General features: G+C 35.9%; 2 protein-coding genes and 1 pseudogene across 2 annotated transcripts; all 3 read left to right on the forward strand.

Moving 5' to 3' along the window:
• Nucleotides 1–1959: 1959 nt before the first annotated feature.
• LOC142629207 (uncharacterized) lies at nt 1960–5546 on the forward strand (annotated as a pseudogene).
• Nucleotides 5547–8495: 2949 nt separating this feature from the next.
• LOC142609501 (protein LEAD-SENSITIVE 1-like) lies at nt 8496–15724 on the forward strand. Its single transcript, XM_075781131.1, has 2 exons — nt 8496–8695; nt 15024–15724. The coding sequence occupies exons 1-2, from the start codon at nt 8602–8604 to the stop codon at nt 15665–15667; spliced, it is 738 nt and encodes a 245-aa protein (XP_075637246.1). The 5' UTR covers nt 8496–8601; the 3' UTR covers nt 15668–15724.
• Nucleotides 15725–29140: 13416 nt separating this feature from the next.
• On the forward strand, nt 29141–29512 carry LOC142629212 (uncharacterized). The gene has a single exon (XM_075803179.1). The coding sequence runs from the start codon at nt 29141–29143 to the stop codon at nt 29510–29512; it is 372 nt and encodes a 123-aa protein (XP_075659294.1).
• Nucleotides 29513–72089: the final 42577 nt, after the last annotated feature.

The raw sequence follows: 72089 nt of genomic DNA on the forward strand, positions 1-72089 counted from the left end.
GTGTTTGAATAACTTTTGTGGGTTCGTGAACAGTGCCGTGAGACCCACATTGTTTCAGCAAAATGCACAAACATAGACTTAAACGCTATCCAAACTCCCTCTCAACCTACCAATAAGATTGAAAGTATGGAATAGTTGGTGGGCTTAGTTAGTTCAACTAACAATTTTTCTTGTGATCGAATAAGAAATATAGTAAAGTTTATAGTAGAAACTAATTAGTATCTTGGCCAGATAATAAAAACAATCATTAATTTATTATTAAACAATGTTATATGTTGAAATTTTATTGTATTTAAAAAATAATTTCTTTACATTGAGCACAATATACGAATGGAGAAAAGAACACCCATTTCCCTCCTCTCCATTGTTTGCCAAGTTTTGCAAGTACAAGGGTAGCTTTTTTAAACTTAACTCGAATATAATTCTTCATAAAAAGGGGGGGGAGACCTAGAATACAATTAAAAAGAGATTACATCAAATGAATCTTTGAGCGCATGATGTCAAGGGTGGCTCGATATTGTTGGTTAAAGAGAAAAATTCCAAATGGGATCTTTTTCTATTTAAAATATACTATTATAATGTTTTACATTTAAAAAATCATTCTTCTTTTCTTTTAAAATGCAAAATTATTCTTCTAAGAAAAGCAAAATTATTTCTATCTCTCCAGAAAAGAAAATTATTAATTAAGTTTATTTATTTAGATTTTACTAATATCAACTAATCCTCTCGTAACATAATTCATTTTAAGTATGATTTTATCTATTTTAATTTTGAATAACTTATTATTTGCATAAATAACGGCAAAAATCTCCACAATTTTGGTTTAAAAGTGCCAAACCAATTTTGACAATCGATTTGGGGAATCAATTCTCGCTCCTCAACCCATAAATAATTTCATACTTGCCATAAAATGATTAATAAAAGCTCATATGTGAACAATATTTTAAAAAATCACCTGTCACAATACATTGGGTTCTTCAAACAAATTTAAAAATATAATTGCATTAAATTAATTGTCCTTAAAAAGACAATATTGTTTGCTTTTCATTGGCCAATATAATTTTATGTGTTTGAATTTTTATATAACCTAATTTATTGGATATTTTTATTCCATATTCAAATTATGACAAAATTTAATATTGTTTTAATAAAAATTATTTAAATTGGTATTATTTTGATAACATTCAGGTATCTAGCAGCTTTTTTTTAGTTCAAGTTTTGAAAATAGGATTTTAGTGCATTCCCATTCGATGCTCTAAAACTTGTTTTTACTTTTTAGTTATTTTGCATTTTATTGTAGCACCAATTGCTTAAAAAAAAAAAAAAAACCCACACCTAGTGCTAGATTTTTTGGTTTTGCTAACATCATAGATGTCTATTGTAGCAATATCTATATCTTAATTAGATATTATTATTTTATTCTACCCCTATTATTTTTTAATCTTACTAAAAGAATTAAGTATGAGAAGTTGGATGTATTATTAAAATAGTAAGGTAAAGAAAAATAAAAAAAGAATATTTAAATAGTAGGGTAATAGATTATGAGATGTATGATTAATAATGTAAAATAAATAAAATAGATATTTGGTGATGAAAAATCTTTTTTTTAATTAATTAATTTATTTTTTGCATTTCTGGATGTGAATAATGTTTTTAAAAAATATGCCAGATTTTGATTTTCAAATAATTTCAAAGAAATAATAAATATTAAAAATATACTGTGTTATTTATCAAATTTTACCTTTATAGGTATAATACTTGACTACGTTTCAGCGACCAAAAAAAAACCCTTGACTAGTCTACGTGTCAATCTCTCTCTCTCTTTCAGAGTTCAGGGTAACTTGGATGATAAGCTGAGCAAAAGACTTGTAGGGAAAGTTTCAAGTCAAATGCAATATATATACGAACAATTCTAGGACATTATAGATGGCTCTCGCTCCTAGCTCAGTCCTAAATCTCTTCTTCCTCTTATTAAAACCTGTGTTTGTTTCTATATTTTTCTCTTCTTATTAATGAAAGTTGAAGTTATTGAAAAATGACAAGCATTGAAGGAATGGAATCGATGCCAGTGGGATTCAGATTCCACCCAACCGATGAAGAACTCGTGAGTCACTATCTGAGGCTCAAAATGGAAGGCAATGATTCCCAAGTCCATATCATCCCTGAAGTTAATGTTTGCAAGTGGGAGCCATCGGATTTACCTAGTATGTACTGCATTATCTTACTGACCCAAGTGCCAAAAATTTAATTTTAATTTTTAAAACAGTTTTCTCTTGCTTCAATTCCAAGAATTAATTGGTTTGCAATCTATTTTGTTCTTGTTCATGATCAATAGTTAGTTTTCATACTTTATTGTATTCAACTCTTAGTAACCATGCATTGAAGTTGAGAGTTTTTGCATGAAGTGTTTCCAACGGAGACTTTGAGAAAAAATGAAAAAGAAGAAAAAAAAAAGGGTGTTTTTGTAATGAAGGGTCTTGCTTTGTTTCATGATTGTGCAGAGTTCTCAGTGATCAAGTCAGATGATCAAGAATGGTTCTTCTTTAGTCCCCGGGATTTCAAGAGCTCCAACAGTAAGAGAACGAACAGGGCTACCAAATCCAGGTACTGGAAAGTCACAGGTAAAGATAGGAAGATCAAAGCTAGAGGCACCAACAATGTGATTGGTACAAAGAAGACGCTAGTGTTCCATAGAGGTCGTGTTCGTGATGGGGTCAGGACCAGCTGGGTTATGCACGAGTGTCAACCAACGGTAACTCTTCCTCACCAGGTTGATGGTGTTCATGTTAAATGCTCTTGATTTGGTACGCACATGAACATGATGTTAAATTATTCATTTTATTGGGATTATGATAGGTACTTTCCTTGTTTTACATGTTTTATTGTGTGTGCAATTAGAAGATTACTCTATGTATATAAGATGATTGGTAATGGAGTTTTCTTGTTGCGAGTTGATGGGTTCTATTATAAGTGGGTCAAAACCATATTTGGTCCATAAAGTTTGCCCAATTTTCCCATTCGATTGTTATACTGTTCTATTAAAAATGTAAAATGTTTCAATTTGGCCCTTACACTACAGAGCATGTTTATGATAAAAAAGGGGAAAAAAGGCTGTCTTAAAAAATATAAGTGAGCTGCACAAATGGATATAAAGAGAGCAGTTGGTTGGGACGAAACTATGTTGGGATTAAGGGGCTAATCTCCTTCCCCTAAGAAAAAATTTAATCGTGTTAAGTAACTTATATCTATTATTTATCAAAATTAAATTTTATTAGAGTTTAAACCTGTCAAAAAATATGAATTAACCCCAAAAAATAAACTAGTCTTTGATTTTTTTTTTTTGACACTCGTAAGAAGTTAAGAAAATATGATAGTATTTTATTACAAAAACAATAAGATTATAAAAGCCAAACTCAAATTCATTATTTCATTGTCAAATAAAGTACCTAGTTGCTTATTACTTTTGAAACTTTAGAGACCAGATTATAAAAATGGATAAACTTTCAGGGGCCAAATGTGGTGTTTGACCATTTAAGTTTCATTATAAAGCTAATTGGTGAAATTTTATTTGTCATCTCACGTACTTCATTATTGTTCACAACAAGGGATTCTGAACTTCATTGTTTGTATCCATAAAAACTAACATTTCTTAAACAGAAAGTATATTACTACTACTTGATGGACACCTAATGTCATCCTAGACTGTGATTGATGTGATTGGAAGAGTTTAGGTATATGCTTCTGATTTAGACGTTTGAAATTTGTGTTCTTGGTTTTTCTGAAACTTTTGTTATCTACTACCACAAAGTAATATCAGTTCATTCACTTGTGCAGAAAGCCTTTGTCCTCTGTCACTTAAAGAAAAATGGATGAGAAAACTAAAGTGACAACCTGCGATGAAGGTGAAGAAGGCAGCTATAATGCTTCTGATTTTGAAAATCCAGTGCTGGAGGATACAAATCCAGAGGTAAAAAGGAGCATGCCTTATGGATATTTCCAATATCTACCACGAGAAACAATTTGGAACTGATGTCTGCTTGTTTGCGATTTTTTATTCAGGTATATGATCACACAGAAGAAGACTTGGAATCAGTCCTACAGCTGCTGCAGCAGCCCCAGAATTATGATGCCTCTTCCTCACAGCTTCCATTATACAATCAGCCGGAACCCTCTTTCATGGATTCCACATTTACCAACGGCCATAATGAAGTGCAATTTCAGTCTGATCATAATGAACATGAAGAGGATCAAACAAAGTTTGTCCATTCACTTTTTGTTGACCAGGATGAGTACTCCTATGAAGAAATACTGCACTTCAGTGACACAGACACTGACACGGCCCAAGCACGGGTAAAAAACATATATTCTCCATCAGCTATTGGAGAATCTCATAGCTAATGAACTTTAAATCTCTATATCAGAGTAATACCAGGAACATTGTAATAATATAAATAAGTAATGCAGAGAGGATAAGAGGTTGACTCGTGCAAAAAGTCAAAGAGCTCAATATTTTCACATCATATGAGTGAACCACCTATACTCTCTGCATTACTGGCAGTCTGGCACTGTAGGCTTTCACAACTTCTGCTTTTGGACCTTGTTGTTTAGGAAACTTGGAAAATTAACTTGTCCACTTTCTGGGGAATTTCAACATTGTTTAATGAACATGTTGCTCCTAAAGAATACAGGCAAATGTCTATGGTTCAAAGTGGAACTGTTTCCTCTTCTAACCATGGCCAATACAGAGAAGAAACAAATGGTTTCCTTCATGATGATTTCTTGGGACTTGATGCTCCCTCTGTCAGTCCAGCGGCAGATGTACCTAAATTCATATGTTGCATTTCAAGAGTTAGTTCAGAATCTAGTCTAGAATCTCCTCTCAAGATAAGAGCCTCCAAACCTAAAAATTATCGAAGATCCCACCACGTTGTAGGAAAAGCAGCTGCTCGGAGAAGATTCCAATTGAAGCGTAGCAGTTCAAGTAAAGCAGTATCATCCCAAGAAGAGGTGAGAGAAACAAGCTGCAGCACATCACATCATGAATAGATTCTGTCTCTCTAATGAGACGTTCTTAAATGGGAAGGTAGCAAAATTTGTTTCAGGTTGCTTATATGCTAGCTGTTATATTTGGACTCTATGAATTTCTTTTGCAGGCCAAAGGGTGCTTCAGGACACAGTATTACAGTTGATCTGCCTAAGGAAGAAACCATTACTGAGTAACAAAGAGCAGAAAATTGCTCAAGGCAAAAGAAATCCTGAAATCAACAAGAGATGGGTCAGCTGGCAGTGATCCGAAGGGTTTTCTCATTTTCCAAGAGACATCTCTACTAGGCAATGAATCTATTCCACTCTTAATGTATTTTGTCAATATACTGATAGGTAGATTTTTGTTTGTGGTCTGTATTCGGGAAGTGGTGTCATATGGAAAATTGGTGCTAGCTTCATAAAAAGAAAAGAAAAAAAAAATTATAGTCAATTTCACATGAAGAATGCTACTTTTTTTTCTTTTTCTTTTTCTTTTTTTTTTCCTGCAGAATTGCTTTTCTGCATACTAGTTTTTATTTTTTTTTTCTACAGAATTGTTGGTCTGCAAACCAGTTTCTTGCTTCCCCTGAGTTTGCTGGTCTGCCAATCAACCCACACCCTCAATCACCCCCACAGTCAATGAGCCATCACCGCCACAACCACCATGACCCAAACCCACTAGTCTATAAAACGATTTCCATGACTGAAGACCCAAAACCTAAGACCCACAACCTCCACCATGATCTGAGAGGGAGACAAGCAAAATAGAGAGATGAAATAGATAGAGGGAGCAAAGCTCAACAGAGGGGAGTGAGATGAATGAGAGAGTGAAACGTGAGAGAGTACATAGAGAGGATGAAGAAAAATGGGAGAGGAGAGAGACAATTTATTAGAATTAAAAAATTCTTACAACCTGCTACAGTAGGTTCTATAAATAAGAACTCACTGTAGCGGGTTTGTAAAAATTTTTAAGTTTCCACCCCCGAATGGAGCATGTTTTTGGCGTGTGGAGCGTAAAATAGCAACTTGGAGGGTTTTACATCCCAATGCTAATGCTTAGGTTTTTTTTTTTTTTTTTTTTTTTTAAGCATATCCTACGCTCCTTGTATCACTTCTCATTAAGAGAAGTCAAACTTCTCCCAAGCTTTGGTCATTTCTCAATAAATGAGAAAGCTAGCTTTGAAGACTCTTGGAACAAGCTCATAAATGAGCTTTGACAAATGTGTGTGATGTAATCCAAGGGTGTCACGTGCACCCAACAGATAGAAAATATTTTAATTTTCCTCTTTTTTGTTTGGCTGGAGGTGAAAAAAGTAGAATGATGAAATAAATGAGTTTGTATAAATTTATTTATATACCATTGTTAAAAAAATGATACCTGATTAAAATAGAAAAGTGACAAGCAAAAAAAAAAAAAAAAAACAATCACCCAGATTTATTAAAAAAAAATTATGTCCAAAAAAAATTATGTCTAGTTAAAAAAAAAAGAAATGAAAAACAAAACAAAGCACCATGCCACTGCCCTAAGAAATCAGAAGAAAAAAAAAAGGAAAAAAAGAAGAAGAAAAGAGCAACATCTAAGGAAAGTTTTTTAAAAGAGAGAGAGAGAGAGAAAAGAAGAGAAGAGGCAAATGCCTAGTAAAACAAAAGGCTAAAAAAGAAAAGAAAAAAAGAGCAACGTTTTGAAGCCCATGTGCAACTTGCATTGCACATGAGCATTTTTGTCATTCAGCTATCAAATTTCCCCCACCAAGTTTTCTTCTCATTTTGGAAATAAAACTATCTGGTAGGCTCGGGAAGAAAACACCGGGCTCCACTTAATAATTGATATATTTATAGAAAATTTAAGGATAAAATACACAAATACCCCTTGGAACTTTAGGTCAAATCAAACCAACTATTATTCCACTTTGAAGTTTCTAATCCCTAAACTTAGAGAAATGATCAAATTAGTCATTAATCATTATGTTAGATGTTGGCTAGTTAAATGGATGGAATATGTTATCACATGTCGTGCACGATATTATGTTAATAAAAAATTATCTTAAAATTAAAACGTAATAAAAAAATTTTCTAATCTTTTATAATAAAAAAAATGTAAAAAAAATTATTTTAAATTTCATTTTCTTTAAGGGTCTGTTTGGTTGGAGGGGTGGAAAAGTGGGAGAATAAAAAATTGTGGAAGGATGGAAAAGATTTTATTTTCTCTCATTTCATTTGGTTGGGAGTTAGAAAAGTGGAAGGATGGAAAAAATGAGTTTGAATAAATTTACTCATATACCATTGTTAAAGAATGATGCTTAATTAAATTAAAAAAAAGTGAAAAATAATCACACAAAAAAAGAACAATCACCCAAATTTATTAAAAAATAAAAATCATGTCCAAAAGAAAAGAAGAAGAAGAAGAAGAAGGGGCAATGTTATTGCCCAGGAAAAGAAAGAAAGAAAGAAAGAAAGAAAGAAAGAGCACGCTAGGCCCTAGAAAATCAAAAGAAACAAAAAGAGTAGAAAAAAAGAGAGAGAGGCAACAACTCAAAAAAAAACAAAAAAAACAAAAAAAAGGGCAACGGTACTGCCCAGTGAAAATTTTTTGAAGAATGTTCACATGGGGCAATGTACTCCCCACTCAATTTTCTCCCCATTTTGGGGAGAAAACATTTTGGTGGCCTCGGCGAGAAAATACTTCGATCTCACTATTTATTTTCCTTCCTTTCTACTCAACCAAACACTCTAAAAAAGTTTTTCTTCCTATTTTCTCCTTAAAGTTTTCCATCCACCCTGTTTTACCTCCAAACAAACACACCTTAAATTTTTACTTTTCTCCTGTTACTTTCTTACGTTGAGAAATGCAAGAGATATAACACTTTTACAATAATTTCATAACAAATCTTAAGTGGCGAATTAAAAGTGGTAGGTAAAAAAATGATGGCAACAATGAGCCCAAAATAAGAATCAGTAACAAATTACCATATTAAATTTGTTGCGAAAGATTTTGTAGATGTAGCAACCCGTGCCTCTATTTTTCTAAATATGCAGCAAGAAATAAGTCACGCTTGAATCGATGCCATGACATGGTACATATATATATACATCCTCCCTAGCCCTAACCATGGTAGATTGTTGAAATCTTGGGACAAACTGGAAATGTCCTATATATATATATATATATACAGTCATCTCGAAATACTGGAAAGGTTTGAGAAAAAAAAAAAAAAGATACCATGAGAGTACTTAGGTATAATCAAATAGTAAGGCGAAACTAATAACTTTTAAGATTTTTGAAGCATTAAACTTTAATTTTCATTTAAAATTTAAGGAATGAAAATCAAATTTTAAAAACAAAAAGTGTGTAAAAAAAAAAAAAAAAGAGAGGGAAAAGTGGAAGTAAAGAAAAGGAAACCCTTACTTATCAAAAAAAAAAAACATAAAGAAAAGGAAACCCTTACAGGAGAAAAGAAGCGATTGCATTGGATACTTTTTCATTCTCAGTGGGGAGTGGGAATCTTTGTTTTCATTGATCATACACAGAGTTGCAGAAGGGTGCAGAGCAGAGAAAGATCAAAGCAAAAGCAAAATATGGGAGTGGTATCGAACAAGGTCGAGAGGGAGAATCTAAAACCTGGGGATCATATATACTCCTGGAGACTCGCCTATGCTTACTCTCACCACGGTGCCCTTTCCATTTCTTCCTCTTTTACTTTCTCTATAATTTTCATTTTCATTTTTATTTATTTTTGTATTTTTGGGTTGATTAGTATCTAAGTAATTACCCCTGCATTTGCTTTACTCCTTCATAATAGGATCTGATTTCTCATATTTCTCGTTTATTTTGTTTTGTCAACCCTGATCACAAATTTTGATGGAAATTTTACTACTATTTCTGAAACTGGAGTTACATTTGTAGGACATACCTCTCCACTGTTTTAGGAAAGAACACACTACAAAAAAAAGAAATGATATGTACACAACATTTTTACAACAAAATCTTAAGTGACAGGTTGTTAATAGTTGTTATTGTTGGGTTAAAAAAGTAATCTCAGTGCTAAATTTAAATTTGAACTAATAACAACTAACCACCTGTGATTTGTTGAAAAAATGTTGTAAAAATGTTACGGATGTAGCATTTCTAAAAAAAAAGATAAAGTTTATATGGCTCCATTAAGTTTTTTATTTTTTTTTGAGAATCAGCTCCATTTAGTTAGGTGCGGATTTTTTGAAAAAATTAATATTTATTTTATTTATAATGATTTTTTTTTTTTTTGAAAGCAAACTCAAACTTCATTCAGTCAGAAATAGATAGAGAATCCACATACAAAGTCTCTAAGGCTAGTGGTGGTGAATCTTCTAATCATACAATATCCTCACCTATATGCCTATGTTGTAAAATAGCAGAAGCTCAAATTACCAACCAAAGATTGATTGTGAAAATATTTTAGGCTTAAAAAGATCTCCAAACTAACAATAAGAGCGAAAAAAATTAATTCAAAAGAAAGTAGACACAAAACACCAAGAATTACGTGGTTCGGTAATAGCCTACACCCACGGACAACGACAAACAAATTTCACTATATCAAATTTGGGATAATACAAATTGGTGTAAGACACTCTTACAAACCCAAATCTCAAATACACTCAAATAGCTCTCTCTCACAAATACAAAAACCAAAGAACCAAATACAAACCAAAAAACCAAAGATTTATAAATACCAAATACGAATTGCACACAAATCAAAGAGAGAGCCACAAATCAAATCCAAAAATTGCAACACACCAAGAGAGAGCAAATCACCAAACCGCAGAACCAAAACCAAGCGGCAACAAACCTTTCTTGCAATTCTAAATTGCAACCCACAAATATCAAATAGTCAAACTAAGAGAGAGCCTCTTTTTCTCACACTCTCTCTCTCTCTCTCTCTCTCTCTCTAATTTTCCATAGTAGCACTATGCTTATATAGGAGACTTGAGTTGGTTAGTATATCCAAAACCAAGAAGGACTAAACTTCTTTTCCACGCACAAAAGGTTAATCACTCCTATTCCAAATAGAATTCAAAATCAAGTGGTAGACAAGACTTCTAATAGAGCTTGATAACTTCAAACAACAGTAACCTAAAAGGAATAAAATTCTTTTATTATCTAAATCCAACAAGGAGTTAAACTCCTAATTCAAGCCATATTCTACAGCCTAGCATAGCGAGCTAAGGAGTGAGCAACCCTATTTGCACTTCGTCGGATACTCTTTATTTCCATATGCCGGAGACTGCCTGCAATACAACGAATATCATCATAAATATTGCCCAACCGAGACAAGTTGATCTGTGGTGAGGTAATGGACTGCATAACATTGATGTTGTCTCCTTCAATTACCAACTTAGAAAAACCAGCTTCCATCGTGAACTCTAGAGCTTTCTTGCACGCCAACACCTCTGCCTCCTCACTTTCTGTCACTGCAGGACCTTTTGATGATAACACTGCCATGACCTCTCCTCTGTCATTCCGAATCACCGCTCCAATTCCAGATGCTGCCATGTCTGCAAAAACTGCTGCATCAAAGTTGAGTTTGTAGACAGATCCCTCGGGTGGCTGCCATGCCTGTGGTTGTCCATTTGACACCAAAACCTCCAGCTAAGTTTGTGCTCCTTTATACTCATCTATGTAATTCCTGGCTCTTGCATTAAGCCGAGCTGGTTTCTGAAGATTGCTCCCATGCAAAACCGAGTTACATTGGTTCCAAATCAGCTAGCATTGAACCAGAAAAAGTTCGAAATCATCCTTAGAAAGCTTGAGCATTAGAGCTACAAACAACTGCAACATCCTTTTGGCCAGTTAAGCATTTCTGTAGATATCAAACTGGACAACCAGCCCACACGTCCTGAGCTGCTCCACACTCCCACAAAGCATAAATCACTGTTTCTAGGAATCTTTGGCAGATATTGTAGATGTCATCTTCAATAATTCACCGTCAAACTAGGTTCTCACATGTAGTTAGTATATTCTAACATGCTCACGACCCAAACACCTTTATTTTGTTAGGAACATGGAGCTTCCAAATCCTTGCCCAGACTTGACTACTTGATACTGGGACAGAGCTTTCTCCCACACAACCTGCCTCTTCAACAACATCCTAGCTGTATGGTAGCCCGATTTGACCAAGTATTTCCCATTCTTGTTATGCAAACACACCAGCACATCTGGTACGTACCTTCTACTTAAGGGAATTCGGAAAATAGCCTCTGCATCAAACCTTTGGAACACCGAGCTTATCAAATCTATATCCCACTAAAAAGTTGTCCAGTTAATTAAATCTGAGACTTGCCACTCCCACTCCTCTTCATTTGGTGGAATAAGTACTTTGTTTGTTGGATGGCATGGAATCCACTTATCTGATAACACCTGGATGGAAGTGCCATTACCCACTCTCTAGTAGCATCCTTTCCTTAAAATTGGCTGGGCTGAAATTAAACTTTTCCACATATATGAGCTGTTTGGAGTATTAGATGCTTCCAATAAGCTACACCTAGGGAAGTATTTTGCCTTAAAGCACTTATAGAGAAGAGATCCTTAATCAATTAACAATTTCCACCCTTGCTTTGCCAACATTGCAAGATTGAAACTCCAAATGTCTCTAAATCCCATCCCACCATCCTTCTTTGGTTGAACCAATGAATCCCAACTCTTCCACTGAATCTCCTTTTCATCTCCACACTGACCCCGCCAAAACCTTGCACACATCCTATTAAGCTTGTCACAAAGCTTCATCGGTAACTGAAATACTCCCATCATTATGTAGGAATTGATTGGGCCACTAGTTTTAGTAGCACCTCCTTTCCAGCTCCAGATAGCGATCTCCCTTTCCATCCCTGTATTTTTTTCCAAATCATTTCTTTGAAAAATGAGAAGGTTGGGTATTTTGACCTGCCAATCAAGGTGGGCAACCCCAGATAGGATTCGAACTTTTCCACTTCCTTCACTCACAATGCATTTATAATCTAGTCTCTTTGTGCACCCATAGTATTGCCACTGAAGAACACTGAAGACTTGTCTATATTGATGCATTGCCCAGAGGCCGTTGCATACAGATTTAGAAAATCAGTATTCACCTGCACTTCTTTCTGATTGGCTTGACAAAACAAAAGGGAGTCATCAACAAAAAGTAAATTTAATATGCTAGATGCTGTCTGACAAATGGATACTCTATGAAGTCTTCCATCCTCCTTTTCTTTAGCTAGTAGTGATGTAAATCTCTTTGCACATAAGAGAAACAAGTAAGGAGATAGAGGGTCTCCTTGATGGAGCCCTCTAGATGGCAGAATATTACCATATGCCTTACCATTAATGCAAATCGAGAATGAGGGGGTGGTGACACAACTCATGACACAATCAATCCACCCTTCAGGAAAACCCAACTTGATCATCATACCTTTAAGAAAAGACCCCTCAACCCTATCATAGGCCTTGCTAATATCCAGCTTCAATGCAAGAGCACCTTTTTTTTACCTTTCTTTCTACTATGCATGGCATGCAAAGTTTCATTGGCCACAAGTACATTATCAGTAATAAGGTGGCCCGGGATAAAAGCACTTTGGGTGGGTGAAATCAACTGGGGTAGAATCAACTTCAGTATATTAGCCAACACTTTTGATATTATTTTATAAATAACATTACATAGGCTAATGGGTCTATAGTTTGACATTTTCTTTGGAAACTTAACTTTAGGGATGAGAAAAATATGAGTATAATTAATATCAGGCACCATATTACTAGTGTTCAAAAAATCCAAAATAGCATTAATCACATCATAACCAACAATATGCTAGAATTTTTGGTAGAAAAGAGCATTCATACCATTAGGATCAGGAGCCTTGGTTGGTCCCATTTGGAACAACGCTGCTTTGATTTCTTTAGCACTATACTCACTGGATAGAACTTCTTGCATATCTGAAGTCACTTTGTCAGAAAATACATTGAGACATTCTTCCATCCGGTCACATGTACCTGAATTAAATATATTCTCAAAATAATTTGTTGCCACATCCGCTACATCTTCAATTTGATCAACCCACACACCCTGTTGATCTTTTATGCCCTAGATAAAATTCCTTCGTCGCCGTTGTAAGGCTTTAGAATGAAAGAATTTTGTGTTCTTGTCTCCATATTTTAACCAAGGCAATCGAGAACGTTGAGCCCAATATATTTCTTGTTTAAGGAGAAGATCATCAAGTTGCTTACTTGCTGCCAAAAATTCAGCTCTGTTTGCCTCAGTAGGGTCACTAGAATTTAGCACTTCAAGAAGTTTCTACATTCTTTTAATCTCGGCAATCTGAGGATGTGTTTTGTTAGAGCCCCATGCTTGTAAATCTGCCCCGCAGCTCTCAATTCTGTTGCTGGTACTGGATAAAGATGAACCTCCACCCCTGGTTTTGGCCCATGCCTCTCCAATCACTACCTCATATTCATCCCATAATAACCATGCCTCTTCAAACTTGAAACCCTGTGCCCCTCTTCCTCTAAATCTCTTATCTGTCCCGGATTGCAAAATAAGTGGTAGATGATCTGAAGCATGAGAGAACATATGAGTCACAGTGCTTGCCGAGAACTTGTCTCTCCATTCCCTGTTTGCAACAGCTCGGTCTAGTCTCTCTCTAGTGTTTGCTGCTCCTGGTCGCTTGTTATTCCAAGTGAATTTGTAACCATCCAGGTCGACCAGATTGCAAAAATCCAAAGCCCCCCCGAAGTCCTCCATCTGTTTAGCTTGTGGTAAATGCTTACTCATCTTCTCTGATGAGTGTAGAAAAGCATTAAAGTCCCTAATACAGCACCATGACCTGTCCACAAAAGAAGATAGATGCCTTAAGAGAGCCCATGATTTTTGTTTTTGACAAGCTTCCAACCAGCCATAGAATCCAGTTAGGAACCATTCAAAACCATCATGCTCTGTTACCTTTGCCAAAATATGATTCTCTATGTTATTTATCACCTCTAATTGGACCTCCGCTTTCCAAATCAATGCTAAACCTCCTCCAAAATTAGGCTTTTTAACAATCAACTTGTTTGGAAAAGGTAGTTCTCTACAATGTTTCTCAAAAGCATCTCTATCAAGTCTTGTTTCCATTAGGAAACACACAGTGGGAGCTTGATCCCTCACCAAATTGTGAAGGCTTCAAATTGTCCAAGAGTTCTTGGCAATTCCAACTTAACAACCTCATTATGCTCGGCAAGGATGCTCCAGCACCCCCGCCTTTTCATCTGATTGGGAGTCCTCACCAAACTTACCATGCTTCCCTGCACACTCCTCTTCATCCTTTTCAGCATCATGTTGCATATAATGTTGAATTTTAGTATTGCAATTTTAAATTTTGTTGTCTTTTCAAAATATTATTTTAGTGCAAGATGTGATATAACCGAAATTGTGTTTTGGAAACATGATTTCAATGCAAAATTTAAAGAAAGATTATTCTCTCAAAGAATTTTACCACAATACTATTTTTAATAATTTATTTTTATCTTCCAACAAAAGCCCAATTAGATGCTATAGTTTTAATGTGTCCTACGTCTTTTTCACTTGGAAATGCTTTTGTGTACCTTGAAATGGTAAATATGTATATTTTTTAATAATCTTGTAATGGACCTAATGGTATTAAGGGCTCTTGGAATTGGCCTCAAATTAACATTTCAGTAGGACTATAGTTGAACTGTTGGGGTTGATTACAAATGTGAAATCCTAATCAATGCTTAATTACCTTTATCAAGTTATACCAGTAGAGCAGTAATTTGAAAAACAGAAGGGTTATACACTTATACTAGCAGTTAAAGGGTCTTTGTGTTTGATTGAATGATCGCAATCGTCTTTTCTTGGAAATTGTTTTTACAACAAGAGTTGATTTCTTTTTTGAGATGAGCGATAGAGCAAGTGTTGATTTCTAGTTTGCTTGATGTATGTGTATATTACAATTTTAGTTATTTCAAGTAAAAACAGCTAGATTCTACTTTGTAACAACAGGGATATATGTCGACAAGGGAAATGTTATCCACTTTACTCGGGGAGATGGCCAGGAAATTGGTACAGGAACTGGATTAGACCACATCATTGGGAGCTCATTACCTCAACATCCTTTGGACAATCCATGCCCAATATGTGGTGATGAATCAAGGAGTGCTGGAGTCATCTCTTCTTGTATAGATTGTTTTCTTTCAGGTGGAGATCTCTACCGCTATGAGTATGGGGTCACACTAGCTTTCTTTTTTGCCAAAGCTCGTGGTACCTGCACTCTTGCTTTATCTGAGTCAGAAGAACAAGTTATTCATCGTGCCTTTTATTTCCACTGTATGGGCTTTGGTGTCTATCATGTTATGAAGAACAACTGTGAAGACTTTGCATTATGCTGCAAAACAGGCTTGAAAGTGTTTCCTACTGCTAAAGTGGGCCAGAGTGGGCAGGCAGCATCCTTTCAGGCTGCAGCACCAGCAACCTTTCAAGCTTTCCTTTCTGTGCCACTTGCGGTTCTAGCCCGTTCTTCACCACTTGTATATGCTGCTACCAAAATTGGCAGTCTGGTGGCAAGTTATGGCACATACTGTGTCAAGCGTTATATTAATGATACTGGAGTACGCCGAGATGTCAAGAGAGTTGTTTTAGAGGGGTAAAAATGATCTTCTATGTCCACCACTACATGTAGTGGAACACTCGCTGCATAAAGTGGAAACACAAGGGACCTTGTCCCAGAGTAATAATCTTTTGGCATGCTCAAGAGTTGTGTGGTTTGCAAGAATTTGATTATTATGGTGCCAATTGTGTGTGCGCTTTTAAGATATCAGATTTTATTTCTGAATTTTGAATTTAGCTTTTATTATAATTGAGGATTCTTTGGGATGTAATTGCGCCTTAATATAATCCTTGAAACTTATTAGAAAGATGAAATGGTTTGAGTGGAGCAATTTGAATAATTTTTTTTACTAACGATGTTTCACTAATTTTGGTGGTGATTCTAAGCACCCTCGGGTCGTGAAGCTTAGGATTGGCAAGTTCTAGGTGGTGAAGCCTAGGACTTATGTTGTTTCTCTTTTCTTTTCCCTTATTCTTATTTTCTGATCCCCACAATTGTTATCACTCGAACTCAACATTCAATTAATCCCAACAACTAGACATGGAAAAATAGGTTGGTGTTAGGATTGGCAAGTTCTAGTTGGTGAAGCCTAGGGCTTATGTTGTTTCTCTTTTCTTTTCCCTTATTCTTATTTTCTGATCCCCACAATTGTTATCACTCGAACTCAACATTCAATTAATCCCAACAACTAGACATGGAAAAATAGGTTGGTATTAGGATTGGCAAGTTCTAGGTGGTGAAGCCTAGGACTTATGTTGTTTCTCTTTTCTTTTCCCTTATTCTTATTTTCTGATCCCCACAATTGTTATCACTCGAACTCAACATTCAATTAATCCCAACAACTAGACATGAAAAAATAGGCTGGTGTTAGGACATATATGAATCATGTTAGGAACATATGTCATTTAGAATTGGCTAATCTTTTGACAAAACACTTTACTTGTAATTGGGTAGATCTAGGATGTGTTTAATATTTCAAGGAACAAGAGTTTAAGTCCAAGTATTGAAGCCATGCAAGTCTATCCAAGAAACAAGTAAAGAAGTGCTGAATTTTAAAACTCGACAGCTAACTCCACAGATAGCATCTATCAAGGTTTAAAAGGCTGTTTTAGCCCGATGCTCGACAGCTGCTCGATAGATACCCTATCTATCGAGAATTATGAAAATTAGTTTTTTAGATCTGATTTCACTCTAATACGTGTGTACATGTTTAGGCTTTCTTTTCTCACAACTTTAAACATAAATAATGATAATTTTAAGGGCCGTCAAAGGTTGCGTGAGTGTGTGGCAAAGTTCTGTTCATGCAAATTGTGACCGAAGATAGAATTTGCCTTAGTTCATTTTTCTCTTGAAGAAGCTACTACATTTGTACGCTGTTAGATTTTGTGACTAAGGAGCTTCGTGATCTTCATCGTGTTGATGAACTGAAGAACTTTGCAGCCAACATCTTTCTCAAATTGGTGATCAAGTCGCGTAATGGGATCCCCGCATCTATTGGTTAGACACGTACTAGGAGCCGTGCATTAAAAGGAGAGATTGTCACTACAAAACAAGTCCAATTGTGTATTGGGGTAAGAGTTCAACTTTATAAGGTACTGAGATTCCTTTACTTGTAACTGCTTGTTGTGATAATAGTGGATTCGGGAGTAGTGACCTTAAAATCACCCGGTGGGGTTTTTGCCTTGGAGGTTTTCCCCATATGTAAACAAATCACCGCATCAACTATATTTTCCGCTGCATATTTACTTAGTTGGTGATTTATTTGTGCTACCACGCGTTTTGCATGTTAATTGGATTAATAAATTAACTTGGCTAATTAATTGGTTAATTTATTATAAGGGGTCAATACATTCTTGGCCTATCATGTGGTATCAGAGTAGACACACTCTGATTAGGGTTAATATTTGTTGTGTGGTCCATTGACCCCTGTTGTCATGGCTATTATTGGCAAGAAAAGATCTTTTATTTCAAATACATCTTGTTTTTAAATCTCTATTTGATTGAGTTTCTTAGAAAATGCAAGTCTAAAAGTTATTTGAAAGCTATCATGATGATGATTGAAAAAGATCTTAATATGGCAAAGAAGAAACTAAACTATCTTAGAATGAAAATGTGCAGAGGAGTTCATCTGAGAAGAGTAAAGGTTAAAGGCTTTGTCCATAAATGTCAGGTGAAAGAGAATACCATTCCTACAGATTCGTCATCAAAGCATGAGGTGTGCTTTATGATGAAGTCTGCATTCAAGGTAATGGACACATGTTTGTGGTACCTTGATAGTAGATGCTCATGACACATGACTGGAGACCGCTCTCTCTTTAAGGTTTTCGAGTCTAAGAAAGGGGGTAATGTCACCTTCGGTAATGGGAGCAAATAATAGATTAAAGGAAAGGGAACCATCTCTCTACCTAGATTGCTAGACATTGCAAATGTGCTATATGTAGAAGGTTTGAGAGTGAATCTGTTAAGCATAAGTCAGATATGTGATCAAGATTTTATGGTGCTGTTCTCAAAAGGGAAATGCCTTGTGTTGGATGAATTTGGAAAGAAACTCATAAGTGGTGTTCGCACTCTAGACAACTGTTATGGTCTAGTCCCTGATGCTGATATTGTGTGCAATAGTATTCATTTGCCAAATGAAGATTTATGGCACCAAAGGATGGGATATGCTAGTTACAAACATCTTTGAATTGTATCTAAGCATGATTTAGTGTTGGGGATGCCAAAGCTCAATAGAGTGAACAGCGTTGTGTGTGGACCGTGCCAGCTAAGGAAACAAACAAAAGTTAAATATTCAGGCACTCAGACATCCGCTACATCTAGACCATTGGAGCTACTACATCTGGATCTCATGGGTCCAACTAGAATCGAGTCTCTTGGTGGGAAGAGATACATCATGGTTGTGGTAGATAACTATACTAGGTACACTTGGGTCATTCTTCTAAGATCCAAGTTAGATGCTTTTGAGCACATTGAAACCTTGTGCACAAGATTGCAAAACGTGAAAATCTTAAAGATTGATCGAATTCGAAGTGATCATGGTAAAGAATTCAAAAACTCATACATGGAGTCTTTTTGCACTAGATCAAGTATATCTCAAGAATTCTTTGCTCCTATTACTCCTCAGCAAAATGGTGTAGTAGAAAGAAAGAACAGGGTTATTCAGGAGATGGCTAGAGCCATGTTGCATAACAATGATGTGGCTAGAAAGTTTTGGGGAGAAGCCGTCAACACTGCGTGTCATATGGTTAATAGAGTGTATTTTAGACTCGGTTCCAAGAAAACTCCCAAGAGTTATGGAAGGGTAGGAAGCCGAATGTTAAGTATTTCAGAATCTTTGGAAGTATTTGTTTCATTCTCAAGGATAGAGAAAAAGTGGGAAAATTTGACTCCCAAAGCGATGAAGGAATATTTTTGGGATAATTCTCAACAAGCAAGGCTTATCGTGTATACAACAAGAGAACCAAGAAGGTGATGGAAACTATAAATGTTGTTATCGATGAAGCTTTAAAGTCCGATTTTGAGAATATTAGTGAGGAAATATCCAAAGAAATTCTTCCTTTCGAGCCCAAGGATGTTCAAGAACTTGTTGATCAAGAGCCTGCATCTCCAAGTACTCTTGGTACTCTAAGTGTTGTAGAAGGTTCAGTAAACATATCTACTTCACCTGATTTTGAATCTCATAAAGAGAAAGGACCCTCCTCCAGAATTAAGTTGAATCATCCTCCTGAAGTTATTGTGGGAAACATGAATGAACTCACACTAAGGAAACATATAGTTGATAAATGTGTTGCTAACTTTGTGTCATATTCTTGCTATTTGTCGCAGGTTGAACCCACCAAGGTTGAGGAAGCTTTTCAAGATGAAATCTGGGCGGAAGCAATGCATGATGAACTGCTTCAGTTTCAAATGAATGATGTCTGGACTTTAGTACCTAGATCGAAGGGTGAGCACATCATTGGCACAAAGTAGATTTTCTGCAATAAGACTGATGAGAAGGGTAATGTGATCCGCAATAAGGCTCATCTTATGGCTCAAGGGTACTCTCAAATGGAAGGAATGGACTATGATAAGACATTTGCTCCAGTAGCCTGTATGGAGTCCATCAGGATTCTCCTAGCCCTAACATGCCATTTGTAATTCAAGCTTTACCAAATGGATGTTAAGACTGCCTTCTTAAATGGGTTCCTTAAAGAAGATGTCTATGAGGCTCAACCAAAAGGATTCATAGATCCCCACTTTTCGGATCATGTGTTGTACCTCAAGAAGGTACTCTATGGTTTAAAGCAAGTCCCTAGAACTTGGTATGATTGGCTCACACAATACTTGGTGTCACATAAGTTTACAAAAGGAAAAACTGATCAAACTCTTTTCATAAAAAGGGAAGACGGCGAGTTGATAGTTGCTCAAGTCTATGTTGATGATATCATCTTTGGGTCAACAAAGGATGAACTTGCTCATGGTTTCTCCAAACTCATGCAAGCCGAGTTAGAGATGAGCATGATTGGAGAGTTGAATCACTTCCTTGGATTGCAGATCCTTAAGCAAGAGTCAGGTATATTCATATCTCAATTTAAATATGCTAGAAATCTTGTGAAAAATTTTGGTTTGGAATCTGCTAGTTCTATTAGAACCCCGATAAGCCCAAATGTTAAACTCATTGTTGATGTGTTAGGAAAAAGTATTGATTTGTCTCTCTATAGAAGCATGATAGATAGTTTTCTTTACCTTACTACTAATAGACCTGACATTAGTTACAGTGTGGGAGTGTGTGCTAAATATCAGGCTAATCCCAAAGAATCCCATATGACTGCTTTGGAAAGAATCATAAAGTATGCCAAAACCGCTGCCGACTTTGATGTGTAGTACAGCAAGGACACAAATGATGTCTTAGCTGGGTATTCAGATTCTGACTGGGTTGAAAATGCCGATGATAGAAAGAGTACTTCGGGAGGTTGTTTTTATGTGGGTAATAATCTTGTCTCCTTGATGAGCAAAAAGTAGAACTTCATCTTATTATCCACTACAGAGGTTGAATACATTGCTGCCGGTAGCTGTTGCACCCAGTTTCTATGGATGCAAAAACTCCTCATTGATTATGGTATTCATCAAGAACATCTCACTATCTATTGTGACAATACTAGGGCCATCAATATCTCTAAAATTCCTGTTCAACATTCTCGAACTAAACACATAGAGATTCGACATCACTTCATTCGTGAGCTTGTTGAAGATGGTACACTTACTCTTGAGTTCATTCACACTGATGATAAAAAGGCTGATTTGTTCACCAAACCTTTTGATAGCAAACGGTTTGAATTCCTTTGTCAAAATATCAGTGCTATCTCCATGGATTGATCTTTTCTTCTCCTCCTTCTTGCTATGCATTTGCATCTAGTTTTATACATTGCTTTGTTTAACATGTTTTTGTTTATTTGTTTTCAGTTTTGTTTTATTTTGTTTTTCATAAAAAAAAAATTGAAAAATAAAAAATACAAAAACAGTGTGCGTTTATGTACACTGGTACTTGTGTACCTTGAATGACCAATGAAACAAAATTTTCTAAACTTTGTATCGTTTGTAGCTTAGATGGGCATCTCTATGTACAACTAAGAAAGTGAGCTTTGTGGCTTGTGTTTGTGATGAGTAAAATTTAGTAATCATTTATACTTAACACTCATATCACTCTTTTTGACGGGTAGGACTAGAAAATCTTAAGAGAAATATATAAATAACCATCTCACCACTATTGCCCGCTAATCATGAAATGACATTTGTATGCTTCGGCATAGTAAAAGTGCAATATCAAAAGCTAAACATCATTGGGTATTTCTTTTCTTTCTCTTATATGCTCATGCATGATATTCTTAAAAGAAAATATGCAAAGAAAAATAAAAGCAAAAAGAATCAACAGGCTATATATATGATTGCAAGCATGTAATCTAGGAGATGTGAGAGTTATATGATGTATCTCGAAGGTGATAGTCCCCATCAAGCAGTTTTGATCATGTGTGAATTTAATTGATTTTCTCATATCTCAAATCGTCATAACATATAGACACTTATGCAATCTTGCGATGTTTTTCACACACAACACGCAATATTCTTTGCTACTTTTGATACATGTGTAGGTACAATGTGATTTGGCCATCATAAGGAATACATGTGTTAATTTATGCCCACTAAATTGTCTTGACTTGTTTTTGAAATATAAAAATGGTTAGACCTGTTTAGTGTGTGTGTGTGTTTTGGATCTATATGCTTGACATTTTTCTTATTGAGAGATGTTTTTGGGAATTTAAAATGTTGTTTGGATCTTTGGTTGAGTAGCATGCTTGATTGCATTCATTTATGTGTTTTTCTCTTCTTTGAAAAACTGTTTTAAGCAATCTCAACAGCTTCTCGATACCTTTCGACAACTAGGCTATTTATCGAACTCTTGATCTTCCTTTCTCGATAGATTACAATTTCGATCCATCGAAGTTTTTGAAAATTTGTCTCGATAGCTTCTCGACAACTTCTTGATCCATCGAGAAAGTTTTTGTCTCCTTGATAGCTTCTCGATCCATCGAGGTTCTTTTGCTGTGGACACCTCTCGATAGCTCCACAATAGCTCTTTCTATCAAATTTTAAATCTCGACACCTCTCGATACCTGCCGATCCATCGAGCTGCGTATGTTTCTATATATAAAATCAGTGCAATATTTCTTCATTTTGCTTCGATCTTTCTCGATAGAAACTCACTTCTCTCTCTTCCAAACACCTCAAACTCAACCTCTTCACATTCCCTACTTGATCTTCGGCCCAAATCAAGTTTTTCTTCATCTGGTATGATCTTATCTCTCTCTTGTATCATGCATTTCATTCATTTTAACCTAGGTTTTGGGTTTTTTCAAAATTGATAAGGTTTTTGCCAACTTTTTGGGATGGGTTTTTGTTTAAATGAGTTTAAATTAGCATGCATTGCATCAAATTGCATTTTGACAATGTTTCATACATTTTAGATGTGTGTTTACTTTGTTGCAAGCTTGTGTGCTGGGAGGTTTGAATTGGGCTGAGCCTATAATGCTTTTATTGTTGCATGTCACATGCTCATGCATTTTTATGCATACGTACCTTCCATTTTCTATCATATTGATATTAAACTGTTTGGTGTTTTTTTGCTTGTCTCTCTCTCTCTCTCACATTCTTTCAGTCTGCATTATGGCACCTAAACGTAAGTCCACTCCGTCGCAGAATCCTCTTCATTCCGAGGCATCTTCTTCTGATTCTACCCCTTCTCATCTTCGGTTCTGTGATGAGAAAACTCGTAAGGACTTCTCAGAGAACTTTCGACGAGACATTTCGACGAGACATTCATTCGGAAAGCCAAGTAATTTTATCAGATATTTTCGATACTGACCTTCCCACTGTCATCTACAATAGGGGTTGGGAGTCACTCTGTGACATCTTGGTCACTTGTCCCTCCATGATCATACAGGAGTTTTACTCCAATATGCATGGATTCAATTATTTAGTACCTCACTTTATCACTCACATTCGAGGTACGCATATTGTGGTCACTCCGGATCTTGTATCCGAGGTGCTCCAAGTCTCAAGGGTAGCGCATCCTGATTACCTTGGCTGTGATCGTCTTAGGACCGTGTCCAAAGACGAGCTTATGTCTCTGTTTTGTGAGACTTCTTCTTCTTGGGGTGGTCGTTAGAACACACGTTGCTCGACCTTTGCTAAAGATTCGAGGTTTCTTAACATAGTGATAACATTCGTTCTATATCCATTGTCTCACTATAACTCTATCACAGAGCCTCGAGCTCGATTTTTCTTATCTCTCTTAGAGAACCTCACTATAGACTTCCCTTCTCACTTCATTCTCTCCTTCATAGATGTATATAGGGATACGGTGACCCGTGATAAGCTCATCTTTCCTTCAACAATCACGATAATCCTTTGCCACTTTTTTGTATCCTTTCCCATGACGGATCCTTTATTTGTCATGTGTGCCATTGATGAGGCAACTATTAGACAGAGTGAAGCCAGTTTCGACCGAAGCGGCCACGAACCGAGACGACGACTCCTCCATCTTCTTCAGCTCCATCCACATCCGCTCCTTCTTCTTCCGCGGATGGTGTGATGCTCGAGGCGATTATGGCGTAACTTCAACGCATGGATGCTCACCTTAACATTCTTAGCGATGAATTGTGTCAGGTGAACACTCGTGTTGGTCGTATTGCACGACGACAGGCTCACCTTGGTGGGTTCGTCGAGTTTCCCACTCCTTCTCTAATACTTCTGAGGATGAGGACGATAATGGTGACTCTGATGGCGATGGTGATAAAGATGATGGTGTTAGCTCTTCCAGTGATGATACGATGACTGTTTGAGTTACTTGCCCTTTGTCATTCGTGACAAAAAGGGGGAGTAGTTTTGGATATGAAGGTAGTCATGTATTTTGGGAGAGAGTTAGTATAGGATATTTTTGTTAGGGGGAGTGTTTATACTTGTTGAGGGATGTAGTGAGGAGTTATGTATTTTATTCTTTTCTATCTTTTATAGATACATTGTTCTTACATTGTGATAGCAAGCCTTGTATTCAGTTTTATATATATATATATATATATATATATATATATATATATATATATATTGAGGTTGTTATTACTTTCTTTCACTTATTTCTGCATGTGTTGTTTCTTTTATCTCTATATGCACATGCTTCTTATTACTTCTATGCAATCTTTTATTTCTGTTTCACACTAAGATGCCGTGATGAATTTTGTTTAAAGTGTTTCAGAAATATAGGTTGTCAAAGTCTTCTTGCATTGAACTCTCTTCTTGCAAAGTTTTTCAAGAGTTTGTGTTAGGATAGATTTCTATTGTATTCAACAAGTGAGTATGAGTTGAGTGATTTATGACTTCTCTTATATGTTCATTTATTTGTAGTGGTTTTGTCATGAATTTCCAAAGGGGGAGATTATTAGGACATATGTGAATTATGTTAGGAGCATATGTCATTTAGAATTGGCAAATCCTTTGACAAAATACACTTTACTTGTAATTGGGTAGATTTAGGATGTGTTTAATACTTCAAGGAACAAGAGTTCAAGTCCAAGTATTGAAGCCATACAAGTCTATCCAAGAAACAAGTGAAGAAGTGCTAGATTTTAAAACTCGACAGCTAGCTCGACATATAGCATTTATCGAGGTTTAAAAGGCTGCTTTAGCCCGATGCTTGACAGTTGCTCGATAGATACCCAATCTATCGAGAATTATAAAAATCAATTTTTCATATTTGATTTCACTCCAATCCGTGTGTACATGTTTAGGCTTTCTTTTCTCATAACCCTAAATATATATAAGGATTATTTTAAGGGCCGTCAAAGGTTGCATGAGTATATGACAAAGTTTTGTTCATGCAAATTGTGAACGAAGACAGAATTTGCTCTAGTTCATCTTTCTCTTGAAGAAGCTACTGCGTTTGTACGCCGTTGGGGTTTGTGACCAAGGAGCTTTGTGATCTTCATCATGTTGATAAATTGAAGAACTTTGAAGCTAACATCTTTCTCAAGTTGGTGATCAAGTCGCGTACTAGGATTTGCGCATTTATTGGTTAGTCATGTATTGGGATTCGTGCATTAAAATGAGAGATTGTCACTTTAGAATAAGTCCAATTGTGTATTGGGGTAAGGGTTCAACTATAGGTTGGAATAAGGTACTGAGATTCCTTTACTTATAACTGCTTGTTGTGATAATAGTGGATTCTCGAGAGTGGTGATCTTAGAATCACCCGGTGAGGTTTTTGCCTTAAAGGTTTTTCCCATTTTTAAACAAATTACCGTGTCAACTTTTTCCGCTGCATATTTACTTAGTTGGTGATTTGTTTGTGCTACCATGCGTTTTGTATGTTAATTGGATTAATTAATTAACTTGGCTAATTAATCGGTAAATTTATCACAAGAGGTCAATGCATTCTTAGTCTATTAGTTAGGACCTGGATAACCCAACTTGAACATGTATATTTTTACTTGAAGTAAAAACAAGTTGACTCGTGACATGACATGTTTTTTTTATTAAAAAAAATTGTAAAAAAAAAAAAACTAAATTAATACACAATTGATTTACTTGTTTGTTTTGAGTTTTACAGTGCACAACTCAAATTTAATTGATAAATATAATTCTAGTGCCACGTGATTATTATTTTTTATTATTAAAAAACCATATATATATATATATATTAAGTTTTTTGGATAACGCCATTCATATACATATGTGAGACGTTTATTTAGTTGCATTCAAGCGAATTGAAAGATGAATGATAGATGCATTATTCTCACTTGAGTAAGGCAATTACTACAACTTTTTAGATATTAAATGATAAATTACATGCTAAGATAATCTAGTTGCAGTTGAGTAAAAAACATATATTTGAAATTATAAACATGTATGAAAAGCATTGCTAAGTGTGAAAGAGACTATCGCATACCCTTAGCATAATGGTCACTCCATAAGTACAAGTTCTTATGAGATGGGGAAGGGGCAATGGCTAGGATTCAAGTTTCCAATAAGGAGTTTTATACATATATACACTTAGTGATTGTCACTCTACAAGGCTATTAAAAGCAACAATGTATAAATAAGTAAACAATCAAACTTTGATGTATATTCCCTAATTGAAATAGAGTAACAACTACAATGCATCTAAAATTAAACAAAAATATTAGATTATTTTTCAAGATATTATATTATGAAAATAGTTTTCAAGATTGTAAATTTCTTTATGTTTTTTTCTTGGGCAAATACAATAAACCCACCCGTGGTTAGGCCCATTTTCACTTTGCCTACCCATTGTTTAAAACTTGACACTTTACCCACTTGAGATTAGCTCCGTTAACCTTCCCTAACCCACATCTCCATTTGCTATTGGAAAAACACATTTTTAGGCAAAAACAAATATAACAAGAATAAAAAAGCTAGGGTTTTTAATTGCTCATGAACTTCAATGAGAACAAAGTGGAGGAACAACACACCAATCAAATGGCTCAATGAAATTATTTTTAATCTATAACAATATCAACAATCTCACAACAACTCAAATTTTTGAACCAAATTTTACAAGAACACCAACATCTCAAAACAACCAGCAACGTTATCAACAAAAGAGAGTGAGATAGAGATAAGCCAATAATCAAAGAATGAGGTAAAGAAAAATTCAGCCGTGGCTTTGGATCGTGGTAGATCAGCCATAGGTTTGGTGTCATAGAGTGAGATAGAGATAAGCAAACAACCAAAGAGCGTAAGATAAGGAGACCTTGATCTTGATCCTGATCTCAGCTTGTCCCTCTCCTAAGTTTTGGTCTTTTATGTACAACCAAACACCACCAAGAAAAGAAAGAAAGGAACCTTCCAACTTCAAACCTATTACCTGGATCTTAAAAAAAAAAATCCCAAAGCATATATCTGCCTCGAGAATGCTATGTCTTCCTTGATTTCTTCCCCAACCCCTATCGTCCCTCAATTTCCTCTCTCCAATGAAAATCACACCCAATTGACCTGATGCACTGCACTTCTTCTCCGTTACACATATTCATCCATCCACATAGAAGGGCTGGTGGTTCAGGTGAGGTTTGACACTTTATAAAGATGTTGCATCTAAAAGTTGTTATTGTAGTGTGTTTCTTTTGTCTTTTATACATTGATTACATTTTTTATATTTTTATTTAATAAAAAAAGAAAGAAATAATTGAGAAGAGATAAGAAGAGAAGAACAGGAGAGCGAATTTACTGGTGGACTGCGACTGTGATAGGAAAGAGACCAGGCACAGCTTGAAATTTTGTAAATTTGGTTGCCCAATTCCTAAGGGTGGGTTTGGTTTGTTACTAACTTGGACTGACAAAAGCTGAATTGGATCAGTCTTCATGGCGTAAAAATATGCCGTAGAGCTCCTAGCATCTCCCACCTCCTTTTTGCGGATGATTCCTTGAGTGATTATGGAGATTTTGCAATTGTATGCATCGGCATCTGGACAATGCATAAACCTTGAGAAATCATTGGTGTTTTTTAGTAGCAATACGATGGCAAGGCAAAGGGATTGGATTAAAGGAACATTGGGGGTTAAGGAGGTTGATAGATTCGAGTCATACTTGGGTTTACTTACCTTGATTGGGCGTTCAAAGTACCAAACTTTCTCCTTTCTCAAGGATAGAGTTTGGAAAAAATTACAAGGCTGGAAGGGCAAATTACTATCTAGAGCGGGGAAGGAAGTGCTCATTAAGGCAGTTGCACAATCCGTGCCTACCTACACAATGAGGGTGGTTCACTTATGAGTAAAGTTGTGTAATGAGTTGAATGCCATGTGTGCAAGATTCTGGTGGGGACAAGTGGGCAACAAAAGGAAAATACATTGGCGAAATTGAGATTTTTTGTCCAAACCAAAAAGGGAGGGAGGGATGGGTTTTAGAGATATCCGGAGTTTTAATCTCGCAATGTTAGCCAAATAGGGATGGAGGTTAATGCAGGAGACAAATTCATTACTGTATGGGTGCTTTAAAGCAAGATACACTCCTAGGTGCAATTTCTTGGAGGCGGGGGAGATTCCAAACATTCGGGTTATTCGGGATAAATGGATTCCTAATCACCCGACCAACATGGTAATTCATCCACCACATGATGATGAGTGGGAGTGGAGGGTGGTGAAGCTGATTGACTGGACAACTCGGACCTGGGATAGACAATTGGTGGAAATGAAATTCCATCCAGAAGATGCAGAGGCCATTCTTCGAATACCATTGAGCAGGAGGCTGAGTAATGACAAGCTGTTTTGGTTACATAACAGGGAGGGGAAGTACATGTCAAATCTGGATATCATTTAGTGAAGCAGTTGGGGAGGGAAGCGGACTCCCAAGGGGAGTGTTCTAAAGAAGTGGATGTCAACCCGGTGTGGAGCAAACTGTGGAAACTCAAAATTCCGAATAAGATAAAAAAATTTGGATGGAGGGCTTATCATAACATTCTCCCAACTCGTGAAAATCTTTTCCGGAGGCGAGTGATTGATGACAGCACCTGTGAGCTGTGTCAGAGAGAAATGGAATCGATTCTACATGTGTTATGAGAATGCACTGTGGCGGTGGATGTATGGGCAGGGAGTCCAATATATTACAAAAGTGTGGAGGAGGTCAAGGTGGTTTTCTGCAATTACTAGAGGTGTTGATACATAGATTGCCCTTGGAGGAAGTTGAAATGTTTCTGGTGCAAGCTTGGATGTTGTGGACACAGTGAAACAAGGTCAGAACAAGAGGGGCAATACACGACCCGACTCAACTGGTATAACGGGCCTTTGTTATTTTGGAGGAGTACAGAGCATCACAGGACCACCTCACTGTACTGAATGTGATGGAGAGGAGTTCAAGATGGGTACTACCGTCTGAACACAGGTTTAAACTCAATTTTGATGCTGCCATTTTCCAGGAAATTCATGCGTCGGGATTCGGGGCTATAATCTGAAATGAGAGAGGTGAAGTTATGGCGTCATTTTCAGCTAGAGGACCATCAGTTGCAGATAGTGAAGAGGCCGAACTTCTCGCATGTAGAAAATCACTAGAATTTGCAGTGGACACGGGGTTCACGGACATAGTGGTGGAGGGTGACAACTCTGCGGTCATGAATTCTATTCTGAGCTCGCGGACTGAGTTTTCTCGGCAGGGAGACCTGTATGAAGATGTGAAATGTATGACAGCAAGGATAACTAATCTTACAGTGAGTTGTGTGCACCGTACAGCTAACTCTGTTGCGCATTCACTTGCCCGGTTTGCAAAAAATATTGATGATGAAATTGTATGGATGGAGGACTCACCTCCGGTTGCTTTGGAAGCTTTGTATTTTGACAGTTCATGAGGTTTAATAGAATATGGATTGGTTTCACAAAAAAAAAAAAAAAACTAGCTTTTTTATTCATGTTATATTTGTTTTGGCTTAAAAATGCGTTTTTCTAGCAGCAAATGGAGAGATGGGTTATGAAAATTTAATGGAGTTAATATCAAGTGGGTAAATTATCAAATTTTAAATTACAGGTAAAAAAGTAAAAATGAGCCTAATCACATATAAGTTTACTGTAATTTGCCCTTTTTTCTTTACCAAATTACCTATCCAATAGGACATTTGCAATTTTGTAATATATTTTGGGATATTGATATTGTGTAGAAGGAAACTTGTGCGTTTGTTTTAATTAGATTTTCAAATGCTAGACTACACCCCTTTGTATTTATGCTTTTTTTTTTTTGGTTAGAAAAATTGGGATTTGTATAATTTTATAATTATTATCAATTTGATGAATAATGCTCTTTCTTGATATGAGCAGAGTAATGCATTTTACATCAAGTAATTTGTTGCATGACTTACAAAATAATAAATACATTTAAAAAAAAATACCAATCGACCAAACCTGAAAACGACCTACAAACAACTCATCAAAGCAACTTCCCTTTGAAGCCTCCTTATTACAAAATTGTAACCCACAATCACCCTCATCTAACCCAATTTACTCAAACTAACCAAGCCCATGCCAATCCGAAACCCATTATGCCCAATAAACACCATGCTCGAAATCCATATCAAGCGTGACCCATATGGGCTAGACTCATGACAATCCCCTAACCAAGGGCCCCAGCTACCACCGCCATTAACCATAAACCACCTCATCTTTTCCCACTTCACCCACCCCCAAAAATAGCAATTCACATCGTAGTTGCCATTTGACCTAGAGCTCCACATCCCATTCTTAATCTACGAGGGCCTAACCAACGACAAGCCAAGCTCAGTACTATTGAGGCATTGATCAACCTTGCATAGTCGACTGCTTATGCTGCGATAGCACCATCGCGAATGGAATCAAAATGGAATTATGAATGGAATGTCTATTAATATGTATATGTCTATTATGAATGGAATCAAAATTACTTTACATTTAAAAAGAATAAATATCACAAAATTATAAGATAACTATTCTCAACATAAAGTATATTTTAAAACTAATCATATTGAATTGCTTTGTTAAAATGTTTACAATATATTTATAATTATTCTTAGAAAATCCTCTTTGAATAATATTTAAATGGATATAATAAATTATGAAAAATATACGTACATTGTTCCGACTTTTACTATTTTCTAATCACACTTCTTGTGTTTAAATATTATTCTAATAAGAATTATTTGATTCCGAATTGTTTTAATCATCACTTTCATACACTGTTCTCGAAATATTATCATTAGTATTCGCAGTACTTCATTATAAAGCAAAGTATGTGGTGTAAACCTTAAGGAAAGGTTTATTTCATTATCTTTTTTAGAATATTATAAATAATTAATTTTCTAGTTAGATTAAATAACATCTAGTTTAACATTAAATAATGTTACATTACCTAATAATTTTTTATTGAATTAATATTTTGAAAATTTTATCGTTAAATTATATTTTATCAATATTCTTAACACTTATGCCAAATTTTTTATCAATAAGATGTTATTTGCTTTTTGATCCATAAACTCATTTTTTACACATAATTTAAGTATAAAAAACGTAAAATTTAAACATTTTAGAGCACTTACATCAGCTAGTATATAATAGAAAAATGTGAAAAATTTCACAGTTTTGCCTAAAACTGACCCACATTAGTCATTGTATAATTATATATATTTACAAATTTGCTATAGTAATTGTGCAAATTTACATTGACATTATTTATTTTGCATTTAGTTTTTTATTTTTTCTTTACGTATCCCAATGATGAAGGAAGAGAAAGAATGGTGATTGTTGTGTGCGAAGATAGAAAAACAATTAAAAAAATCAAGAAAATTGATATTTTAATGAAATTGTGAGGCTAAATAGGCCGAGTAAGTGTGTTGGGCCGTGGGCTATGCCTAAGAATGGTTAAAAGGTTTGTTAAGTTTTGGGGACAATGGGTTGAGGACAAGTGAAGATAATAACGGATTGGTGATAGTTCTCGAGGAGCCAAGCCTCCTCGAGAAAGCATTGTGGAAGGTTGGAACCCAACCATCTCAGGAATGCTTTACAAAAGACGATCATTTTTTTGAGATAAGTATCAAGGAAGGTAACAGACCTAAGCCTACAATAAAAGAAGAAATATATGAGGAGAAGGTTGTCACCACCACATTAAATTCTGTATTGTGAAATTCTAAAATACTCGTAAATGTACGAACTGTACAGAAGTATAGTTGGACAAGAACAAGGTCAAACCCACATAGATTTGAATGAACGTAGGAAAATTAATCAAATCTTAACTAAATTAATCCTAATCTAGTTTAATAAAAATTGATTGTTTGCAATTAAATATACTAAGAAAATAATTAAACTAAGTAAAGATATAATATAAAGCAGTATAGAGATGTAAACAATCTAGAAATCAATCTTGCTATCATGAAAAATAATATCATTAAAACTTATATTTAAATTTTTAAAGCATGCTCTTTTTCACTTCTTAGGTATAAAATCAAATCATCAATTGTATCAGTAGTCAAACAAATCACAAGAGATATCCAATTTTAAAATCAAGAAATAATAAATCAAACATTCAATTAATTAAGACAAATCCTAAATCATGAGAAAAACATGATTGAACTCAAATCTATAATCTCATCTTAGTCAATTGATATGAAATAAGAACAATTTAAATCACTAAAAAAACAACTATTATGGGAAAAATCAAATCATATAAATATTACTGATAATCTTTAACAAAATTTCATCATCAACTCTAATTATAAATTTAGCTACTCATGGTAATTGAAATAAAACACAAGAATAAAATACTAAACATTAAACTAGATAAATAAAATAGTGAAAGAAATAGACACAATGCTGTCATGGAGAAAAGCTACAAAGAAGCCATATGCAGCACTGTCTTTTGCTCCAATTTTCTGTTTTGCATTCCAACCCTAGCACTAGACTCCCTAAATTTTGCCCTAAAGAGCCTTTAAATAGATTAATGATTCCTATTACAAGTTGAATTTGTTAGGATGTGTACCCTTAAATTTTATTGTATGATGCTATGTATGACATTATGTTGTGATTAATAAAGTTGTTTTATTATTATCTAAAATAATGGTAACATGAATATTGGGACATTATCATATAGTCCATGAGATGCATAGTATATGATTTATGTGATTTAGTCACAGAAGATATAAATCACAAGTTCTTTGTAAACTCAGAATTTTAGTTCGCAGTCGGTGAAGAAATTGGGCATTTCATCTGCGAAGACTATAACATATCAACTAAGATGATTTGTCTTGATCATGGAAATGAATATTTCTAGTTGGTATGTTAATATATTTTAAGAGTCAAAACATATTGAACTGGACCGCTATGAAGTTTATTATTTTTCCAATGACTGTCAAATGAATAATAAACTCACGATTTCTATTTATATGAATTCTTAATCTTGAGAGGATAATGGACCTGATCATGAGGTGTAAGTTGCTTTGATATATCAAGACTGAGATCTAAAGTCACGGTCAAAATCTCAGTATGTTAGGCAGCCACATTTAGTGTTGATGGAACATATATTCTCAAGATGAAATTCATAGTCTCTTAACGGAGATATAAAATATTCCCTTGAGATAAGTTTAATGGGTTTAGCTATTCAGAGTATTAGGCCTAACCAATATAGTAAGAAGTTACTAAAGTATATATTTATGGAATTGGATTTTATAAATATATGATGAACAATTTAGAGGATTAAATTGGGAACTCAAGGAATTAAGATGCAGTAATTTACAAAGTGACAGTCTATATTCATAACTTTGTATTACTACGAATATTTATATGAAGGGGTTGCATGTACAATAAAATCTTGAGATATAATTAATAAATAAGGCCTAGAATGCAACTATATTTATATAGTGGTATTAAATATAGTTAATGGTAACTTTGGACTTGTCAAGAGTTGACAGAAAAGCCTAAGGCCCATTAGAGCTAGTGTCTTATTGGTCCCTTTTAATCCCACTCCAAGCCACACACTAAAGCCCAATTGGAAAGACCCAATAGGTCAGCCCAATTAGATAATCAGTTAGTTATAAATGAAGAAACATACAGAATTTTATATGTATGTATGAAATAGTGTGTATGTGAGTGTAAGACACTTTATCATTCTTCCTTAGAAATTGACTGAGAGATCACACTTCTTGGGTATAAAGTGAAATTGGAGTGAAGATTAAAAGTATTCCTAAGTGCTTCCGATCTTTGTTTTGAAATTCGCCATACCAAGGTACACTCTCTTATTGTTGAATTCTGAAATTTACATCGTGCATGTTATCAATTGTGAATGAGTAGATTAGTTAAATTTTCCGCTGCATATGTTTTTTATGAGATGCAAACCATGATTATTCCAACAATTGGTATCAAAGCGGTCTTCAATTTCCAATTTATATAACATGTTTTGTGAGTTTTGGAATCAAGAATGATAGTTTCATGATGTTAGAAAGCTATTTGATTGATTTTTTGCATGGTGATTGAAATTATGTTTTGATGAAAACTGAAATTGATGTTATGATGTTGTTTAAGTTTGATATTAAGTATGTTAACTTGAACTTTAAGACTTTAACATCAATGGAAATCAGTTTAGATATTAATATTTGTCTATTATGTTCATATGATGGTTGTTCGTTCATGAAAAACCATTGAAAACGCTTCAGAAAAAATTCTGAAAATTCGAAGTTCATGAGTTTTGATCGATCGAAAATTGCTTTCGATCGATCGAGTGAATTGGTGGCCAATCTGCTTGATTCGATTGATACCCGATTGCTAGTCGATCGATCGAATTTAATTTTTAGATTGATCGAGAAGCGATCAAGTACCGATCGAGCCAGGCAGATAGTCAGGTTCGAATTTTTTAATTTTTTCGACCGGTCGAGGGGCACATTCGATTGATCGATAGAAGAAAATTTTGAATTTTTCTAAGTGTTTTCAAGTTTTAAAAGTGCAAGGCTGTGTGTAATTAGATTATGCATGTTTTATAATTAAAAACCTTTCTTTTAAAACATCTAGTGGGAGAGAGATACAAGTGTTGGATCTCACGGCCTCTATTATCGGTTCATAGTAGTGTGAGGTAAGCACCCCATCTTGGTGTATATGCCTCGCGATCCCAAAGGAGGGTGTTTACTTTATAGTACTATAAGATTGAACTTACCCATTTAAAGTAGTGTGGACAAGCACCTTGTCTTGGCGTATATGCCTTGCAATCCCAAAGGAGGGTGTTTTGTTTTGTGGTACTACAAGTTTAAACACTATAAAGGGAGATGAAATGTGGCTACACATGATTCTAGATAATGGTATACACTAGACTAAGTGTAATATTAACCTCCCAAAGAAGCTATGTCATTATTACTCAGATGTCAAAGGTAATACGGCATATTATTAGTGTATGATAAGAGTTATTATGATAGCACTAATAATGAGAATAGTTCTCAATCAGTCATAGTGTTTATAATAAACTTGCTACCAATGAGATGGGATTGAGTTGTCGTTGTATATATTATATTATGGTTTTATTAAGGTTTTATACTATATACTTCTATGCTAAATTGATAATGTCCAGTTTACTTATTATATTCATGTTTATTGTTTTTCAGATTTAATCATAGTATCATTTAGCCCATTTATTGCTATTCTTAATCAAAATAAACTGACTGGATTCAACTATGTTGACTGGAAAAGAAATTTGGATATTGTCCTTACAGCTGAAGAGCAAAAATATGTACTTACTCAACCATGTCCTAGCTTTCCATCATTAGATGCTCCTCTTGAGGAAAAACTGCGATATGATCGTTGGCAAAAATCTAATGAGATGGCCAAGTGCTATATCCTAACATCTATTTCAAATTTTCTACAGCATCAAATGCAGGATGTAGAACTAGTTTCGAACATTATGCTAAGTTTAAAGGAGATGTTTGGTGAGCAAGGCCGTTCTGCAAGGCAAGAGACTATGAGGCAGATTTACAATACAAAAATAGCTGAAGGCACTTCAGTTAGAGAGCATTGTCTTAGGATGATTTCTAAGCTGAATACATTGGAAGTTTTAGGTGCCGATATTGATGGAGAATCCCAAGTGGATATGATACTCCAGTCACTACCGGAATCATTCAAAGAATTCAGACTGAATTATAATATGAACAAAAAGATTTATTCTTTGTCTGAATTAATGAATGAATTGGTGGCGGCGGAAGGCATTCTTGGTACTTCTAGTGTTGAAGCCAATATGGATGAAACTTCTACTTCTCAACCTAAGTCGAAGGCAAGGGTAAGAAGAAGAAGAAGAAGAAGGACTTCACCAAGTAGGATAGTAAACAAATTACCTTGGGAGTTGCCAACAAAGGAAAGAAAGTCAAAGGAAAGTGTTTTCATTGTAGTGAGAAGGGACATTGGAAGAGGAATTGTCCAATTTATAAAGCAACAAAGAATAAAGGTAGAAAAGTGCATTCCTTCTTGAAATATGTTTGGTACAAAATCCCACGGACTCTTGGTGTGTGGATTTAGGTTGTACTAATCATATCTGCAATTCATTGCAGAGGTTTCAGGAGACTAGAAAGTTGAATGAAGGAGAGTCATTTCTTACTTTGACTGATGGGAGCAAGATTCCAGTTGTAGATGTTAGAGTGTTTAATTTATGTTTTAGTTTTAGAGTTTTAATATTGGAAGATTGATCTATATGTACCTAATGTTCGTAGGAATTTAATTTCTGCAACTTATTTAGGTAAGCATGGATACTATGTTATCCTCAAAAACAATGTTGTAATAAAGAAGGATAAACTGTTTATCTGGTCTAGCAATATTGTGGATGGTCTTTATATTTTAACTCATGACAAGTATGAACTATACAATTTTGAATTGGATAGTAGTTCTCATGTGAAATCATTAAAGAGAAAGTTTCCTTCTACTTGCAATGCATATCTTTGGCACTTGTGTTTGGGTCATATTAATTCAAATAAGATTTAAAGACTGATCGAAGATGGTCTCTCAAACCCATTGGATTTTGATGATTTTCCAGTTTGTGAATCTTGTTTGGAGGGTAAAATGACAAAACGACCTTTTAATGTAAAAGGTAGAAGAGCCCAAGAGTTGCTTGGATTAGTTCATACGGATGTATGTGGTCCTATGTCAACCCAAGAAAAAGGAGGTTATGAGTACTTCATCACTTTCATGGATAATTACTCAAGATATGGTTATGTGTACCTAATGAGATGGAAGTCTGAAGCCTTTGAAAAGTTCAAGGAGTTTAGGGCTAAAGTTGAGAATCAATTAGGTAAACGCATAAAGGCCATTAGATCTGATCGAGGTGGCGCATACCTTCTTGGGGATTTCAAGGATTACCTAATTCAGAATGGGATAATATTCCAATTGACTCCACCTAGAACTCCCCAATAAAATGGTATAGCGGAAAGAAGGAATAAGACTCTTTTAGAAATGGTTAGGTCCATGATGAATTATTCAACTTTACCAGTTTCTTTTTGGGGATATACACTAAAAACTGCAATGCATATTTTAAATTTAGTTCCATCAAAATCTGTTCCTAACACACTCAAGGAATTGTGGAGTGGGTGCAAGCCTAGTATGAAATATCTCCACATTTAAGGATGTCTAGCACATGTGTTGAAAGGGAAGTTTGATAAGTTGGAAGCAAAAACGGAAGTATGCATGTTTTTATGGTATTCAAAGGAAACTAAGGGTTATTTATTCTATAATCATAAGGATAACAAAGTGTTTGTTAGTACCAATGCCAAATTTTTGGAAGATGATTATGTGAATAACTTTAATCCTAGGAGTAAAGTTGTTTTGGCTGAAGTAGATGAACCTATAGTTGAACAACCAATGTATGAAACTAGGGATGATGTAGGTGTATTAAATACACCATAAGATACTACTCATGAGATGACTAGTACACAGGTGCCTCGTCATAGTGGGAGAATTGTTCGGCCTCCTATAAGATTTATAGGTTTGGGAGAAACTTATGAATCTATCCCAGAAGAGGCTGAATTAGATCCCTACACTTATGAAGAGGCAATGAATGATATAGACGTACATCATTGGGTCTAAGCAATGAAATTTGAATTAGATTCAGTGTATTCCAATCAAGTTTGGGATCTTGTGGAGGCGTCTAACGATATTAAACATGTTGGTTGCAAATGGGTTTACAAGAGGAAGAGGGGGATAGATGGAAAGGTTAAAACCTTTAAAGCAAGAGTAGTGGCGAAAGGGTATACACAAAAAGAAGGTATTGACTATGATGAAACTTTTTCGCTAGTAGCCATGCTTAAATCTACCAGAATTCTCTTATCCATTGCTGCTCATTATGATTATGAGATTTGGAAAATGGATGTCAAGACTGCATTTCTTAATGGCAATCTTGAGGAAGAAATCTATACGTTACAACCGGAAGGTTTCGTAGTAAAGAAACAAGAGCATATGGTATGCAAGTTGAAACGGTCCATTTATGGACTTAAGCAAGCATCTAGATCATGGAATATTAGATTTGATCAAGCAATCAAGTCATTTGGTTTTGAACAAAATCTAGATGAATCATGTGTGTACAAAAGATATCAAGATAAAGTAGTGATGTTCCTAGTGCACTATGTTGATGATATTTTACACATTGAAAATGATGTAGGGGTAATGTCATCGGTTAAAGTTTGGTTGTCAAGCCAATTTGATATGAAGGACTTGGGCGAGGTTAACTATATTCTAGGGATTAAGCTTTGGCGAGATCGAAAGAATAAGATGTTAGGATTGTCACAAGCTGGATATATAGATAAGGTTCTAGAACGGTTTAGCATGTAAAATTCCAAGAAAGGATTACTTCCTTTCAAACATGGAGTTCCTTTGTCTGATGACCAAAGACTTAAGACTCTTGAGGAAGAAAATACAATGAGACAAGTTCTTTATGCTTCTACAGTGGAAAGTTTCATGTATGCCATACTTTGTACTAGACCTAATATCTGTTATTCTGTGGACATGGTCAGCCGATATCAATCAAATTTAGGATTTAAACATTGATAAGTTATAAAGCATATTCTCAAGTATCTAAGGAGAATGAGAAATTATATACTTGTTTACCATAGTGAGGATTTGATTCCCATTGGTTATACAAATTTAGATTTTTAGTTAGATCTTGATTTTAGAAAGTCTACTTCAGGTTGGGTTTTCACCTTGGGAGGTAGAGCCATAAGTTGGAGGAGTGTTAAGCAATCTTGTATTGCCGATTCCACCATGGAAGCTGAATATGCTGTTGCTTATGAAGCAGCAAAGAAAGCTGTTTGGCTCAAGAAATTCCTTTCTGATCTTGGTGTTGTGAGAATCGAGCAAGTTCCTATTACATTGTTCTGCGACAATAGTAGAGCGGTTGCACAATTTAAGGATCTAAGGAATTACAAGAAAGGAAAGCACATAGAGAGAAAGTACTACATCATTCGAGACATTGTTACTCGTGGAGATGTAGTAGTAGCAAAGATAGATACTGCAAAGAATCTAGCGGATCCATTTACCAAAGTCTTGCCCCAAAAGACTTTTGAGTCACATTTGAAGGAAATAGAAGTTAGATTAGTGCATAATAGTCTTTAGGGCAAGTGAGAGATTGTTAGGATGTGTGTCCTTACAATCCTATTGTATGATGCTATGTATAACATTATGTATGACAGTATGTTATGATTAATAAAGTTATTTTATTATTATCTAAAATAATAGTAACATGAATATAGGGACATTATCATATAGTCCATGAGATGCATAGTATATGATTTATGTGATTTAGTCACAGAAGATATAAATCACAAGTTTTTTGTAAATTCAGAATTTTAGTTCGTAGTCGGTGATGAAATTGGGCATTTCATCTGCGAAGACTATAACATATCAACTAAGATGATTTGCCTTGATTATGGAAATTGAGATTTCTAGTTGGTATGTTGATATATTTTAAGAGTTAAACAATATTGAACTGGACCGCTGTGAGGTTTATTATTCTCCTAATCACGGTCAAATGAATAATAAACTCACGACTTCTATTTATATGAACTCTTAATCCTGAGAGGATAATGGACTTGATCATGAGGTGTAAGTTGCTTTGATATATCAAGAGTGAGATATAACGTCACGGTCAAAACCTCAGTATGTTAGGTAGCCACATTTAGTGTTAATGAAACATATATTCTTAAAATGGAATTCATAGTCTCTTAACGAAGATATAAAATATTCCCTTCAAATAAGTTTAATGGGTTTAGTTATTAAGAGTGTTAGGCTTAACCACTTTAGTAAGAAGTTACTAAAGTATATATTTATGGAATTGGATTTCATAAATATATGATGAATAACTTAAAGGATTAAACCGAGTACTCAAGGAATTAGTATGTAGTAATTTACAAAGTGGCAGTCTATATTCATAACTTTGTATTACTACGAATATTTTATGAAGGGATTGCGTGTACAATAAATTCTTGGGATATAATTTATAAATAAGGCCTAGAGTGCAATTATATTTATATAGTGGTATTAAATATAGTTAATAGTAACTTTAGACTTGTAAAGAGTTGACAGAAAAACCCAAGGCCCATTGGAGCTAGTGTCTTATTGGTCCCTTTTGGTCCCACTCTAAGCCACACACTAAAACTCAATTGGAAAGGCCCAATAGGCCAGTCCAATTAGATAATTAGTTAGTTATAAGGGGAGAAATATACAGAATTTTATATGTATGTATGAAATAGTGTGTATGTGAGTGTGAGACACTTTATCATTCTCCCTTAGAAACTGATTGAGAGACCACACTTCTTGGGTGTAAAGTGAAATTGGAGTGAAGATTAAAAGTATTCCCAAGTGTTTCTGATCTTTGTTTTGAAATTCACTACACTAAGGTACGCTTTCTTATTCTTGAATTCTGAAATTTACATTGTGCATGTTATCAATTGCGAATAAAGTAAATCCGTTAAATTTTTCGCTGCATATGTTTTGTATGAGATACAAACCATGATTATTCCAATAGAATTCCCGTTTGGAGAAAATCTCAGATTTTTAGGCTTCACTTAATCGACGATTTATGCCAAAAATACTAACTGATGTGCAGGCTGGAATCCTAATCCGAATTGGACTTGGATTTGGTGCAAATTTCCTTTGATTCCTTGCTCCAATTGGACTTAAATTTAATTAGGTTGACCTTCTTTAACTTCATTATGGCCCTTGTAAAAGTAAAGTCCATTAACTTTTTTCTTTTCACAAATCCACTTATTTAATTTTATTCTCCTATAAAAGACAAATTCACACAATAAAATTCAATTAAGCTCAAAATTGATTATTCAGTATTATTCCAAAACTAAATATAAAATGCATGAATTAACTCAAAATAAGTATGATAATACTTTCTAAAAATAATATAAATATGCAAAATTAAGCTATTATCAATGCACATCACTCTGCACTTCATGATGTCGAAAATCGTCAGTGAGTCATAGGCTCTAAGTCACTTAAATGGGTACCTGGAAATAAGAATGAATGACCAAACAAAAGGCACCGGTGTGGTACCGGTCAAAAACCCTCCGAAGGTCAAGTTAGCGAATGAAAAATGTCTATCAACTCTTTAGCGCGAAAGCTAGGGATTTTTTGCATTCTTGAGAAAAGTGGGGGTCTGGCGCTTATATAATGGTGAGTGGTGAATTGAGATCCCTTCAAAGTAGGAATATTTTCCTTGCTATAAGGGTTTGGCACTTAGGGTTTCCGAGATTTCAGGATATCTTTCCACATAAGAGCAATATGGGCGGTGTCTTATGTGTTATGCAAGATGTTTCCATATATAAATATTCGTGGGAGCCAAGCCAAGCCATGCTGGACCCGTCGACCTCTTCACCCAGTCGGTCTTTAGCTGTAGTCCATGGGTCCTTTTGTTGGCTTACAAATGGCACCCATCAGGTTGTCATAACGAGGTCGTCGTTTGTGCTATCATTGCCTTAAGTCTTCCGTTTTGTGTTCATGTGACTAACGGGCCCATGGGCACCGTTGACTCCTTTGCATGACGTGTACAAGAGTATTGAAATTGTCTAAAAACTCCCTCATCAACTGCCCCTACTCCTTAATACTGTCGGCTCTTACTAACAGGCTACAGAGTATTCGAGTATTAATGATCATTAATTAAGTGTTTTATTGGAGATAGTGCCATTAAATGGCGTAGGCGGCCCCAAGCTTAAATACCAGGCGACACGTGGCACTTGTTGGTTGGTCTTGTTTCCAATCAGGAGCATCGCTTCGTATACCACACCCCTTCTCTTTATAAATAGTCCCATGTTCTTCAGTCATTCTTTTCTAATTTGCTTTTTGCTATTTGAGAGCTTAGGAGATCAGAGCTACCGTGTCACGTCGTCATTTTCGTACAACCGTCACTCTTCGTACAATCGTCATACAATAAGTTTCTTTGCCTCGTCCTCCATTTTTATTTACCTTCTTATTTGTCGTCGCTTGTTTAGAGACCGGTCAAATAGGTTCTTAGAATACCTCCATCGCTTGTGGGTGAATAGATGTCAGGTGGTAGAGAAGCAACAAATGAACAGTTGTCGTCAGTCCGTGAAGGCGTGGGCTATGACAAGGTCTATCGGTTAGGGCGTGAGCTTGATGAGGATTTAACTTGGTCTCTAGTAAGGGAACAGTCCACCCATTCTCCTACTGAGGGGGAAGAGGGCTATGAGGAAGAGGAGGAAGGAGATGTCGAAGAGGAGGAAGGAGACGAGGAGGAGAGAGGGGGAGATGACGACGAGGGAGATGAGAGTGACGGGGGGAGTGAAAAATATAATGAAGGGTTGGTATGCCGGGTTGATAGTAGTGGAACTAGGCCTTTCATTATACCAAGTATATGGACAGTAAACGACTTTTACCCGTCCATGACTACGAATGTTTTTAACACCCTTCATAACCGTTACCAAATCCTAGAGAACATTCCCCTCCATTTGCCTGGAAAGTTTAAGAAATGTTATTCGGGGAAGACGGCAGACGTGGGAATGTATGACACCATGTTTACTGCTGGGTTGATATTGCCTATAACGGAGCTGCACCATTAGCTTGCTGACTACCTCGGCCTGTTCGTCAGCCAGATCGCCCCAAACTCCTGGAGGATCTTCATAGGTGACGAGGTGATATGGGGTCAACTAAGTGGAGGGAACTGTCAACTTATGCTTGACGAGTTCTTTTATTGTTATAAGCCCCAAAAAATCACTTTGTCAAAAGACATTTACCATTTTTTGGCTAGGAAGTCGTCACTTAGATTAGTGTTCGATATGCCAAACTCTAATAGAAATTGGAAGAATATGTATTTCTTCATTAAGGGGACGGAATGGGTGTGCAGGCCTGAAGAGTGGGATGGCATGCTTGATGGGTTTGACGATACTTGGGGTGTTGTCAAGGAGTCTGGTGAGTCGTTGGTGTCCTTTTTTGTCACCCCATCAACCTAAATTGCGTACCTAACCCTCTGCCCTTTTTTTCTTTCAGCTTAAGTCCATCTCGAGATAACTAACGAATAAGAGAATTTCCTCAAGAGCGTTTGGGAAATTCCTCCAGAAGAAAGGGAGTGGAAGGATCTTGTCACCCTTGACACTCTTCATACATTTTGTGGTGGTTTAGAGCCAACGCCCACAGCTCGACAGTTGCACGCTTCTTCCCGTCACTGTAAGTCCCTTTGTCTGTCTACTTCTGTTTTTTACTCCTTCTATCCGCATAACTCACCTTATTGCTTTTTTAGAGATCGACATAGGTAGGCAAAGGGCTTTGGTGAGGAAGGTAGCTGTCACTAAACAGTAAGAGCAGGCGTCAAGATCAACTTCTAACGTGGGCTCAAAAACCACACTTAAGACAAAATCTAACGCCAAAGATAACCGTTCGTTGAAGAAGGGGATGGGTCTACTGATTGGGGAGCAATAGCAGAAGGCTCTATCACCCCCTCCCCCTCATCACGGAGCTGGGAAGGGTCTAATGATGGGGAAAGGACCCGTTGCTCCTAACCCCATCAAGATTCTTGTTACTCACAAAGATTACGCCGTTGAGATGGTCACCTCAATCATTAAGGAGATGGACCTAGATCCATGTAGGGGGCACACTTTGGAGGACTTGGGGCTTCTGGCCTATTCAACCTATCAAGGGTATGTTCCCATCACTTATATTGTACTTTAATTATTTTCTCTTGATTGAAACAATCATGCTTTGTTTCAGGCGTTGGTGCTCATGAAGGCCCTTCAGGATAGGTGCATGGCCAGTATGAGGGTGATCCGAATCGAAAGTGCCAGGAGATTGAAAATAAGGTGCGAGCTCAGTACTCAGAGGCCATCCATACCCTTAACTAGGAGCTGATGGCTAAGACTAAGGCACTTAGGGAGGAGACCCGTCGGCTTGAGGTAGCGGAGAAAGTGAAGACTAATTTGGCGACGGAATTGGCCACTCTTCGTGAACATATGGAGAAGGCCAAATCCGACGCTGTGACAAAGTTTCGCATTTCCCAACCCTTCTTCAATGCGTGTGGCATCTATTATGGTGACGGGGTCAATGATTGCTTGAAGCAGGTGAGAGCTACTCATCCTAACCTTGACTTGTCCTAGATTATGATAGACGACATTGTCCCGCCAATGCTTGGAAGATAGGACACCATCAGTGATGGGACTGTTGACTCCGCTTATACGTTTGAGCAAGAGGTGGAGACTGGCGGTGTGGTCATTGTCTAACCTACTCCTGGCAGTCCCAACAGGGTTGTGGTCCCATCCGCTGAGAACCATACTACTACCGACGATCTGCCCGTAGTGAATCCTACTATTCCTGATGCCCCTCTATCTTGACTTTTCTATCTCTTTTTTTTTTTTTTTTTTTTTTGTATTTAAGTATTTTGTAAAATCATTTGTAAGACAATAATTAATGACCCATCTTTTTGGGATTTTCATGTAAAGACAATTACCCATCTGGGATACATTTACTATCTTTTATCTGTTGCCTATACTTTGTTATATTTTGTCTTTATTGCAATTGTGTATGCCTCTATTGTATTGGTACGGTTGATATTTCACTTTATCTGTCCACCCTGTAGGTAGGATTTAGTATAATTTGTAAGACCAGGTACTCGTTGGTATCCTAGGTTATTTGTCCACCCCGTAAGGACTTAGTAAAATTTGTAAGACCAGGTACCCATCGATATCTAGGATCATCAGTCCACCCTGTAGGTAGGACTTAGTAAAATTGGTAAGACCAGGTACTTATCGGTATCCTAGATCATCTGTCCAGCCCGTAGGTAGGACTTAATATAATTCATAAGACCAGGTACTCGTTGGTATCCTAGATCATTCGTCTACCCCGTAGGTAGGACTTAATAAAATTTGTAAGACTAGGTACCCGTCAGTATCCTGCATCTGTCAACCCCGTAGGTAGGACTTAATAAAATTCATAAAAACAGGTACCCGCTGGTATCCTGGATTATCTATCCACCCCATAGGTAAGACTTAGTGTGGTTTTAGTGGTCTACTGAAGGGTAGAGAGTAAAGCAACATTTCTGATCATGCATCCAAGTCTTATTAATGATAGAAAGCACTAAAAATGAAACTTGACATCCTTATAGTCTTTGACATTCAACTTTTGATATGAAAAATGGAAAAATAAAAAGAAAGCGATAAAATAAGTTGCATTTGACTATTACTGGTAGTACTTCCTCAAGTGCTCGATGTTCCACAGGTGATGGAGTCTCTGCCCATTGAGGGTTTCCAAGTAGTAAGTCCCCTTCCTATGGTAGTCGATGATCTTGTAGGGTCACTACAAATTGAAGCCTAGCTTACCTTGTAAGGGATCTTTAGTGGCCATTGTCACCTTTCTTGCCAGGTCCCCAGTCGGAAAGTGGTGAGGCTTGACCTTTATGTTGTAGTGTTTTTCCATAAGGTCCTGATAATGAGCCATCCTCTGTTTTGCTGTTGCTCTAACTTCGACAAGAAGATCTAACTGTAGGCGCATCCCTTCTTCATTCCTTCCTTCATCATGGTGGGACACTTGATAATTGGTTAGTCCCACTTCCGTTGGGATGACGACTTCATGCTCTTATACGAGGCAAAAAGGTGTCCCTTCTGTAGGTGTGCAGGCCATTGTCCTATGCCCCCACAGGAAACTAGGTAACTCATCTGGCCATATGTCATTTGCCCCCTCAAGCTGAGTCTTGATCATTTTGAGTAGGGACCGGTTTATGACTTTAACTTGCCTGTTGGCTTGGGGGTGAGTGGTAGAAGAGTAATGGTTTTTGATCCCTAACTGTTGGCAGAAATCTCTAAATGCGTCATTGTCGAATTGCTTTCCTTTGTTAGAGACAAGGACCCTGGAGATTCCGAAGCGCCAAATGATGCTTTTCCAAACAAAGCTCGGACGTTCTTCTCTATGATAGTGGCTAATGGTTCGACCTCGAGCCATTTGGTGAAGTACTTGATCCCCACAACGAGGAACTTGAGTTACCGCAAAACCATGGAAAAAGGACCTACTATGTCTAATCCCCATTGGGCGAATGAGCAGGGGGAAATCATTGGCATGAGTTCCTCTGTCGGCTGTCGTATGATGTTGCTGAAGCGTTGGCACCTGTCGCATGCCTTCATATAAGATTGGGAGTCTTTTTACTTAGTAGGCCAGTAGTATCCAGCCCGTATCAGCTTATGCACTAGTGAGCGTGCCCTTGAGTGGTTTCTGTATACCCTTACGTGTACTTCTCTCATGATATAGTTCACCTCGCCGGGGGTCAGGTACCTCAAATATGGACTGGAGAAGCCCCTTTTGTAAAGGACATCCCTCATCATGACAAAACGTGATGATTGTACCTTCAGCCTACAAGAAGCATTGCGATCTTCTGGCAATGTCCCATCCCTAAGGTAAGATATGATTAGCGTCGTCTAGTCGACTCCTAAGGCGATGACCTGTACTTCTACTTTGTCAATTGCAGGGGAATATTGGATGAAGGATAGTACCTAACCGGGGATGTTTGTATACTCGGTAGATGCTGCTTTGGCCAAACGGTTTACTTGTTTATTCTCTTCCCTTGGGGTTTGTATGAACTTAATTGAGAATTCCTCACCCATCTTGCTTTTAACCATGCTCAAGTATTTTTTCATCCATTCCCCTTTTGCCTCGTAGTCATCATTGATGTGGTCGACCACACCTTATGAATCGCAGTGTATGGCAGCTGACTTAGCTCTCACTGCTTTAGCTAAGTTGAGGCCTGAGAGGACTGCTTCGTATTCGGCCTCACTGTTGGTTGTTGAGAACTGGAGGTGGACTGCACATTCTATTGTATCTCCCTCCGGTGATCGTAGTAGGACCCCAGCTCATTCGGCCCGTTGGTTAGACAAACCATCTGTCCATATCGTCCATGCCCTTGATTTTTCCTCTTCGTCTTCACATGTTGTGGACTTGGCAATGAAATCAGTTAAATCCTACGATTTGATAGCAGCCCTTGGTCGGTATTGGATATCGAACTCGCTGAGCTCAATCGTGCATTGAACCAATTGCCCTACTGCTTCTGAGTTGTTCATTGTTTTTTGCAGCAGCTTGTTTGTTTGGACTATTATGGTGTGCGCTTGGAAGTATGGTTTAAGTTTATGGGCAGCAGTGATTAGTGCCAAGGCCAGCTTCTCCATTGGGGGATATCTCCCCTCAGTTCCCTAAAGTGCCCGGTTGGTGTAGTATATAGGTAACTGCACTCGGTCTTCCTCTCGTATGAGAGCAGAGCTGACAACCATCGGGGATACAACTAAGTAGAGGGAGAGCTCTTCACCAGGTTTGGATGGACTGAGTAGGGGTGGGGACGCGAGGTATGCCTTCAGTTCCTCAAATGCCCCTAGCACTCGTCAGTCCAATCGAAAGCCTACCTTAGCACCTTAAAGAATAGTGGACACTTATCTGTTGCCCTAGATACAAAACGGTTAAGGGCTGCAACTCTGCCATTCAGGCTTTTCACTTCCTTAATGTTCTTTTAAGGGGCCATTTCCATTATAGCCCAAACTTTTTCGGAATTGGCTTCTACTCTGCGTTGCGATACCATGAAGCCCAAGAATTTTCCTAACGCCACACCGAAGACACACTTATCGGGGTTGAGCTTCATGTCATAGAGGAAGATCATCCAAGTGGCTAACTTCCCGTGCGCTTTTCACAAGCATGTCGTCTACGTACACTTCCACGTTTAACCAAATTTGCTGGGCAAACATCTTATTTACAAGCCTTTGGTATGTTGCCCCCGCGTTCTTTAATCCAAATTGCATGACTTTGTAGCAGAAGAGCCCTTGGCTCGTGAAAAATGAAGACTTCTCTTGGTCTGCTTCATTCAACCTGATTTGGTTATACCTCGAGAAGGTGTCCATGAAACTTAATAGCTGATGGCCAACCGTAGAGTCCATGAGGAGCTCAATGTGCAGGAGCGGATACCTATCCTTTGGGCAAGCCTTATTCAGGTCGATGAAGTCTACACACATCCTCCATTTGCCGTTCGCTTTTTTAACCATGACCACGTTGGCCAACCATTTGAGGTAGTAGACTTCTTTGATAAAATCAGCCTCCAGCAGCTTGCATACCTCTTCGGCTATAGCTTTGTCCCTTTCTTGGGTGAAAACCCTCTTCTTCTGCTGGATCGGGGGGAAGGATGGGCATACATTGAGCTTGTGTACCATGGTACCGGGGTTAATCCCTGGCATATCTTCATGGCTCTAGGTGAAGATGTCTCAATTATTCTTTAGAAAGAGGGCAAGCTCTTCGCGAATCGAAGGGTCGGCGTGTGTGCCAATACGAGTAGTCCGACCAGGGGTATCATCATCCAAAGAGATCTCTTCCAGTTCCTCCGTTGGTTCTACAGTGACCTTTCTTTCTTCAATGTTTAGGGCTTGCAAGTGATCGTCCATCTCAAGCATGGCTATATAGCATTTGCGAGCAGCCATTTGGTCTCCTCGTGCTTGTCCTATCACATACTCTGTTGGAAACTTTACTAGTAGGTGGTATGTTGACATGGCCACTCACCATGCGTTAAGTGTGGGACGACCAATGATGGCATCGTATGCAGAGGAGCAATCAACGAAAAGGAAATTGACCTCTTTAGTAAGCTATTGAGGGTACGTCCCGATGGTTACTGGCAAAGTAATGGTTTTGACCGGGAAGACTTTGGTGCCACCGAATCCTACCAACGGCACGTCTAAGGGTTGGAGACGCTTTTGGTCGACCCTCATCTGCTGAAACGCAGGGTAGTAGAGTATATCTGTTGAGCTCCCATTATCCACTAGTACCCGTCGAGTATTGAAGTTCGCGATAGATAAGCTAATGACCAGGGCATCGTCATGAGGGTGGTGTAGTTGCCTAGCATCTTCCTCTGTGAAACTAATGGTAGGGTTGTTGACCCTCGTAGCTTTTGAGGGTCGTCCGAAAATCTAGACGCTCTGCACCATGCATAAATACGTCTTCCTAGCCTTCATCGATGACCCTGCCATAGTGTTTCCTCACACAATCACTCTAATCTCGCCGAGTGGGACTCTGGGCCTCACTTCGGCCCGCCGGTTGGGTTTGGTGTCCCTTGGCGGGTTTTCACTGCCCTTGACAAACTGTTGTAACTTCCCTTGTTTGATGAGGTCCTTGATCTGCTGTTTAAGGTTGTAATACTTAGAGGTGTCATACCCATGGTCCCTATGAAAGTGGCAGTACTTGTATTAGGGTCTCTTGCTTGGGTCGCCTTTTAGCTTGTCTGGCCATGTTAGCGCCGCGCCGTCCCTTATCTGCATGAGGACTTGATCCAGCGGGGTATTTAAAGGGGTGAAATTTTTCGTCCTTCCTAACGGGGCTTTTGATCTCCTTTCGTCCCTTCGCTCACTGGTTCGAGACAACTTCCTTCCTCTATCCGAACGATGGTCATCTTACCTTTATCTCTTCTTCAACCCTTTCCCCTAGGCTATCATCGCGTTTTCGACATTCATGTATTTCGTGGCTTTGTATAGTGTCTCGGCCATCGTCTTTGGGTCATTCTTCTAAAGGGAGAAGAGAAATTGTCCCAGTTGTAGCCCACAGTTGAAGGTAATAACAAGGACTTTATCGTTAGTTTCGTCAATCAAGAGAGCCTCTTTGTTGAAACAGATTACGTATGACCTTAGGCTTTCATCTTCCTGCTATGTGATGCTTAGTATGGCCCCTGAGGATCTTTTGTATCTTTATCCTTCGATGAAGTGCGTGACAAAGTGTCCACTCAACTCTTTGAAAGTGGAGACAGTGTTTAGGGTAAGTTTGCTGAACCATACCCTTGTTGGCCCCTACAGTGTGGTAGGGAAGGCCTTGCACATAATTTTGTCTAGAATTCCTTGCAAATGCATAAGGGTTTTGAATGACTGCAAATGGTCCAGTGGGTCCCCTGAACCGTCATATGCCTCCACCTATGACATTCAGAATTTGGCCAGAAAGGGGAAGGAAGTCACTTGCATGGTAAAGGGTGAGTCGGTCTGCTGGACTAGTTCATCCAAGTTGGTGGATACCCGTCCCCTTAGGGAACTCATCACATGTCCATCTTTTCTTTCATCGTCTGCATCTCATGTGCCATGCGCAACACGCCGACTTCCAGCGTAGAGGGATGACTGGTATCCTGCTAATCTTGTCTACTAAAGGCATTGCTTTCTTCTTGGTCGTCCCTTTCTTGGTGATCATTCGTCGGGGGATGATTGTTGTCACGTTCGTCCCTGTCTTATCTGACATTCTGATCATTCGGCTCCAGGTCATTCCACTGCTCTAGTTGTTGTTCCAACTCGTGGTTTTGTTGAGTGAGCCGTTCAACCGCTGCGGTAAGAGTTTGCACTTGCATTGGGCGGGTTTTCGGTCTCTTGGTTGGTAGTGGCCATTGATCGTGTTAGGACCATGCAACTCTTTGTCTTTGAGATGACGATATCGCTTATCACTCGTTAAACCCCTCAGACAGCGCCAACTGATGATGTCGAAAATCAGTGAGTCGTAGGCTCCAAGTCACTTCAATGGGTACCTGTAAATAAGAATAAAGGACCAAATAGAAGGCACCAGTGTGGTACTGGCCGAAAACCCTCTGAAGGTCAAGTTTACAAATGAGAAATCTCTATCAACTCTTTAGTGCGAGAGCTAGGGATTTTCTGCGTCCTGAGAAAAGTGGGGGTTTGGTGCTTATATAGTGGTGAGTGGTGAATCAAAATCCCTTCAAAGTAGGGATCTTTCCTTGCTAGGAGGGTTTGACATTTAGGGTTTTCAAGATTTCAAGATATCTTTCCATATGAGAGCAATATGGGCGGTGTCTTACGTGTTGCGCAAGATGTTTCCATGTATAGATATTCATGGTAGCCAAGCCAAGCCATGCTGGACCCGTCGACCTCTTCACCCCGTCGGTCTCTTGTCGTCGTCCATGGGTCCCTTCGTCGGCTTACAAATGCACCCGTCGGGTTGTCATAACGGGGTTGACGTTTGTGCTATCGTTGCCTTAAGTCTTTCATTTTGCGTGCGTACGACTGATGGGCCCATGGGCACCGTCGACTCCTTTGCATGACGTGTACAACAGTATTGAAATCGTATAAAAACTCCCCTATCAGCACCAAACCAATTGGTTGCATTTGTGGGGAAATGACACCTGAACTAAGTTTACAGCTATTCACAAAGCTTCCTAGAGGTTTTGATGGGACAAGCATCCAAGAGATTACCTACAAGATTAACAAGTGGAAGGCTGGGATGGAGGTTTGAAGGACTATATAAGAATGTGGCCACCGTAAAAAATGGGGCATGAAATTTGAGAAGGAAAAAAAGAAAGAAGAAAGATATTGTATTAATATAAGCTTGAGTTAATATAAGAACACCTCATCCTCAAACTTGACTGAGAAGCACTATTTCTCTCAATTTGTGTTTTTAGTCTCATTGGCATGAATCCTATTATCTATGGTCCATATTTAATTTGCTGAGATTTTTTCTTGTAAGATCCATTCTCTTACAATATATTGTTTTGGGCTTGTTGGGCCATCATCCATTGTTCTTGGTAGGCTGTGGTTCAAATTCTAATTGTACAATTGATAATATTGTGTATGGTATTTTGAAAAGTGTGTGTGTACAATAGAAAAAATATTTTTTTGATGCTAAAATAGACATAAAGTTTTGCACGAACTGACACAAATACTCTTATAAATAAGGTATCTATTGATTTTTAATCTATAATCTATGGGTTATGTTAATGGATGCCCTAAGGCAATTGTTAATAAATCACACTAGGAAAGTTTTGACACTACTTTTATGGGAAATACACACACTATATAACCGAAACTTTTGACCTTTTTTTTTTACCTCATTAGAGTTTAACACATAAGCTTTGCAGCTCTCACAATTTTCCACATTAGCATTTTTTTTAATTGAATTTATTTATTTTGATATCATAACCGATTGATTCACTAAAAAAATAATGGGTAAATTTAAGGATAAGTGGAGAATAATTTTTGAAATTTGCCCTAAACCAAAGGGCATATTAATACAACATTTTTAACTTTAATTTATGTTAGTATGGTCAAATGAATTGCAAGGGGGGAAAGTATTTTTTTCCCTTTAGGTTTGGAAAAGAGTGTCATTTCCTCAAACCTCATGGGAGAGGAGTGTAATTTGCCCAAAAATAAATTATACCAGACCTATGGTATTATGCCACTCATTCTCTTCTCTCCAGGTGTCTCCATTCTTACCATTTCAACCGATCTCTCTTTTCTGTTTCTCATGCTCTCTTTCACCGTCAAATACAAAATTTTTTCTGTTCAAGGCAGTCTCCTAAGTAGAGCAAATTAGCAAGATCCGATTCCTGAAGCCATCTTTTCAATTCTGTAAGTTCTTTATAACCTATCGAACATGTTATGGTTCTTTTGTAGAATTGTAGATATATATCTGTTTCCCATTTAGATTTCTAATCATTTGTTGCTTTTTATGTTTTATTTAATCATTAGGTATTTATGCGCTGGAGGAACTAGAGCATGACTATGAGAAGGAGAATGAAAAGCCACTTCAATATGCATATTTTATCATTTTAATGAGAACCAAAAACTGTCACAATGAAAGGTTTTTCTCATCAAAGAGGAGATATGCAAAAATTGCAATCTTTGACTTTCAATTCTTTTATTATTAACATGTATTAAACATTTCCTTTGTTATCATGCGATTGCTCATAATTGCTAGCTCATTTTGAGAATTCTTAACATGTGTTTTGTGTTGGTGTGGGTGTGTGTTTCAAACACTTTTATTATTATTTATATTTTAATTGTTGGGAATTTATAAGTAAAAGCTGTTGAAAAATAATGAGAAAAATAGATGTTGGGTAATAATAAATAATAGGGTAAAATGTGAAATTAACCCTCTAAGTTTTTTCAGATTTCATTTCAGTCTTCTAACTTTGTTTTTGTTCATTTTAGTCCTCTAACTTTTAAGTTTATTCAATTAAGGCTTTTCCATCAACTTTTGTTATATGTTATGGTTAATTTTTCAATTTTATAAATTTTTGTTCAAATTTTTTAAATTAAAAAAATTCAAGTAATGATTGAAAAATATTTTCCAGCTTTTTTTTTTCAAAAATTTTTAACAAAAGTTAACAGAAAAGCCTTAATTGAATAGATCTGAAACTTAGAGGACTGAAATGAAATCTGAAGAAAATTAGAGGGTCAGTTTTGTATTTTAACCTAAATAATATCTGTTCGGCTTTTATGGGTTATTAGTAATCAATAACTATAGACCCTTATATTCACGAATAGCCTATATAATGTCCATCATCACACCCTTTTCTATAAGTCATATTTTACAGCTCTATAATTAGATATACACAATTCTATAATATTCTATTATATTACTTTCCCACATATTTTTCTACAATTATATTTTCGTTTAGAGGAAAGGTAATAGAGGGTTGTTCTTGAACCTCCGTGAATGAAAGTGCGTCCATCATGAATGTTGACGCTATAGTCTAATCCTGGTGGGTTGTTTGGCCAAGAGAGCCAGTTGCGCAAAGTTTTACTTTGGGTGGCACAAATCAACCTTTAAGGACAATATTTTCGCAGTGTGATTTTATAACATTGTGAGATTGTTTTAATCTATCCTTATTTTATGTTCTTGCTAATTATTTAGGATATTATTTGTCATATCAAAATTTGTTTATTCATTAAAATATTTTCAACAATCTTAAGGGTTGATTTTTGTGTTTCAAAGTGGATAAACAAGTTATTGATCATGAAATTGTGGTATGATATTATGTTTAAAAGAAAAAATCTTAGTAGTTATATTCTTAGATATAATTACAAACAAGTTATTGATCATGAAATTTTATATTGTGGTATGATATTATGTTTAAAAGAAAAAAATCTTAGTATTTATATCCTTAGTTATAATTACTTATATCTAAGAATACGGACGACATGTGGCATATGATCTAACAATTATGAGAGCAATGGATGTGTTAGTTGAGATGTTTCAGTTGAAGGTGTCTAGGACAGAGAGATCAACTAATTACTCTTTAATTTTATTGTCCAGAACCAGTAGAAAATTTAAAGTTTTCCTTGTGGGAGAGGAAATCAACTATTTGAAGTTTAGTGTCGCTGGGATGAGGCTCTTCATTTCATCTGTCAATTTGTCTTCTCCTATACATTTCTTGAGGAAGATCGAGATTTGCTTTGATTTATTATATGCCCTGAACACATAAATAGCCTGCGAAAATAAGAAGCATTTTAAATTTTTAATTAATAATGAAACAACTTTGGTGCAAAGTAGCAAAACTAATGAGGGCTCATGGGGGACGAGGCAACTTAATTCCTAAATGCTGTTTGCTAGGTGATTACAACTGACACTTGATAGATTAGCAGACTGATGAATTTGATAAAAGGATCATTTGTACAAAGAATGAGGGTTTGTTTGGTATTGTTGTTTAAATAACAGTTTTCGTTGTTTAAACAACAGTACACGTATTTTTATAACACTTTTTCACTCATATGTATTTTCACAACCTTTAAATAATGTTGTTAGACACCTCTTACCAATCTGGTTAATTGAATTACCAACTTCTATATGTTTGGGGTCATGATTGCTTACTGCTGGGACACTTTCTGCTTTTCCAGTGAGATTTTCAGACTAATACGGGTATGACCAAACAAATAAATACTACCAGTTCAGGGTCACTACCTGTTAATTGAGATGTGTAGTTCCACAAATACCAAACCAAAGTCTATTAAAAAATAGAAAGGGCTGCCCTGTAGGAAGTCGGATTTTGACATTTTGTGCACGGAAAAAATAATTTTTCACCTTGGAGATATGTGCTTATACCTGTTCATCCCAAATATAGAAGTAGTTTTTTCTAAAAAAATATAATGCGTGAATTTTACCTAAAATCTACTATCAACAATGGTAAAAAATTGTACTCATTGAGGTCAAATCACCTAACATAAATGTTATGTGAATACCACATTTTCTCCACTTTATTCGCTCTGGGCATTTCTTTGTTAAATGATCAAATTGGTCCCTGAAGTGAATCCCCCGACTCCTGATGGACATCTATGGGGTGAGTCGATGATTTCTAATAGCTTCGACCCGGTATTAGAGCATCCACAGCTGGAATTCTATTCCCATCATATTTTACTATTCCAAAAAACTACTTTACCAATTATACCATACCATTTTCCAATACTTCCAACATCCCAACTTTTATTTTACAATACTACACACTAAAATAATATAAATTATACAATAAAATAATATTTATGGTTATCTATCACTCCTCTCTCTTCATCCCTGTCCCTGCCTCTCTGAGTCTCTGTCCCTCTCTCAACAACCAAATAACCCGATCATCACCACACCACCACCACCACCATGCACACACAAAACGCAAAACAAAACCCAGATCGGCAAAACCATTTGACCCACGGCGCCACAAAACCTAGATAGGCGAAACCACAAAACCCAAATCAACGCCGCCACCAACGCCGTCAACATCACACCACATCCAGCCCATCATCAGCGATCTTGAGTGACCCACCATCGGTGACATTAGCAACCCACCAATCTCCACCAAGAAACCCACCAATCTCCATCGATCCACCTATCCAAACCCATCACCTGACCCACAACTCCAAACCCACCACCTGACCCATGACCCACATAGCTCACCGATCCAAACACAACCCACCACGATCACCAATCTCTGTTGATCCACGCCGATCCAAAATCCACACCGATCTCCATGTCGTGACCACGAACCAAACCCAGCTCCAGTGCAAGCCTTGAACAAGAAAGAGAGATGTGAGATGAGAGAAAGAGTGAGGACCGTGAGGGACGAGCTCGGAGAGAGAGAGTCAATGAGAAACGCTGAGAGTGAGATGAAAAGCAAAAAAAAGAGTAAAATAATATATTTTCGTTTTACAATAGAGCTATAGTGAGATTCTACATTTAGGATCGCACTGTAGCACAATCCCAAATTTTTTTACAATACTCAGGTTTTACAAGTCCAGCTGCTAGTTCTTTTATGCTTTTATTCTAAATTTCTTCTAGATTTCCCACTTACAAGTCCAGTTGTGGATGCTCTTCAAGGGTTGACAAAGTACTTGCTAAAATAAGGAAAAGACCCTATTGGGCCTTAGTTCGTTGCAGTAGATATAGGCCCTCTCCATCAGGTGGTGGGGAAGGCTCTAATTATAATCTTATCTAGGATGCCCTGCAAATTCATCAAGGCCACTGGCTTTGTTGTTTTGACATATTTTTTAAAGGGAACATATGTAATAAGTGGGGAACATAACAAACCACAAAGCGAAAATGCCAAAAAGTTAATAATCATATTATTTATGAGGGAATATGGAGATGCTACGGTCGGAGAAAACTTAGGCAGCAAGGACCAAGGATTTTTTTTTTTTTTGGGTAATATACTAATATGGGTAGCAACTTCAAGTCTTACAAAACGGAAATACTTCCACGAAAAATTTAAGGGAAATTACATCTCAATAAATAGGAGTTTAACCAAAATAATTGTTTTAGGGCTAAAGAAAGAGTTATAAATCAATAAACTTTCATAAAAAAAAATCAATTACATTTTTTTAAAATGAAAAAGATAGAAATTGTATTGATATAAAACCCTATTCACTGTTCATAAAAAGAAAACAAAAATTAACTCTATACATTGAGGGCAACATAAGAATGTAGAAAAGATCTGAGACTCAATCTTCGTTTATACCAAAAACTGATTGGTATTTTGGTCTTATAATAAATAGCTATTATCAAGAGCGGACGCCATAAGTTGAAACTCTCTATTAAAAAAAAAAAATGAAGAAAAGACCACCCATTTCCCTCCTCCTCTCCATTATTTGCCAAGTTTTGCAAGTACAAGTTTTGCTTTGTTAAACTTAACTAGAATACAATTCGTCTAAAAAAAAAAAACTGGAATACAATTAAAAGAGATTACATCAAATGAATCCTTGAGCACCAGATGTCAAAAGTGGCTCGATATATCGTTGGTATAACAGAAAAATTTTAAAAGGGATCTTTTTTTTATATTTAAAATGTATTATAAAGTTTTATATTTAGGTTTTCCTAGTATCTAATTTTCAGATGATAACATGATTAATCTACCTAATCTTTTTGTGACATAATCAATTTTCAGTATGATTTTATCTAATTAATTTTGTACAACTTATTTTGCAGAAAGAATTAAGACAAAAACTCTCACAAATTTGGCTAAAATAGTAGGGGTGACAAAATTTGACACGACCCGTGAACCTGACACGACTAACCTATTTATAAACAGGTCATGGGTTGAGGCTAAACGGGTTCGGGTCATATTCGGGTTGACATGGTTAACCTGTTTAATAAACGGGTCGTGTTCGTGTTCAACATGCGAACCCGTCTGACCCATTTAGCTTATAAAATTATTAGTTATTTTGATATTATTGCTTAATTAATGGTTGTTTTTATATATTTATTATTATATTTATAGTTGTAATTGTATTTTAATTTTAGATATATGAGAATTGATAAAAGTTATATAGGTTTGGTATGACCTATTAATCAAATAGATTATTCAATAGGTCATTTGTATTGACATTTACATGACTTGTTAATTAGACGAGTTAAACGTGTCGGGTCGGGTCAACCTGTTTAATAAACAGGTTGTGCTTGGATTGAGGATTCTTGGCACGTTTACTAAACAGGTCAAGTTCGGGTCAACCCATATAGCCGAATACTCATAGCTCGACATGACACGTACCCGACCCGCAAACACGTATTGCCACCCCTATAAAATAGTGCCAAAAAAGTCCAAGTTTGGCAATCAATTTGGGGAGACAATCCCCACTTGCCAAATGTCAACCCCATAAATAACTTCATACTTGTCATAAAATGATTGAAAAAAACTCATATATAAACAATATTTTTCCAAATCACTCATTGAATAACATTTTGTTCTTCAATCAAATCCAAACATATAGTTACATTGAATACTTGTCCTTAAAAAATGATATTGTTTGTGTTTCATTAGTCAATGCAATTATGTGTTTGAATTTAATTAGACAATCTAATTTATTAGATGATTTTTATTCCTATATTTATATTATGACAGAGTTTAATATTGTTTTAATAAAAATTCTATAAATTGATATTATTTCGATAATTATTTAGGGATCTAGCATGTATTTTAGAATCACGTTTTGTAAACAAGATTTTAGAGCATTCCCATTTGATGCTCTAAAATTCGTTTTTAGTTATTTTGCATTTTGCTATTACACCAATTGCTTAAAAAAAAATAAAAAATAAAAAACCTTACACCTAGTGCTTTAACATGGTTGAGATTCTTGCATTTTGCTAAAGTAACATCTAAAAATAGATGTTTACTGTAACAAGATCTATATGTTAATGTATTACTGACCAAAGTGTCAAAGTTTAAATAATTTTATCTTTTTTAACACTTTACTATTACTTCAATTTCAAGAATTGATTGGTTTGTATTTTGTAATCTATTTTGTTCTCGTGCTCAATAGTACTAGCTAGTGCAGTGTCTATATAGTTTTCAATTTTTTTTTATTCAATTCTTAGTAACCATTCATTAAAGTTAGGATTTTTTATTTCTCAAAAAAAAATTCATGCTGAATAGTACTAGTGCTGTGTCTATTTAGTTTACAATTTTTTTTTTTTAATTTTTAGTAACCATTCATTAAAGTTGGGATTATTTTTTCTTTCTCAAAAAAAGTTCATGCTCAATGTACTAGTTTTGCAGTGTCTATTTAGTTTTCAATTTTTTTTATTCAATTTTTAGTAACCATTCATTAAAGTTGGGATTTTTTAGAGGTTTAATAGCTAAACTGGCATTTCCTATATTTTCAATGAAGATATCAAGGCCTCTCGTCCCAACAATTGAATTATAAATAAAAATAAAAGTTGGAATTTTCTTTTTTGTAACAAGGTGACTTGGATGTTTCATGGTTGTGCAGAGTTCTCAGTGATCAAGTCAGATCAGATGACCAGAGTGGTTCTTATTTAGTCCCCGGGATTCAAGAACTCCAATAGCAACAGAACGAACAGGGCTACCCAATCCGGGTACTGGAAAGTCACTGGTAAAGATAGGAAGATCAAAGCTAGAGGCACCAACAATGTGATTGGTACAAAGAAGATTTTAGTTTTCTATAGAGGTCGTGTTCGTGGTGGGGTCAGGACTAACTGGGCTATGCACGAGTATCATCCAACTGTCACTCTTCCTCACCAGGTTGGTGTTCTTCATGTTAATGCTTTTAATTTGATACACATGACGATGATGTTAAATTATGCATTTTTAGTGGGATTGTAGTAGGCATAAATTTCCTTGGTTTACGCGTTTTATTGTTTCTTGGTAAGTATAATTTACTTTCCATGAAAATGGAAGACGAAATCAGGAAATTGATTTCAAAATAGACCATTATGGGATTGATTGGTAGAGAAATTCATAGAATTGAGGCAATCAATATGCAATTTCGATTATTTTTTACTTTTGTATGTAAATCCTATTATAAATTAGTCCCCTTTAAACTCTTGTCTTATGAATGTAAACCATTAGGCCAAACCACTTTAACTCTCATGTTTACTCTCTCCTTTTTTATTTTTTTCTCTATCACAATTTCTACGTTATATTCACAATTAGAAGATTACTCTATGCATTTAAGATAATAGTGAACATAGTTTTCTTGTTGCGAGTTGATGGTTGCTGTTATAAGTGGATCAAAAAAATATTTGGTCTATAGAGTTTTGCCTCTTTCTAATTCGATTGTTTTCTGAGTTTTAAAAGTAGTAATCGAATCCTTGAAAATGATTCAATTTGGCACCGTGCAAATTACTAGTTGCACTATAGAGCTATATTTATACATATTTATGATTATATATATAGAGCAAGACTTAGGTACAGTATTTAGGTGTTATTCCTTAGATTCTCTTCTTAAAATTCTGCCATGTGGTTTTTCTCATGGAATGGAGGTATATGTTTTAGTTAAATAGCCACATGGCTGAATCTTGAAAAGGGAACCTAAGGAACAATACCTAAAAGACTGTATCTAAGTTTTGTCCAAATATTTATATATATATATATATATATATATATATATATATATATATATATATATATATATATATCTGTCTTAAAAAAATATACGTGAGCATCACGAATGGATAAAAAGTGACCAATTAGCAGGGACAACACTGTGCTAGGATGAAGGGCCTATCCCCCTTCTCCTCAAAAGCCTTTAATTGTGTTAAGTAACTTATATTTATTATTTATGATAATTAATTTTTTTAGGAGTTTAGCCCCATTAAAATACGTAAAGTTGACCCTCCAAAAAATAAACTAGTCCTTTTTTTAAAAAAAACACACTAAAAAGAAGTTTAGAAAAGATAGTAATATATCATTACAAAATTATAAAAATTTTATACAAGCTTACAAACGCCCCCACTCAAACTCATTTTGTATATACATATATACATATATATATATATATATATATATATATATATATATATATATATATAGCCAAAACTTAGAGAAAATTCAATTAGATTTTAATTGAATACTCAATTTTGTGTCATGTTTTTCATTTAATTTTTAATTTTGTGCCAAGTGAATTATTGAATATAAAAATCGAAGAGTTCAAATTCAATTAAATTCTAAATTGGATTTCAAATGGAGTTTAATTTTCCACCATGTGTCCATCTAATTTTTTAATTTTTGTGGCAAATGAATTATTGGATACAAACTATGAAGCACGGGTGCATTTCCGGATTCAGGTGCAGGTGCAACTGCAGGACTTGGCAATTTTTAAAAAGGTAGGGTGCGGGTGAGACAATTAAAAAATTATTATAAATAATTTTATACAGTGAATTTAATATTTTTATATAAAAATTCAAATAAAGGGGTAGAGTTTATTATTAAAAAATAATTATTTGTGATTTGTTTTTAATAAAATCAATATTTTGGGTAATTGTAAACAAAAAAGCACCTTTCAAGAAGGTTCCTTTACTTCTTTTCCAATTCTCAAGCCCACCCACGTGAAACAATGACTTTCTCACCTACTTAATTTATATTCTTTTGTAATATACCTTTATTCTTCTTTCTCACATCTTCTAAGTTCTAATAATTTCTTTGTGTCTTCTCATCTTCTTCTTCTTCTTCTTCTTCTTCTTCTTCTTCTTCTTCTTTCTTTCTTTCACAAGCCACATGAAGCAAAAGAATGGCGGTCAGTAGCCATTTCGGCTTGTTTCGGCGGTCGTATTAGTCAGAATTGGGCTATATCGGTTTGTTTTGGCCGTTTCGGCCCTCATTTCCACCAAAATTGGGTTAAATCGGAGCGAATCAACTCGAATCGAAAAAAAAAGAGGCGAATTGGTGTGTTGGACGTCGGGTGCCGCGTTGGGACGAGTTCTATGCAGGTGTGGCTGCTCTGGAGTCGCACATGTGCTTTCTTGGATACAAAAGCCGAAGAGTCTAAAATCAATTAAGTTCTAAATCATATATATAATGAGAAATGAAAGATTATGATTTGGTTGATTTTACTCTAACGTAAACTAAGTGCAGAATAGAGTAAATGCGAACGAACAAACCATAAAACTACTTTAAGCCATATTCATCATATAACAGCAGTAAAATGAAAGCTAAAAAAGTAGGGAAGAAATATGCAAATACAAGATAACACGCCGATGTGTTATCGAAGAGGAAATTGAATAACTCGGTGAAAAATCTCTCCGCCCCCTCCAAGCTGTAAATCGATCCACTAGACAATAAGTTGTAATACAAGAATAGCAAGAGACCCTCCAAGCTCTTATTGCAACAAGCCTTCTCAGAATCGTGTCTTGTCTAGCTTTCAAGATCCTACAATGTACCCGATTGCATCTGCCAAAGTTTAGCTTATTCCAATGCTTCCTAGTAGCACCAAAACCTCACTTGACACTCTGATTGGGTGTGGTAAATGTTTGGGCTATCAATCTCTCAAGAATATGGATATGGATATGAAGAGGTAGGAGTATGAGGAAAACTACAAAGGATTGTGTAGATGATTGTGGGTATAACAATCTCTAACTCTCAAGTGTGTATGCTAGAGTTTTCTCTCTGAAAAGCACTCCTCAAAATATGTGGGTAATGTGGGTATATATAGTGTGAGTGAAAACATGGTGGAGCAGATAAGTCAAAATAGCAAAACAGAATGTTTCAAGGGTATTACCCGTGAGATACTCGTGAAAACCAGCTATCACCAAATTGTCATGACTCTTCTCATTCCAGTCATGTGCTCTTCACGTGGCTTACTTCGCGGGAAGTTTACTCTCGAGATACCCGCGAAAACCACTCCTTCTTCAATTCAAGTTTAAGTCTTCACACTCTTTCTCTCACACAACCCATATAATGAAATACCACATAAAATATAGGGTAAACATGATTGGACAAAATTACAATCAAATTTGGCATGGAATTAAAGCCAACACAAAATTGTTGTAAATAACAACTTTACAAGAAACCATTACATATTTTAGAAATGTATGGTTTTAAAAAAAATATAAGCTAATACCACATATAATTTGAATCTCTTCTAAAAATATTTATATAATTTGAACCATATATTTGTGATTGTTTTTAATTGTGCTTGTGCATATGCAGGGGACTAAGTCAAATTTAAAATAAAGGACCTATTTGATTAATACTTTTGAAACTTTGGAATTTAGAGACCAAATTTAAAAAAAAAAAAAAAAAAGGATAAACTTTAAGGGTCAAATGTGGTTTTGCCCATTTAAATTCCATTAAAAAGTTAATTGGTGAATTTGTAACCTTTCACATCGGGTATAAGCAATAATCACATTCATAGACTTGGTTTTCGATAGTTGTTATGAATTACCTTTTAGACTTCAAGGCCCCTTTGCTGAGATTTTTTTTTTTTTTTTAATAGAAACAAGGGTATTCAAACTTTTTTGAGTATTTGATGGACGTGTATGGTTCTCTTGTCCATACACATCGGATTATTACAGGGAGGAATCTCTTAAGGGTGGCTCCAAGATGCTGACAATAGATTTTGAACCCAGGATCTTGTGCGGCCTTAGGAACCATATAGCCAACCCTTGAGGTTCTAAAATGTTTTCAAATTGCCACAAACTTTCTTTGTTTTATAATTGTTGTTTACAACACGAGATTCTGAACTTAATTGTTTTTGTATCTCTAAAAAGTAAAAACTAACATTTCTAAACAGAAAGTGTATTACTACTACTTGATGGATGCTTAATGTCATCCTAGGCTGTGATTGATGTGAGTAGAAAAGTTTAGGTATATGCTTCTGATTTTGATGTTTGAATTTTGTTTTTTTGTTTTTTCTGGAACTTTTGTTATCTACTACCACAAAGTAATAGTGGCTCATTCTCTTGTGCAGAGGGCGTTTGTCCTCTGTCGCTTAAAGAAAAAAACAGATGAGAAGGCTAATGTGACAGCCCGTGATGAAGGTGAAGAAAGCAGCTACGTTGCTTCTGATTTTGAAGATACAATTCCAGAGGTAAAAAGGAGCATGCCATATGGATATTTCCCATATCAACTTCTTATATGGACCATGAGAAGCATATTTAAAACTGATGCCTGCTTGTTTACAATTCTTAATTCAGGTACATGATAAGAAGACTTGGAATCAGTCCTTCAGCTACTGCATCATCCACAGGATTATGACGCCTCTTCCTCACAGCTTCCATTAAACAATCAGCAGGAACCCTCTTTCGTGGATTCCACATTTACCAATGGCTGTAATGGAATGCAATTTCAGTCTGATGATAATGAACATGAAGAGGAGCAAAGAAAGTTTGTCGATTCACTTTTTGTTGACCAGGATGAGCACCCCTATGAAGAAATACTGCACTTGAGTCACACAGACGCTGACACAGCCCAAGCAGAGGTAGAGGTAAACATATATTAGTAAACTGTAAATCTTCATAGCAGAATATTAACAGGAACATTGTAATAATATGAATCTCATATTATTACAATGTTTATGTGATAATGTCTTATAAATCTTTAAAAAATCTTCATGTCGAATGAAGTTTTTGAGGTCTTTGACGTTTTGCACTGGTCAACCACCTATACTTTGCTGCATTACTGGTACTATAGGCTTTCAGAGCTTCTGTTTTTTCAGTTTTTGAAACTGGCTGTTTAAAAAACTTGGAAAATTAACTTGTCCTCTAAATTCTATACGTTACAGTGTGCTCTGATTGAATTTGGAACTGTATCCTTTTCTGATGATAGCCAACACAGAGAAGATTTCTTGGGACTTGACGCTCCTTGTACGTTTTTAAACCCCTTAAAACACAACTAGATTAACCTAGTTATTTAGCTAAGTGATTAACTTAGATAAATTATGCAGAATCTAAGTTAACACATATAAATCATATCATGCAAAGTAGCGGAAATATAAAGAATACAATGATATGACGACCCAGGAAAACTAAACCGGTAAAAAACCTGGGGAGGATTTAACCTAGCTATTCTCAGAGTAAAACTGAATCCATTATGAAAGAATTGAAGTTTACATAATAGCGACTTGGACCACTAACATCCTATTGCTACATCGAGTAGGAAACTTACTACCACGACCACATGACACCTCCGAGTCCACGGATTACTTCTTTCTTGAATTTTCAACAAGCACAAGCACTCCCGCTTGTATATCTTTAAGTTCTTAAATCTGCAATTGAATTGATTACCAAGCTCTTGACATCAATCTAGATCTTAATAACCCTAAGTGTATGTGAAGACAAATACCTCTAGATCTCACATAAGATTCACACACACAGTATAAAGAGCATCAAAAAGACTCTAGAGAGTTTTTGGGTACAACACCCTAGATCTACAAAAGAAGCACAAGATGCACTCTAATCTCTCTAAAAAGCTCTTTAAAAACGTGCTTAGGGTTTCTTTTATATACTAGAAGAAGTAGATCTGAAACCCTAATCCTTAATGGGCTTGAACTGCTGTCTGGGCCGACTTAAAATTCTGTAGAAAATTTCTGATCCACGATTCTCGATCGATCGAGCTGTGCAAAAATAGAACAATAATTTCCTGCAACTACTTGATTCCAAACTTAAATTAAACTAAACTTTGAGCAAGTTCTAATACATTAGTTCCTAAAGTCTTAGAACCTAACACTCCTTTTGTCCGCCGACCAGCACCTGAACCTAAATTCATACGTTGCATTTCAAGAGTTTGTTCAGAATCTAGTCCAGAATCTCCTCCAAAGATAAGAACCTCCAAACCTCAACATAACCGAAGATCCCACCACGTTGTAGGACAACCAGCTGCTCGGAGAAGATTCCAATTAAAGAGAAACAGTTCACTTAAAATAGTGACCCGATACAAGGTGAGAGAATTAATCAAGCTGCAGCATATGAAGAATGGATGACTGTCTCTACTGAGACAATCTTGCATGGAAGTAAAATTTGTTTCGGGTTACTTGTGTGTTTGCTATTATATTTTGACTCTATACGATTTCCTTTTGCAGGACAAAGATGCTTCAAGGCACAATGTTACTGTTGATCTTCCCATGGAAAAAAATGTTACCGAGTCTAACAAAGAGCAGAAAATGGCTAAAGGCACCAATGCAAAGGAAATCCTGAAATTAACAAGAGATGGGTCACCTGGCAGTGATCGGAAGGGTAATCTCAATTTCCAAGAGATATCGCTTCTAGGCCATGAATCTAGTCCACCCTGGGCGTAATTTGCCAATATATAAATAGGTATTTTATTATTTGTGGTTGTTATTTGGGGAGTGGTGATATGTGGAAACTGGTGCTAAATTCAGACAAATAGAAAATGATCAACTTCACCTGAGGATGCTGTTCTTCCGGGAAATGTTTCCCACATTTTGTCCCAAGAAGAGACATGCAGTGGCTAGATGGGTATAGTCTCATAGCATTTTTCTTGTCCCGATCAAATGTCGATACCCGGTATAAGTAGTGTTTCAGACTTAAGTTTTAGTTACTCAGATATGGCTTGATCTGTTATCATCTTTTCAAAAAATGTACCATGAGTTATATTGTTACTTCAGATTTGAAGATATTCTGAACCTTAATGTTGAATGTTAAATTTTATGCATGTTTCCTTTCCTTTTAATGTGTGTGTATATATATATATATTTATGTCTATAAAAGTTACACGCACTTATTTCCATATTTTTCACACATGCTTAGATTTGCGTTTGGAAATCATTGTTCCATTTTGATTCCTGCATTTGGATGTCTGGGACGGTTGTCTATAGATATTTTGGAACAAAACTCGCGGCTGCCATTTTCCACTCACGTGCTTGTGCTAATGTGTTTCCTAATGGCTCAAATTTAGAACAGATATATGGTATGGAATACTGGAGATATTTGATCATTTTAATGCATATATATTGTCTTGATCGTTTCGTTCATTAGCAATTGTTGCCATGTTCTACCTGTAGTTTCCAGAGCAAGGTTAGACAATCAGACAAATTGGTCTCACTATGAGTCTTATTTCCATGATTTCACACGGTTCCGTAAAACTACAGTTTACTGTGGTTTTCCAAGTGCCAACTTTGAAGGTCGTCAGTTGTTAGGGGTTGAGTATGCTAAAACTGGGACCACGTTCTAATTTTGGTGATTGCATGAATCTATTGGACAAGTCACCTAGTTAAGGATTTAGCCATGAAGCTGCATCTATCTGCCACTTCACTAAAGCTTTTATACTTTGTTGGGGGTGAAAAGTGGGTAAATAGAAAGTGAGTGAGAGAAAAGTGATAGGAATAAGAGATTTTCCTTAGTTCAGCTTGCGAAAGTAAGGGCATGTTTGATACATGTGCTTAAACAAATGTTTTTAGTTTTTAAACAACATTACACTTATTTTCACACATTTTTTTATTCACACATATTTTCAAAAAAATTGAAAACTGTTGTTTAAACACACGTACCAAACAGACCCTGACTAGGAAAGGTAGGTTTTCAGGTATTTCTCACTCAAGACCAGCAAAACCTCATCTCTCCGAAATGGGGAGAAAATGAGGGTTAGAAGGGAAAATTACATATGTGGTACCTATTATTTTCTTATAGGTATGTAAACCTAACAACAGTAAAATAAAGATACACTACAATAACATTGCGTACCCAGCCTTTTAGCATGATGGTCACTCTACAAGTATAAGTACTTATGGAGTGTGGGAGATAAGAGCCTAAGTTTAAGCTTTCAGGAGGGAGCTTTACACACATATACACTTAGATTAGATTAGTGTATAATTTCTATCTTGTATAAAAAAATAAAATAAAAGATACACTACAATTTAATAATACAACAAGTTGTTTGATTTATTTGGTGTTGGTTCCACAGTATTTGGAAGAAAAAAAAAATCAACAATTCAAAATTAATTAGCAAGCTCACAACAAATCACTTGAATTTTCACTATTTCTTTTAATCATTTAACGCAAATTAAATTTCATAAAAAAATAATAAGATAAAATCAAATGATTTATTGTAAGCTTGCTAATTAATTTTGAAATTTTGAAATATTTTATTTTTTCTAAACCGTGGAACCAACAATTTTAATCATTTTTTAGCACCGTAGGAGAATATGTTACATATTTCTCAATCTTTACAATGAGTTCACTAACACACCAGCCCCATGATACAACAATCTAGCTACATACATTGTAAGCTCCATGAGTTTGCACTACATCATAGAGCAAAAGCTCCACCAAAGAAACGCTCTTCTTTACCCACAAAACAGTCTAAATAAAGGTATCCGCTCTATACACATATATCTCATATATCATATGCGTATATACACTCTTAAGTCATTCTAAATACGCATCTCAAGAGCGGTCATAAATTTTATAAAGACATAGAATATATATGAGTTATAATTAGACATCGCACACCCTTGGTGTGATGATTACTCCACAAGTATAAATATTTGTGGGGTGTGGGACTGAGGTTTAAGTCTCCAGGAGAGAGTTTCACACACATATACACTTAAATTAGGCTAGAGTGGAATTCTATCTTGTATAAAAAAAAAAAAAGAATATATATGAGTTATAATTAGAATTTAATATCAAACATAATGGAAAAATAAGTTACAAAGATAAGGGGGGTTAATGAGATATTAATTTATTTGTAACAACAATTTGAGTTAAAATAATATAATAATATTTCATAATAAATTTTATAACAAAATATTATTTATTTATTTTATTTTATTAAAATACACCAACATTTGGTAAGGAATGGGCAACTGGTGAAGCTACCATCACTGTAAAGGAAAAATTTTGCCAATGGAAAAGAGAGGATAGTGCTAACTATCAAGAAAATATTGATTGATTTGATGGGTTGAACATGCCAAATGTTGGATCATATTCTTCAATGCTCTAGCTCTTACTTGTATTCATGTGAAACATCATCGAAAAGGCCAAAGAAACAATCTCAAATGCTTGAAGCACAAATTGAAAATTTTCAATTTGGAATTTACAATGTGGCAACAATTATAAAGCAGGGAAATGATATTTCTAAGGAAGGGCTTGCTATCATAGACAGTGGATTCCCACATTGTTATTTCGAGGAGAAAGTATTTATAGAATTGATGAGGATAAATACATGCACTAGATCACCTCCAACTTGATGCTCTCCTAATTCTTTATAAGAATCCAAAATAAATGAGAGTATTTTTTGATATTCTATCTTATTATAGGCGTAAAATTTTATTATCTAAGATGATGTATGGACCAAATGCTCCTTAGAAGTTTTTTTTTTTTTAGAGAGTTAAATGCTCCTTAGAAGTTGGATAATCTTTTGTTAATTTTTTTGAAAATTCACTTTGGAAGAAGAGAGAAGACTACTATATGATGTGATGTGTGGTAATATATATATATATATATTTTTTTTGAGAATCGATGTGTGGTAATAGTAGTTAAATTTCATGGTACTAAAAGAATGCAGGAAGTACTTTGCTTACTTTTGAAACGCTTTAACTTTGTATATGGTGGAGTTTGTGTAATAGTTAATGAATTTGTAATTGGTGAATACAATGGAAGATCAAGTTTTATGTACTTTTTTTTTTTTTTCCCGCTGAATCAGGCTTTATGTACTTGAATAGTAAGGATGACGGTTTTCTTTTAATTTGAGATTATCATAACAGATGTGACTAGGGCTGTCCAACCAAACTCGATACCCAACTCGGCTGATCTGGCCTGAGAACCGGCTGACTTGACCCCGGCGACGGTCGGTGATGGATCTCCACTCCCAAAACTCGATACCGGCGGGTTGGTTGATGGGTTAGAGCATGAAAACCAATTTTAACCAACCCGACCGGAAAAACATCAGAAATAGGTTTCTCCGCCGTATGAAGTTGTTCGCCGCCGACGATTTTGTCCAATCTGTAGAGATTCGGCAAGATCTCGTCGAGATCTGGCCTGATCTCCTCCAGATCTCACTTGATCTCTTCAAGATCCATCGAGATCTAGCCGGATCTCTTCGAGATTGGGCATGATCTTGTTGAAATCTGCCAAGATCTCTTCGAAATCCAGACAATCCAGCAAAAATAAGCAAATTTAGGCAAAATCTAGTGACGATTCACATAGTCCGAGCCTGATCGAAAACCGACGACGTCTAACCACCCGAACAGTTGCCTTCTGCGGGTCGGTAGTGGATTCAATTTTAGGAGACTCGAATTAATCAGGTCAGTTCCAAGTTGGGCACAAACTCGACCCGGACTGACCCGTAGATAGGCCTAGATGTGACGGTCAAAATGAGTTTTTACCCCACTTTCACAAACTTTCGAAAATGCCTCATTTCCGAAACTAATTAGAGAAATACTCTTGTTTTGAAACTCTATTTTCTAAAAATCAAATTTCAAATGTATAACTTGATTTTTGGAACATTGAGTTATAGCGAACGTGGACTTAGTTTTTTTTCTTCTAATTTTTAGTTCACTATAACTTAATGGTCCAAAAATCGAGTTTTAAATTGAAACTTGATTTTTAGAAAATCAAGTTTCAAAACAGGAGCATTTCCCTAAATAATTTAAAAAATAGGGTAAAATGCTAGATATTTTATTAAAAAGGGCAAAAGCCCATTTTCTCCTAGATGTGACAAAGAAAGAGGTTGAGATAAAATGTTAAACTAACATATTTCTTTAAATTTAGTTAATCACATTATTTTTATTATATATAAATTATAAAATGAATGGATAGGGAAGAAGTTTAAATAATTTTATAATTATGAGGTGTCATTTTTTGTTATTTCTTTTTGTATATGGAGTTTCCATTTAAAAAATTCAACCAATCACTTTTTCTTTTTCTTTTTTATGTTTATAAACAAAATGGATGAGTGAAGAAAAATAAAATAAAATAGTAAGTGTGATGTGTTAAACTTTTATACTTGCCATCTTTTACTAATTTAATTAGTAATAAGTAATATTTTGTTAATTTAATAATTAAAAAAAGTTACTTCTTATCATCATTCGTTAATATGATAAGTTATGAATGGTGAATTCAGGGTGTGTTTAAATACCGCTTATTTATTGAAAACTGAAAACACTGTAACAAAATAATTTTTAAATGTGTGAATAATGCCGTGGGACCCAAATTTATATTGAAATTTGTGTTTAAATGACTTTTGTGGATCCGTGTGAGACGCACATTTTTTCAGCAAAACGCACAAACACAGACTTAAACGCTATCCAAACTCCCTCTCAACCTACCAATAAAATTAAAAGTATGGAATAGTTGGTGGGCTTAGTTAGTTCAGCTAACAATGTTTCTTGTGATTGAATAAGAAATATAGTAAAGTTTATAGCAAAAACTAATTAGTGTTTTGGCCAGAAAATAAAAACAATCATTAATTTATTATTAAACAACGTCATATGTTGAAATTCTATTGTATTTAAAAAATAATTTCTTTACATTGAGCACAATATACGAATGGAGAAAAGAACACCCATTTCCCTCCTCTCCATTGTTTGCCAAGTTTTGCAAGTACAAGGGCAGCTTTGTTAAACTTAACTCAAATATAATTCTTCATAAAAATAAGGAAGGGGGGGGGGGGGGGGACCTAGAATACAATTAAAAAGAGATTACATAAAATGAATCTTTGAGCGCATGATGTCATGGGTGGCTCGATATTGTTGGTTAAAGAGAACAATTCCAAATGGGATCTTTTTCTATTTAAAATATACTATTATAAAGTTTTACATTTAAAAATCATTTTTCTTTTCTTTTAAAATGCAAAATTATTCTTCTAAAAAAAAGAAAAATTATTTCTATCTCTCCAAAAATGAAAATTAATAATTAATTTTATTTATTTAGATTTTACTAATATCATCTAATCCTCTCATAACATAATTCATTTTGAGTATGATTTTATCTATTTTAATTTTGAATAACTTATTATTTGCATAAATAACAACAAAAATCTCGACAATTTTGGTTTAAAAGTGCCAAACCAATTTTGACAATCAATTTGGGGAATCAATTCTCACTCCTCAACCCATAAATAATTTCATACTTGCCATAAAATGATTAATAAAAGCTCATATGTGAACAATATTTTAAGAAATCATCTGTCACAATACATTGGGTTCTTCAAACAAATTTAAAAATATAACTGCATATAATTAATTGTCCTTAAAAAGACAATATTGTTTGCGTTTCATTGGCCAATATAATTTTATGTATTTGAATTTTTATAGAACCTAATTTATATATTGGATATTTTTATTCCAATATTCATATTATGACTGTGGGGGGTAAAAAGACCTTGATGGGTACATGGGCCGTTGGGTCATGCTAAGGAAGGCCGACCTGCTCTTGGGTTTAGGACTTGTTAGTACTATGGGTCGGCCCATACGCCGAGGGTCCGAGGATCCAGCCGAGGATGATTTTTCCCTTCGGACTGACACCGAAGAACCCGGGACTTCATGGTAAAGGTTA

The sequence above is a fragment of the Castanea sativa genome, chromosome 1, assembly GCF_040712315.1.
Source record: "Castanea sativa cultivar Marrone di Chiusa Pesio chromosome 1, ASM4071231v1".
Taxonomy (NCBI): domain Eukaryota; kingdom Viridiplantae; phylum Streptophyta; class Magnoliopsida; order Fagales; family Fagaceae; genus Castanea; species Castanea sativa.

What these genes read in the sequence shown, in the direction of transcription:
- LOC142609501 (XM_075781131.1), top strand. Translation starts at nt 8,602, where the DNA reads ATGGGAGTGGTATCGAACAAGGTCGAGAGGGAGAATCTAAAACCTGGG. An exon ending in CTATGCTTACTCTCACCACG is followed by an intron (nt 8,696 to 15,023) that starts GTGCCCTTTCCA and finishes TTGTAACAACAG; the next exon opens with GGATATATGTCGACAAGGGA.
- LOC142629212 (XM_075803179.1), top strand. Translation starts at nt 29,141, where the DNA reads ATGGCGTCATTTTCAGCTAGAGGACCATCAGTTGCAGATAGTGAAGAG.